At 39.3% G+C, this 71,398-nt stretch overlaps 3 protein-coding genes and 1 long non-coding RNA gene across 7 annotated transcripts in view; 3 read left to right on the top strand and 1 right to left on the bottom strand.

The window, feature by feature from the left end:
* The first annotated feature begins 1,135 nt into the window (after nt 1–1,135).
* On the top strand, nt 1,136–5,373 carry LOC124396988 (toll-like receptor 13). The gene has a single exon (XM_046866409.1). It carries the CDS (start codon nt 1,250–1,252, stop codon nt 4,388–4,390), a length of 3,141 nt encoding a protein of 1,046 aa, XP_046722365.1. The 5' UTR covers nt 1,136–1,249; the 3' UTR covers nt 4,391–5,373.
* Nucleotides 5,374–22,298: 16,925 nt separating this feature from the next.
* Nucleotides 22,299–35,771, top strand: fndc5a (fibronectin type III domain containing 5a). 3 transcript variants are annotated; one of them, XM_046866442.1, is made up of 6 exons: nt 22,299–23,017; nt 28,161–28,276; nt 30,338–30,530; nt 31,709–31,798; nt 32,015–32,201; nt 33,518–35,771. In XM_046866442.1, exons 1-5 carry the CDS (start codon nt 22,948–22,950, stop codon nt 32,152–32,154), a joined length of 609 nt encoding a protein of 202 aa, XP_046722398.1. In that variant the 5' UTR covers nt 22,299–22,947; the 3' UTR covers nt 32,155–32,201; nt 33,518–35,771. The 3 variants fall into 3 exon arrangements, with proteins under 3 accessions (XP_046722398.1, XP_046722389.1, XP_046722406.1); XM_046866433.1 differs by having other exon boundaries at nt 32,015–32,193; XM_046866450.1 differs by having other exon boundaries at nt 32,015–32,193; nt 35,455–35,771.
* Nucleotides 35,772–39,861: 4,090 nt separating this feature from the next.
* Nucleotides 39,862–71,398, top strand: part of LOC124400616 — a 43,755-nt gene continuing 12,218 nt past the window's right edge. The window contains exons 1-4 of one of the 2 annotated variants that reach the window (XR_006928428.1): nt 39,862–39,961; nt 40,298–40,400; nt 44,014–44,199; nt 44,433–45,195. This is a non-coding gene — a long non-coding RNA (uncharacterized LOC124400616). Of the gene's footprint in view, nt 39,962–40,297; nt 40,401–44,013; nt 44,200–44,432; nt 45,196–71,398 lie in introns of those variants that run through there. The other variant, XR_006928429.1, reaches the window with a different exon arrangement.
* Nucleotides 43,682–71,398, bottom strand: part of LOC124400600 (collagen alpha-6(VI) chain) — a 29,288-nt gene continuing 1,571 nt past the window's right edge. Inside the window, exons 2-43 of the mRNA XM_046872444.1 lie at nt 70,483–70,525; nt 70,116–70,212; nt 69,393–69,989; nt 68,613–69,191; nt 66,834–67,406; nt 65,962–66,579; nt 65,306–65,875; nt 64,633–65,184; nt 63,944–64,519; nt 63,276–63,857; nt 62,680–63,023; nt 62,468–62,546; nt 61,839–61,975; nt 61,663–61,755; nt 60,997–61,050; nt 60,834–60,905; nt 60,596–60,622; nt 60,468–60,512; nt 59,884–59,937; nt 59,660–59,722; nt 59,294–59,359; nt 59,116–59,169; nt 58,840–58,875; nt 57,783–57,848; nt 57,570–57,632; nt 56,712–56,774; nt 55,487–55,549; nt 54,803–54,853; nt 53,373–53,408; nt 53,223–53,285; nt 53,021–53,083; nt 52,067–52,102; nt 51,941–51,977; nt 51,778–51,789; nt 50,496–50,989; nt 50,334–50,409; nt 49,583–50,245; nt 48,697–48,793; nt 46,729–47,126; nt 45,640–45,810; nt 45,482–45,562; nt 43,682–44,191 (exon numbers count right to left, since the gene is read on the bottom strand). Of these exons, the coding sequence (XP_046728400.1) occupies nt 44,010–44,191; nt 45,482–45,562; nt 45,640–45,810; nt 46,729–47,126; nt 48,697–48,793; nt 49,583–50,245; nt 50,334–50,409; nt 50,496–50,989; nt 51,778–51,789; nt 51,941–51,977; nt 52,067–52,102; nt 53,021–53,083; nt 53,223–53,285; nt 53,373–53,408; nt 54,803–54,853; nt 55,487–55,549; nt 56,712–56,774; nt 57,570–57,632; nt 57,783–57,848; nt 58,840–58,875; nt 59,116–59,169; nt 59,294–59,359; nt 59,660–59,722; nt 59,884–59,937; nt 60,468–60,512; nt 60,596–60,622; nt 60,834–60,905; nt 60,997–61,050; nt 61,663–61,755; nt 61,839–61,975; nt 62,468–62,546; nt 62,680–63,023; nt 63,276–63,857; nt 63,944–64,519; nt 64,633–65,184; nt 65,306–65,875; nt 65,962–66,579; nt 66,834–67,406; nt 68,613–69,191; nt 69,393–69,989; nt 70,116–70,191 (8,562 nt within the window). The 5' untranslated portion in view covers nt 70,192–70,212; nt 70,483–70,525 and the 3' untranslated portion in view covers nt 43,682–44,009. The remainder of the gene's footprint in view (nt 44,192–45,481; nt 45,563–45,639; nt 45,811–46,728; nt 47,127–48,696; nt 48,794–49,582; nt 50,246–50,333; nt 50,410–50,495; nt 50,990–51,777; nt 51,790–51,940; nt 51,978–52,066; nt 52,103–53,020; nt 53,084–53,222; nt 53,286–53,372; nt 53,409–54,802; nt 54,854–55,486; nt 55,550–56,711; nt 56,775–57,569; nt 57,633–57,782; nt 57,849–58,839; nt 58,876–59,115; nt 59,170–59,293; nt 59,360–59,659; nt 59,723–59,883; nt 59,938–60,467; nt 60,513–60,595; nt 60,623–60,833; nt 60,906–60,996; nt 61,051–61,662; nt 61,756–61,838; nt 61,976–62,467; nt 62,547–62,679; nt 63,024–63,275; nt 63,858–63,943; nt 64,520–64,632; nt 65,185–65,305; nt 65,876–65,961; nt 66,580–66,833; nt 67,407–68,612; nt 69,192–69,392; nt 69,990–70,115; nt 70,213–70,482; nt 70,526–71,398) is intronic.

The following is a 71,398-nucleotide window of genomic DNA, read 5'->3' on the forward strand; positions in this document are numbered from 1 at the left end:
TGGTGACTCAGTGATTGCTGGTCAGATGGTTGGGGATTCAAGTCCAGGGTTCACCTAACTGCCACTCTTGGGGGCCCTTGAGCAAAGCCCTTAAACCTCAGTGCTCCAGGGGTGCTGTATCATGACTGACCCTGTGCTCCAAACCCAGCTTTCACTGGGATATGCAAAAAAAAAAAAGCAGATTTTCACTGTGCTGTAAAGGACATGTGACAAGTATAAATTACCTTTCTTTCTTTTAAAATACTAAGCTATTTGACATACCATAACAAAAAATGCTATAAAAGCAAAAGCAAAATCGTAGCACGACACCTGTAACTGTGAAACCTGCAACAGCTAAAAAAAAAAGGTGACGAGGTTACAGTCCTGTCTCAGGAGGTTATGTTAGGGTCAAGGGGTCATTTGTATTCTCTTTAGGAAAGTGACAGACCAGGGGAAAAGGAAGGTGAGCTGGTATTGTAATGCGTCCCCTCCTCAGGTGACAGATCCTTTGATGCAGCAGGACTCGGCGCAAAAGAATGGCACCCCTCTCAGGGAGTCAAAGGCTAGGGGGCCCTAGGAAAAACAACAACCACCCTAAAAACAACAAAATCGCCTGGGGCAAGCTTTTTGTCCCTAAAGAAAATTAACGTGGCTTTGGGCGGGGTGGCGGGCACGGGGACGGAAAGAGAAAACAAATACGACAGGAAAGGGCCAGGTTGAGGGATATGAGCGGGATCAATGAGGAAGGGGATGAATAATGCAAACTTAAGCACTTAGGACCAGTAAGCAGGACAAATCTGCTTTGCTGACCAAGCATCATGAACAGGTATGAGCAATTATGCACTCAAATATTACATTATTGTCTTCATAGAACTATTAAACCAGGAGTATGAATTACCTGTGGTAAAGGGGGCTTTCAAGGCTTTCAAAGTGGTCATGAAATGCATTAGTCACATTCGACTCCCAATTGACTGTAAAATGGCATCTGGATGCTTTACATTCTATAGTGAAAAACGCTGCAGAGCTTGGTACTGTATCTATGAAACCACAAACTATGCCTTAAAATAAGAAGTGGCAAGTTTTTAAAATAAACTCGATTTGCATACTGTGGTTCCTCTTTCAAAGAAACAAGACCTCTACCAGAACAGCAAATTGAACAGTGCATCAAAATCTACAGAATCTACATCTTCAGATAGCATTACACCTTGGATATTTGAAGGACAATTGGACAAAGCTGCTGGACTGCACTGATTTAGATTCTCTTCAAGCAATGGAGTATAATGGATTAACAACCTTTTGGTTCCTCTTGGTGGTCCTGCTGCCGTTGGGTATATCCTGGATGTCCGAGAAATGTACGGTTTATGATGAAGTCAACGTGGTTTACATAGCCAGTCACAACTGCCCAATGGGAAACCTAACAGCGGACTGTTTCAATGTCAGTGATGTGAAACTGGATCTTGCCCCGCTTCCTCCTCAAATTGACAGCCTTTGCATTGTTGCAAGACGTGGACTGGTGCTACCCCCGAAAGCTTTTGCGCAGTTCTCCAGTCTCGAGCGGTTGTACATTAAAGAATGTCTCGCAGTTATTCATCCTGGAGCTTTCACTGGGTTGTTAAATTTGCGGATACTATCATTTCAGGAAGATAAGTTTGTGCATCCTGTGCAAAAATGCTGCAGTGCATCTGTGCGACCAAATGCTTTTGGGCAGCTCCCCAGGTTGGTCAACCTTTTCTTTTATAACTACAACATGTCCACAATGTCAGCAGGTGCCTTTAGTGGCCTGAAGGACCTAAAAGACTTAAGCTTCCACAGCTGTGGAACAGAACTCATGGATATTGCATGCAGAATTGCGGATCTCTCACAATCACTAACGTCGCTGTATGTTGGAACCAACAACACGGTCATCCTGAGACGCAAAAGTTGTCCTTGCTTGGACGAAGCTTTAATGAGTGAGCATTTCAAAGCGCTGAAAAGCGTCAGTTTCTTTTTTCCAAATCTGCAATTTTTGGGAGAAAGTGTTTTCATGTACTTTCGGAATATTTCTTATTTGTATATGCCTGTAAATTCAGTGCTGAAGAGGCAGCTGTCGCAGTCTGGAGTACGAAAGATTGCAGACTTCAAGGCAAACCTGCAACAAGGAGGTTTCAGGGCAGTCTGTGAGATCACATTCATTTTTTCTGTGGAAAACCTACAACTTGTATTAGAAAATAATTTTGCGCTTGAAGATGACGTCGATCTGGAAGGATGCATTGGTCTGCGACAACTAACTATGGAGAGCTTCAATTTCCTGCAAGGCCAAATGCGTTTCCTCCCGTTTTTGAAAAATCTTCAAGTTTTAAATTTGCAGGGAAGTTTTTTGCAGCAGTCGCTCGATCACCTTTGCGAGCAGTCCGAATCCTCGACGCTGTTACACATGCTGTTTATTTATAGTGGATTAAAAAAAATAACCAGTCAACAGTTTTCTTGCCTAAGAAATCTAAGAACTCTTGATCTTTCCGAAAATGAAATATCCATGATAGAGGATTTTGTATTTGCAGGACTTGATAAGTTGCAAGTTTTACATCCATGGGACGATAATTTGTTTTTGAATGATAATGAGACTTTAAATGGCCTCTATAATTTGGAATATTTGGACTTGTCGGGTAATGACATAACTTCAATTAACTTCACTGCGTTTGAAGGTCTAAAAAATTTGAAAGTCCTGAAGCTACGTGGCAACATGATTGCACAGATCACTGCGAACCATTTGACCGCAGGACGGGGACTGGCGAATTTGGAACTGTTAGATTTGAATTCGAATTGCATTGCATATATTGATGACTTTGCATTCAAGCAAATGACATCTTTAAAGACTTTAATATTGGATAAAAACAAGATTTCTGAAATTAGCAACCTCACATTCTTTGGTCTGGATCGTTTAGAGACTTTGATGATCGAATTTAATGCACTGAATTATTTGGCGCCCTCTGCCTTGTCCAATTTACCCTCGTTGAGTAAATTCTCAGTCGGGTGTCTCAAGCATCCTTCGTCTCCTACCGCAGAGGCTGAAATCAATCTTGGCCTCCTGTTCGGTCGCTTCCCGGTAAACATTACCGAGCTCTTTATCAGCTCTTGTAGCCGCCCAATGAGGATCGTGATAGGGAGCGAGAGTTCCCCCAAGCCCGGTCTCAGTCTTCATATTTACGGGCAAAATGTCCAATTTGTCGATTGCGAGAAACCGTTCTTTCAGTCCGTGGTCAGTCTTGTAGCGATAGTTAAGCAGCTGTTGTGTGGGTCAGACTTTGCTGGGAAATACTTCAAATTCTTGGAAAACTTTAGTTTGAATTCTCAAGTTATGACCAGTTTTGTTGATCTGGTTGGCCTTAATACCCTGGTGCACCTTCAGAAACTAAAATTTACCAACATTGACCTGTCAGACCAACCGAACCTTGGGATCATGCTCCGCAATCTGACGACACTGAAACTGCTGGATTTAGAAAAATGCAGAGTTCCTTCCTTGATGGAGGATCTAACCAAAGACTTGAGGTCACTCAAATATCTCAGTATTTCTTTGAACAATGACTTGAATGTGATTGAAAACTTTGCCAGGCCCCTTGTAAATCTGAGGTACGTTTATCTTTATAACATGGTACTCCGCTGCAGCTGTGACAACGCATGGTTTGACGATTGGGTCAAATACCAAAGACAAGTGTACATCCTAACGAGGCCGTATGGCAAGGACATTGCAATCGCATGCCGGAGCGTTAACGGGATCCAAAACTTTGCCAAGTATACCGAGTCTAGTTGCTCCACAAATATAGAATTCCTATTATTTGCCTCAACCTCTCTCTGGATTCTGTTTTTCATGTTCGTGGTCCTAGTGCATAATCTGGCTGGAGAATACTTGCTGTCATTCATATACATTGCTCGGGGTTGGATGGAGGAAGCCCTCAGAGGAAGCGCGAACAGACGCTACAAGTACGACGTTTTCGTCTCGTACTCTGGAATGGACGAGCGCTGGGTCACGGACGAGCTCCTCCCCAACCTGGAGAGACGAGGACCACCTTTCCTACGCGTCTGTCTCCACAGCCGGGACTTTTCTTTGGGAGTGGACATTGTCGAGAACATCACAGAGAGTCTGTACAGGAGCCGACACACGCTTTGCCTGCTCAGCCGTCATTACCTGCGCAGCAAGTGGTGCTCTTTGGAGATGAAGCTGGCCACCCACCGCCTGCTAGTGGAGCAACGGGACGTTCTGATAGTTGTGTTCCTGGAGAAGATCTCGCCCAAGCAGATTTCCGCTCACCACAGGCTGGCACGGATTGTGAAATGGAAAACCTACATAGACTGGCCTGAAGAGCCTCAGCAACAGATGGTATTCTGGGACAGACTATGGGCCAAACTTGCTCCTAAACCTGTCCAGAATAACTAATCACTTTTGGGTCATTTTGGGGTCTCTGATCATTTTAGATTACAATTTGTAGAAATGCTAAGATAAATTGTTTTAACTTTCCAGGTTTTTTAGAGGGTTTTAAAATGAATCTGAATCATTTACTTTTTTTTTTTTCTATATTCATCTACATTATATTGATAAAAATGTTGTTTAGTGGACATTTGACTTTTGACCCAAAGGTCATTACTTTCATTCCCAGCTGCACCAAGCTGCCACTCCTGGGTCCTAATGTAGTTGAGTAAAAGTTGCTTGTATCTTTGATACTCAGTAAAACTAGAAAGTAGTCAAAAATGACTCGAGTACAGTAACGTACATTAAAGAAAAAAAGGAAAGTACATTTACTCAAACACTACCAAAACCTAGTGAGGTTAAGGACAAGTTGTGCTGCTGCATTCTGGATCAGCTGCTTTTGTTTCAATTTTATCTTTATATTCATCATCATTATCTATATCTTTTTTATCTTTTCGTTATCATTATTGTTTGTTACATTCCTGCTTCAGCTGCTTGGTATCATTTATCATATTTCTGGTATTATTTATTTTTTTGTTAGAATGTTAAAGCATTTGATTCTTGGATTTGTACTGATCAAAACACTCCAGTTTTCACACCAGTAACCATGTAATTATTTTCTTCTCATACAAATTTAAACTCAGTAAGTAATAATACTGTATAATATGGTGTATGAAAATAATTGTTTGTTTTGTCTTTTGCCAGTGTGTTGCTTATTATTATTTTTATATATTTGAATACTGTACAATTAAAACACAATTCTTAAACATGCAGTTGTGCATTCAACCAGCAGAGGGAGGTGTAAGAACATCGTTTGCAGATCTGAAATGCCTTGGCGATGAGAGAGGCAACGGGGCCAAACTGGTTTAGCTCACAGGGAGTATACAGGAACCATATAACCACTCTTTTTCCCTATGATGAGCAAAAGCAGCTGAGAACATGGCAAACCATCATTAAAGCATTCAATAATCCTCAGTATTCTCCTTGTGTTCCTCTACCTCCTCAACCTGCTCCATTTGTTACTCTACCTCCTCAACCTGCTCCATGTGTTACTCTACCTCCTCAACCTGCTCCATGTGTTCCTTTACCTACTCAACCTGCTCCATGTGTTCCTCTACCTCCTCAACCTGCTCCATGTAATCCTTTACCTCCTCAACCTGCTTCATGTAATCCTTCACCTCCTCAACCTTCTTCATATGTTCCTTTACCTCCTCAACCTGCTCCACGTGTTCCTCTACCTCCTCAACCTTCTTCATATGTTCCTCTACCTTCTCAACCTGCTCCATGTGTTCCTCTACCTTCTCAACCTGCTCCATGTGTTCCTTTACCTCCTCAACCTGCTTCATATGTTCCTCTATCTCCTCAATCTGCTCCATGTGTTCCTCTACCTCCTTAACCTGCTCCATGTGTTCCTCTACCTCCTTAACCTGCTCCATGTGTTCTTCTACCTCCTCAACCTGCTCCATGTGTTCCTCCCTCAACCTGCTTCATATGTTCCTCTATCTCCTCAACCTGCTCCTTATTTTGTACCTCTACTGCCTTAACTGCCCCTTTTGTTGTTTCTCTAACTCCTTAACCCACTTCATGTATTCATCTACTTTCACAATGTGCTTGTGTTCATTTACATTTCTAATTGCTCCTTGTGTTGTTACTTTTTCTCCTCATTTTGCGCCTTGCATTGTTTCTTTGCTGCCTCAAACTCCTAATTTTGTTCTTCTACCTTCTCAACCTGCTCCTTTCCATCCTCTACATCCTCAGTTTGCTCCTTGTGTTGTTCTGCCACTTTCTCAATCTGCTTCATTTCTTCCACAAGGCACTAAACTCGCTCTTTTTATTTCTGTTACTTTCTCAGCCTGCTCCTTGTATTGTTCTTCACCTTATTTCTTCTGTTGTTCCTCTTCCTTAACCTGCTGCTTGTGCTGTTTCTCCTTGTGTTGCTCGAACTCCTGCTAAGTTTTTATAAAGACTTCATTTTTTTTTTTTGTACCTCGAATGTGCAGAGTTAAAGAATTATGTAATTTACAGTTGGAAGCTCTCACTTTGGAATGAATTTGAATTAGGCACTTAAACACACACACACACACACACACACACACACACACACACACACACACACACACACACACACACACAGCATCTCCACTTGGTTGTTCAATCAATAAAAAGAACAATAAGGCCTGGAGTCTCTGCATGTCAGCGCAGCCGTGTGATTTCAGGGCAATGCGCTGACTCACGCAGACACGATTAAGTCAAGTGTGAACATTTTTAACGTTGATCGATGATGTAATCATGAATTATGTAGTTGCTGTTCGTAGAAAAGTAAACAATGCTGTGTAGTGAGTTGTGTAAATTCACATTGGGAAACAAAGTCTACATCTTTAGGTTACAAGGACTTTAATGTTACAAAGACTGGTGAACATTAGCGTTCACGCCCACTTCCCCCTCACCCGACTTCCTCTCAGATCAGACTCATGGTTTGATAGGTGTTTGTGCAAAAAAAGTGCTTGGACCCCGCAGATCGCTGCTTATGGCTATATTCATGGGCACAAACTATTCTTGTTTCACCTTTTATTTCTATCTCGTTGTAACAAATACACACCAATCTATGATTTTTTTGACTCCTTAGGCAACTGAGCTGATTCTAGTCGGCCTCCTGGTGGCGCCATAGTAAATGATTTTGGCTGATGCTCCAAGTACAGAAGCCTTAAGATTAAGCCCATGTTTTATGTTTTTTTTCTTTAATTTTTTCGTGATCACAAATTAATTTTCTCGTGATCCGAAATAATTAAAAATTGATATAAGTTGTTTTCTTGTGTTGTTTTTCGCCATAAGTTGTTTTCCTGTGATCTCACACTAACAAACTTGACATCATATGAAATTGACTACACGTTCAGCTTCGCTATATGGTCTTCGCCGATAAAGTTGCAGACTCGACAGCCTCCTTCTCAAGTGTGGGACACTAATGTGTAAGTTGTCTTAGAACTATTTCAAATTTAGGCCCTGATTAAAGTAAAAGTGAATGCGATCATTTATGAGGCTGCCTCTAGAACATGCTTTCATGCCGAATACACAGACAAATGAAGTACTGTTCTCGAGGAAACAATGTTTGTTATGTCAAGAGAAAAATGAAAAAAAATTAAATGGGGAGGGTCGCATTAGGCATCCAGCGTAAAAACATGTGCCAAATCGAACATGCGGATCCCGAATACGGATGATCCGCTGTGGCGACCCCTAAAGGGAGAAGCCGAAAAAAATTTATTGTCCTCTTAGAACTTCCTCATTCAAGAGTCCAAAAGACAGAATTATTTTTTCCATTGATTTTTTGAGAATTTCAAATCTGCAAGTTGCACCATTAAGCTCTGCATAATGAGTTCAAAACCTTTAGACTGTCCATGCTTGAAACCCCAAATTCAGCAATGTGGACACGCCTCCTAAACAGCCTGCAGCTCTGTCAAAGTGCAGTATAATGTGTCTATTCTTGGACTTTTCTTTATTTAATCACAATGAGTAAATCTTTAGGAGCATTAGGCCCTGAGTGTTTTTTCGCCTTCGATATCGGAAATCGATGCGTCAGGCCTTTTCCTGTTTGTCATCTTCATTTGTTAATTGCCTGCACCATTCATGAGAATCATTGCCATATTAAAAGAACCAGTGTTTAGTCAAGGTTTTATTTCAAATATTCCAAATTGATGTTTTGATTTTAAACGTCATCCAAAGTTTATTAAATATAAAATAACTGCTGTACTTGTTATGCATTGACAGGAGTTTCAGGATTGTTCATGCAATGGTTTAAATCTACACAAATATATATTTAAATTTGAGCAATTTGCAACAGATGCGGGTTGCAGTGGTCCACTCTCTGACAGCTATGAAAATCCAGATGTTTTCTAATTCCTTCCCAACCCCCGGGCCACGGACCAGCACCGGCATTGGTCTGTGGGCCAATTGGTACCGGGCCGCACAGAAAGTATACATAACTTACATTATTTCCGTTTTATTTATTATCTGATTCTGAACGATGTTTTCTTTTGGAAAATGACCGGATTCTCTCCGCCACATTTGTCTCTTGATGCATGTCATGATGCCTCGGTCACATGTCTTACCTCCATCCTCTACCTTCTTAAAGGGGCTGCTCCGGCCGCTAACACATAATACATTACCACTAAATTTAAACCCCCAAGCGAGCAAAATGAACAAACAACAACACAGTGGATGAAGAAAATGTAAAAAATACCAGGTTTTATGCAGATCTTATCATTTTATTTTGTTTATTCAATTATTGTCCGACATTAGACCGGTCCGTGGTGCTAAAAAGGTTGGGGACCGCTGTTTTAGAGGGCCTTGGAGTAAGCAAGGCACAATCTGAGATTGATTTTTACTTTTCAAAATGCCTCTTGTTTATTTTGATATTGTTTAGCATTCTCCAGCATATGTTTATTGTGGTGAAGTGGATGTCTAATGACTCTTCTATGCAGCTCTTGTTTGGACACCACAGCTCCTGTGAAACTAAAAGGTATCTTGGCCTTCCTTTTCTTGCCTTGAATTCCACAGCTTTCTTTTAGCTGCCATGTCATAATGATGTTTCAAACTCTGATCCAGGAATTGCTCTGATGTATTCTTCACCGTCCTCTGCTTTATAAGCGGGAGCTCAGGAGAACCCATGTTCATTAAATGTTGGCACAAGGCTGCTGAATTACTCTTCTGAATGACAATTGTTTACATGCCTAGACAGTAGTAAAAGATCCAAGAGTTATTCCAATTCTAAGACTGTAAAGTGGACGTTTGTGGGACGAGTATGATTTAATTTAGTCAAATTATGGAGCATCTTTGCAGTTTGCAGAACTTTTTAGAAACAAGCGTAAGGAAGTTTATTTGTGCTAAAATGATTGCATAATGCAGTCTAAATTGGAAAAAATATGCATGCACAATGTAAGATCCTTTTTCTTGGTCTCTTTCATACACTCTCTTATTCTTTAGAGAGTTTAGAATCCACACGAGCGGCGAAATGAAAGTTTATCGATCGAACCTTGTAGCTACGGCACATAAGGAAATGACAGAAATAAGAGAGAAAGGATTAATTACTCGTTCCTCTGGCACTTTATTGATCACCAGCTTTCTGAAAGTATTAACTTCTCAGACAAGGAGAGAACATAGCTGAAAGAGTGTGTGTGTGTGTGTGTGTGTGTGTGTGTGTGTGTGTGTGTGTGTGAACATAAATTGTGTATTTGGCTTCTCTGGTGTATTAATACGCAGCTTTTATTCACTTTAGATCATGACACAGGCTTTTATTTCTGACGAACGGATCCATAACCTTTGAGGCACTACTCTCTATTCATTTCCATCCAGAGCTGAGGCTGTGAATGACAATGTGGCTTGTAGGCTGTTAGGAAACGGCTGACACGGCTGATTCTCGCTCTCTCTCACACACACACATACACACAAATACATGTGCAACTTTACACAAACTACAGCATGAAGGCGTCCAGCCAAATACTTAATTTGAGTGGGTGTGTGTGTTGAACTTGCTGCTTTTATGTTTAAGCCAGCCATCATTTCAGGTTTTCTTCATGACTCTCCCTTTTGGTATGAATTGCAAAAAAAAACAATCCATAACTTAATTTTTCTTAATCAAAGAAAAAAAAGACAAAAATGAAAAATGTGCATTTGTACATAATCAAGCTGTTGATGTACCTGTTCATGTTTTTTTCCTTCTTGGTAAAAATGAGAGCATGTCCAGGGACCGGAAACGTTTCTGTTCACTCGAGTGCCTGTGTGTTTATGTGTGAAAAAGTTAAACATATGCCTTACAATGGCTTATATTGGTTATACTGATATACAGTATGTGAAGTAGGGAAAATTCTGTGTATTCAGAGTAGGATTACGCACCTGCTAATGCTGATTTTATACAAAGACTGTGACAAACCGAACAAGATCCTTTATAATGCCTTATATTGGTTATACCGAGTGTTTGCCTGCATCAAAATTAACGGAGGACAGTGTGGAAACTGTCCCTGATATACATTATGTGAATTAGTGCTAGTTATGTGTACTCAGAGTAGAGTTACAGACCTGCTGATGCTGATTATAAAGCCTTATATTGTTTATACTGTTTGCCTGCAGCATCAAAATCAAGGGAGGACAGTGAGCAAAATTGTCTCTGATATACAGTATGTGAAGGAGGGAATGTTCTGTGCATTCAGAGTAGGATTACGCACCTGCTGATGTTATATAAAGACTTTGCCTGTATCAAGAACAAGTGAAGACATGAGGAAATTGTCCCTGAAATGCATCTAAAGTAAGAAACGTTGTGTATATTCAGAGTCATGTTATGCAGTGGCTATGCTGGTTTTATACAAAGACTGCACCGAACCAAACACGATGCCTTATAATGCTTATATTGATATACAGTATGTGAAGCTGGAAAAGTTCAGTGTAGGAGGGTTCTGCATCAGTTGTTGCTAACTTTATACAAAGACCACCAAACTGAACAAGATGCCTTATATTTGTTATATTGAGTGTTTGCCTGCATCAACAAGAAATAAGTACAGTGAGGAAACTGTCCCTGATATACAGTATATGAAGGAAAAGCTCATGATGAAGCCTTATACTCTTTATACTGTTTGCCTGAATCAAGATAAGGGGAGAACAATGAGGAATTTGTCCCCCGTCTACAATATCTGGTGTATTCAGAATAGGGTTATGTACCTTCAGATGCTGATTTTATGCAAAGCACTACCTTGTGTCTCCATGTTTTCTGAAACAAAAACCCACTCATTGACTCACTCAACTAAAAAGCTAAGAAAGTTAAATTACATCCAGGGGCCAAAATTTTTATAAATGAGACGTGTCATGGATAGATCAGGCGTCAGAAACCGGGAGGAATACAGAATATCTTTACTTGTCTTCAAAATACAAACATAGTGACGCTTGAGAAGAGACTGTAGCAAATAGGCCCATGGAAGGCCCATGGAAGGCCCATGGAAGGCCCATGGAAGGCCCATGGAAGGCCCATGGAAGGCCCATGGAAGGCCCATGGAAGGCCCATGGAAGGCCCATGGAAGGCCCATGGAAGCAGAGCGGTAGAAAGTCCAGGTGATCTACCTGGACCCTGAGTGATCGGACCCTGAGTGAAGGGAAATAAGGACCTTATAAAGGGGATAGGTAAATGGGGAACAGGTGTGGGTGATTAGTAGGTGTAGGACAGGTGTAGGTGATTAGTAGCAGGGAGAGGCTAAGTGAGAGTGTAAGCCTTAGAAGGAGGCGTGGCTGGTGGTTCTCTGACAACATATCATCTAATATTAGCATATCATTTCTTTTTGAAAAGAAAATATGAACAGGGTTTTTATTTACATCTGAAATAAATGTCTAGCATTATTTGGAACCCAAACACGCTGAAAAAAGAAATGTAGTATATAACAGTGCAGGAAAAAGAAACTTTTTCCGATTTGGCACCCGCAGTTCGAAATAACACACACACACAGGCAGGAGCTAAAGCCCGTGCGTAAGCAGCTTTTTGTTGCGTCGACCCGCAGTATGTGGTCGTCGCTGATGAAATGGGGCGATCCATTTCCCCGGACCTGCCGTCCACGCAAAACAAATGGAGCAACAACCTCGGCTTCCATCTCGTCCATTTAATTAGCGCCGAACCTCTCGCATTGTCCATTTATTCATCAGCCATCAGAAGCTGCTTTTTAATCCCTCACTAAACACACTCGTCTTTCCTTTCCTTTCCTTTTTTCTTTTTATATCTTACAACATCAGCAATATTTTTGCTCCTGCATCAAAAGACTCAATTCCAGACCGCAGTGACCTCACGTGCTCTTACCATTATTTCTGGTTGTTGGTTTTTCTCCACCACTGCATATTGGAGTTTTTAGAAGCATCCTTATATGTTTCTTCATTAGTTTTTTGATTCACAATTGAAAAAGAAAATTTGAATTTCAGCAAATTGGTTGCTTTTGATTCAATATTGAAGCAGAAGCAGGAGCTTTTTGAAGCAGCTTTTTATTGTTCCTGAGCGCACTTTAAGACTGTAATCACAGTACAGATGCCCCAAATGCACAATCAATGCTCTGAAATGCACAATATTTCCAATCTAACATCCAATCCTAATCTGGAAGTGAAAGGGAATTCCAGCAGTGGTATTTTCTTAGGAAGAAATGTCGACTATGGAGTCATTTTTTCACAAATGAGAAATAATACGATAAAAAGTAGAGCAAACAGGGGCTGTGTTGCAGTGAGTGTGTGAATATTCTCTACATGGTATAACACTGTAAAAAGAGGACATGTGTGGGACTCTCTCTTGTTGCTTCTTAAAAGCACACAGTGATCCATATCAACTTTTTAGAGTGAGCAGATGAAGTCATTGATGGATTCTGTGCTGATGGTTAAACATTTATTCAAGAGTTCAATAAACCCCAAAAACTGAAAAGTCTAAAAAGTACCGTATTTTTTTCCCACGTTTTGAACCCCGCGGCTTAAACAACAAAGCGGCTTATTTATGAATTTTTCCTGGGGTTTTCCCGGTTTCACAAACTTCAAGCCAAAAAACTGAGCGACATAACATTAGACTAATGAAATTTCCGAACGGAAACGAAAAAACGCACCTCACCTGTGTTCTGTGCTGCACGGCATTGGGAGAAAAACCTTTTTAAAACGCACGACGATGCCAAAAGATAAACTCAGAGAGTTAAAAACGAGAGAGAAATAGTTGTGAAAGGAAGGAGGAAGACAGTGAACAATGACTTTCTTGGTCGGCTACTGTTTAGATACAAGTTGTTGTAGCGCGTTGAGTCTGGGTGAAGGGAGAGCTCACTAACTCCAGTTGCAACAGAAATCATATAAGCACAGACAGGTTTCCAAAACTCGTGCTTTTTAATTTTTCTTGGCAACAGCGTTACGGGTTAATCAAAGAAACTAGAAATGAGCATCAGAAAATAATAAGGACATATTCCTTGGTCTTGCACACATGCAGTAATACCGGAAAAAACAGCGGCAGGCTATTCCCAAAATGCCGCTCTGCTCTTAAAGGAGTCACAACATATTTCACCCGTTACACCGTGTAACAGACACTGTCTTTCGTTAAAGCCTGTGTAAAGTTCATTAGTTTCAATGTATAATAGACATTATAGGCGGCTTATAGACAGGTGCGGCTTATTTATGTTTAAAATGAAAATCACTTTGTCAAATCGGCTTATATAAGGGTGCGCTTTATAGTCCGGAAATTACGGTACCTGTTTTGAGTGGCCTGCTATAGAGCTCTAAACCCTATTGAACACCTTTGTAAAGCATGTGAATGTCGACAGCAACCCAGGCCTCCTCACCTCACCTACCATCATCTCCCAGTTTTACTAACACCACTGTGGATGAATGAAACTCACACAAATCTCCAAAAACACACTCCAAAAAAACACCATTTCAGTAGAGTGGAGGTTATTATAACACTAAATAGAGACTAAATGTGGAATGGGATGTTCAAAACTCAATCTAATGCTCAGGTGTCCACAAACCTTTGGCCACATAGTGTATGTGTATTTGACAGTGCACCCCTGATCATCCATCTTGTTCTCTGTTTGTGTATATGTGTGTGAGGTAAAAGGGAGAGAGTCTCTGACTCTGTCTCTATCCCACACCCACAGACATAAATTGCAATGAAAACTATCACGAAAGCATTTACAAGAGAAATGACTGTGTGCGTGTGTGTGTGTGTGTGTGTGTGTGTGTGTGTGTGTGTGTGTGTGTGTGTGTGTGACAGCCAGCGCTTGCTCCTGAACATTACTCGGCCGCTACACACCTCTTTGTGCTGCTGTTATCACGCTCCCGTGCTCGGGTGAGTGTGTGACTAAGTGCACGGGAGCCATTTCCGTTTAGACGGCGTTCTCTTCCTTATATTCGTACCGCAGCGAGGCAGAGTTTTATAAACGATGCACAAGGACTATTCCTCAAGTCCTGAAAGAATATTCTGCATCTGGTACATGAGTGTTATTTTGTTTGTGTGTATGTGTGTGTTGTGGGAATGTGCTGACTTTCCAAATGTGGAAATGGTCACTGCAGTGCTTCTAAAATATGTAATTACAGAGTCAACACCTATTTACTTTTTCAAGGACTGAAAAAAGGAGAGAGAGAGGGAGAGAGAGAGAGAGAGAGAGAGAGAGAGAGAGAGGAAAAAGAAATGAAAAAAATAAAGAATATACATATATACACTTTATTTACAAAGGTTTTTGGACGCCTGACCCTCAGATAGTCTGGAAAAGTCAGGTATTTCGATACGTTTGGACTGGTATACTACAGAACTGTGTCTTTTGAAAAGGATTTTTCATGCGGAAGTGGAAACAACTTCCAGCAACTTCACATCATGCTTTAAGTGGAAACTAATCAACTTTGTCCCAGTAATTACACTTGATTTGCTTCCCATAACAACACGTCCCACGCTGGTTCGTTGTCAGTTCAGTCAGATGTGGCTGTACTGTTCCTATGTTAAAACTCCGGAGCTGGAAGATGCTCTTTGGCACAATCGGAGGAAACTGCAGGTCGCAGAGAATCACGAGGGAGTTCGAAGTGGTCGATCCAAAGGGACTTTTTAATTTCCTTATGATTTGAATACAAAACAGTAGCGATGTTTGGAAGAGATAAAGATCATATTTTGTCCTTTTAGCCTTTTGTCAGACACACACACATACACACACTCACTAGCTTCATTAGAATGAGTGCACCAGCTGGTCATACATTATGTAGCATGATTAAAGTCTTGGCGGACACACAAATACACACACACACACCCCTGCATATTACAGTAAATAGCAATGCAACAACATTTCCATTTTAACTCCAAAAACATTACTTGATTGCCTTTTTTTTTTAAAGTTCATATTTTGTATCCCAGAAGTCAAATATTATTATTTTTTAACATGCCTTTAACTGTACAATGTACGATGCTGTTTTAAAAAATCTAAGAAAATTAAAGTTGTAGCAATGAGAGATTAACGTCGTAATATTTTTAGGAAAAAGTCAAAGAATAAAGTCATAGCAACACTAGAAGAAAATCAGTTTTCCAAATAAAGTTGAAATTACAAGAATGAAATATATTCATACTATTTTGAGAATAAAGTCAAAACGGCTTTAGCTTATCAAACGAATCCACATCTCCCCTTCGAATAGTATGCAGATTGCAGTAAGCATTGATATCCTTTGAGTCACCATTTCCTCAATTTCTTCTGAATACATTTTGTTTCCTACACAACCACTGCAGTGCACATTTACTAATTATAACTCCTTGCTAATGTGAAAAAAGACAATTTCCTTATTTGCTAAATCCTAACCTTATCCACATCCATTTTATGCAAAACAGCTAAACGTTCTCGCAATGTTGTGATTTTTCTCAAAATATTACCACTTTAATTTTGTATTGCTACAATTTTTTTTTCTTAATGCTACGATTTTATTTTCAAAATATTACCACTTTAATCTCATATTGCTACGATTTTATTTTCTTGTATTGCTATGACTTTATCTCGAAATGTTGCAACTTTAATGTTTAGTGTTGCTACAAATACAACTTTAATCTCGTATTGCTACCATTTTTTTTTCGCACTGCTACGATTTTATCCTCTAAATATCGCAATGCTACGACTTTGTCAAATTGTTTTGACTTTAACCTCGTAATTTTCAACATATTTTATTTAGACATTTTTTTAACATGGCACTTAAACGCCACTGTACTTCGTATCAATTTTACTCTTGATACCGTTTTACTCTTTTGCTCTGATCACTTTGCTTTTTAGCTCGAGTTCTTCCATGTGCGTAAACACAAATCCAAAGACATGTGCTATCACAAGGGTGTCGCTATCACTCTGTTTTCCCCGGAGACTTGTTACAGAGCGACTCGGCTGATTAGCGTGAGCGCCTGCTGCCGATCGACAGGAAGCGCATGAAATTTTCTCTTCACTTGAACTAGAAGACTCCAGGAAGATATGCTTTACATGGGTTGAAGTGAAAGATCTCCTGCTATGAATGTGTATGCTGACTGCACCCCAGGCCTCCTCACCTCACCCACATTATTTCCTGACTTTACTAACTCTCTAATGGCTGAATGAAATCTCAAACTGATCCTCTATTCCAGGGATGGCCAATCCGCGGCTCTCGAGCCGCATGCGGCTCTTTGCCTGGTTTAATGCGGGTCTTACATTCATATCGAAGTTTGTGTTTGTGTTTTTAATGTTCGCTTGAGTTCAATACGGTATTTTTCAAACTTAAATGATCTTGCCCCTACTGGGAAAATTGCGTAAAGTTTCCCAGTAGGGGCAAGATCATTTAATTTGAAGGAAATACCGTAATGAGCTCAAGCGAAGCGAACACGCACATTTAAAAAAAACACAAACACAAACTTCCATATGCAAATTGTTTACCTAAATTTTAAGTAAACAGTTTGTGTCAAGTTCGCTCTCAAAATGGCAGAAAAAAATGCACAGCAAAACGAAAATATGAAGATGAACACAGGACGTTTTTAACAGAGTGGGAGAGTTTATATTTTTTTTGTTGAACATAATCACAAGTCATTCTGCTTTATGTCAGGTGTCATTAGCGCATTTCAAATCTCAGCGCCACTTCAGCTCACTAACATCAACCAGGAATTTCCAAAAGGGACTGAACTTCACAAGCATAAGTTGGTCACTTTGAAAAGTCAGGCAGGAAAGCAGATACAGTTTTCCCAAAAATTTAGCTTTAATTTTGGCTTGGAACATTGCACGGGCTAAAAAGCAATACAATGAAGGGGAGTTCGTAAAATAATGCCTTAGTGACATTGTTGAAATCTTGTCTTCTGAAAACGACAAACTAAAACGCATTGTATCAGATGTCCAACTGTCCCTCCACACTGTTGAACACAGAATATCGGACATTAACACAGCTATTGAATCACAGTTGCACTCTGACCTGGAATGCCAGAAGTCCCACTAAGCAACATGCATAGTAAAAGAAAAACGCTATTGTAAATTATTATATTTTTGATTGTGGACTTGGTTGAACTGACAGTGTGTGTGTGTGAGAGAGGAAGGATGGGTGATGTTCATGTGTGCCCATGTGTATGATGTGGCTTTTTGCGGTAACACAGTAAAAATGTGGCTCTTGGTCGCTGACTGGTTGGCCACCCCTGCCCTATTCTATTCTAGTGGAACATCTCCCCAGAAGAGAGGAGCTTATTAAAACAGTGCATAAATGTGGAATGTGTTCTTTAAAAAGAAGTACATCCAAATTTGATCAGAATCAGAATCAGAAAGAGCTTTATTGCCAAGTTTTTTATTAATATTACAATTTTATTAATAAAAGTGGTATTGCATGCATGTTTTATTCTATTGCACAATAGGCATAGCGTTGAAGTGTTCATAATGTATATTGCCTGGGGGGAGAAACTTTTTCTGCGCCTGGCTGTCTCGGAGCTTGGTGCTCTGTAGCGTCGGCCAGGCTGCAACGTAAAAAAAATTCATATGGCTTGGATGTGTAGGAACCAGAGTGATTTTCTGGGACCTTTTTCTTACTCTGGATGTGTACAGTTCCTGTAGTGTGGGCAGGGGAGCATCAATAATCCTTTCAGCCACAGGACTGCACAGGACAGACTTCATGATGGCGCAGTAGAACTGTTTGAGAAGCTCCTGTGGCAGGTTGAACTTCCTCATTTGTCAAAGGAAGTACAACCTCTGTTGAGTTTTTAACAATGGAGTGGATGTGATTGTCCCACTTCAGACCCTGAGATATGGTGGGGTTCCAGGAAAATGAATGACTCCACTGCTGCCACAGTTCTTGATGGCGAGTGGGGGGAGTGCAGGGGGGTTTCTCCTGAAAACCATGATTATCTCCTCTGCTATGAGCGTATCAAGCTCCAGGTTGTTATGACTGCACCAAACAGACAGCTGCTAAACTTCGCTTTTAAATGCAGATTCATCACAATTGCTAATGAGGCCGATGACTGTTACGTCGTCTGCAAACTTCAGGAGCTTGACAGAGCGTTCTGTAGAGATACAGTCATTGGTGTACAGGTGAAAAGAGCAGTGGGGAGAGAACACATCCCTGGGGGCACCAGTGCTGATGGTACGGCTGTTTTACATTGTTTTCAGGTTTCCACAAACTGTTGGCACAACTTGGGCTCAGGCTTAAATTCACTTCATAGCTTTTTTTTGTAATTTGCACTGTAGCATATTCACACACACACACACACACACACACACACACACACACACACACACACACACACCCTTTCTGGATTTGGATGTTGTGTTCAGCCAGATGTACTGTATGGGTGTCAGCCAGCTGTATGTATGAATATTCATGATGCAAGAAACGAGTATGAGGCTTTGTGTGTGTGTGTGTGTGTGTGTGTGTGTGTGTGTATGCATCCTTAAATAGCAGGATCAGACAGATGTGTGTTGGTATGTATGTGTGTGCTTAGAGTGACTTTATGGCTCTGTGTGTGTGTGTGTGTGTGTGTGTGTGTGTGTGTGTGTGTGTGTGTGTGTGTGTGTGTGTGTAAATTGATCTCGGAAAGTGAACAGTTCAGCACACTGGCCTGTAAATAAAATCTAATCTTCAGGTCATTTCTGCAAACATAACAACCTTTAACTCTTCACATCTTACTCTCTCTCTCTCTCTCTCTCTCTCTCTCTCTCTCACACACACACACACACACCTGTCACATTCTCTCTGTCACTTTCTCTTTCTTTTAAACACACTCGCACACCCATCTCACTCTTTGGTTCTTTCTATCTCAAACATCTGTCTCGCTCTGTGATTTCATCTTTCACACACATCTGTCTCACTCTCTGGATCTCTCAACCATACCCATTTGTTTCACTCTGTTCTTTCTTACTCGAACATACACATATTTCTCACTCTCTGGTTCTTTTTCTTTCACACACATCGGTCCCTTTCTAGTTCTTTCTCTCTTTTCTGTCAGTCTGCCTGTCTGTCTCTCTTTCTGTCTGTTTCCTGTTCAGTTCTATTAGTTTTATTGGCATGAACATGAGAATAACTACATTATTTTCCTCTCAGCATTTCTCTTTCTTGTTCTCTCCCTTTCTTTCTTGTTCTGTGTATCTGTTAATTCAATGCATTCAGTATACGCATCATAATTGAAACAGAAGTTACAATTTTGCCAAAGTATTGATTTCTCTCTTTCTTTCTCTCTATGAGATATACAGTATCTCACAAAAGTGAGTACAGCCCTCACATTTTAGCAACCATTTTATTATTTGTTCTCCATTATTGACTAAATAACTGGCAACAAAAGTAAACACATCCTCACTAAACATGTGTAAGGCATCGTAATTATGTTGGAAAACTGTGGTTTGGCCCAGTTTCTGAAGGGAGGGCATCATGTTCTGCTTCAGAATGACACAGTACATGTTGGAATCCATGTTTCCCATTAATTAACCGCAGCTCCCCCAGTACCAGCAGCACTCATGCAGCCCCAGACCACGGTGCTACCACCACCATGCCAAAATGTACATGTTAATAGAGCATTAACACAAATTTATTTTAAAGACACAAATTTGGTTAACGTGCGATGCAGCACATTTTATTTTAACCATTTTTATAAATAAATATACAAGAGGTCAAATTAAAACCACAGAGAGTTAAGGGTCTTTGGTTTAAGGGCCCAAGGGTGGCAGCTTGGCAATTTCGGGGCTTGAACCCCTGACCTTCCGATCAGTAACCCAGCACCATGTCCACTGAGCTATCACGCCCCATATAAATAATAAAAAATTATATAAAAATAATAAACTCCACCAAAAAATTATTTTTAATCACTAAACATTTATTTTACTGATGTTTCAAGTCTCAAATCAAGCACCAAAATCCGCCATGATGCACACATCCGGCAATTAAATCCATCCGTTTGGAAACAGCAAAAGTTCTGTTGGGTGTCCTGATGATTTACGTAATTTAGAAAACCATAATTACTTTAAAACTTTTACAAAAATATTTTGTCTTCATGCTCTATGTTGACTTTGGTTTCACTAATAATAAATATACATTTGCATTAAGCATCCATGTTCATCCATGTCCATGTTAATTACAATAATAAAACATAAAAAAATTATTGATTTAAAGTACATTTAGAAAAAGATAAAAATGTGCAATTAAGTTAAATTGATTAATCACTCATGATTGTCATGAATTACCTTGTGATTAGTCTATTCCTATACAGTACAGGTCTGTATGGCTCATTATCACACTTTTGACCTTTTAGTGTCTATTTTTTCTTTTTTTGGAGTATTGTCATTTGCATTCCTGCATTTATTCATCTTTGATTCAAATCGACTTACAAGCGACTGAGAATACACTCTACAAATGAAATCCAAGCTCGAGCAGACAGTGATTTACGACCTCCCCTTTATTACAGAAAACTGGTAACGCTACTTTATAATGATGTGTGTGTGTGTGTGTGTGTGTGTGTGTGTGTATATATCACATCATTTGCTCTCAGAGCTGTCTAATAAATCAATAACATGCCTAAGTATTCCCAGAATCACCTCGGATTCAGCTTCATTACACAACACTGTTGTTGATTATTTTCCTAACACAGCTTTTCTCTGAGAATTTGACCATCTAGGTGGGTGAAAGGGAAAACAAAAACACTCCAGAACACGGTACGTATTGGACACTGCATCTTTTCTATGTACAGCATGAAATGACAAAAAAATTATAGGGAGGGCGCACTTATTTTTGAGCAGTAAGTTCAACATTGTTTAAATGAGGGTTTAACTCAGAGAAGGAGAGTGGAGAGACTCGTTGTGGGGTGGCGCGACGGGGTGACTGCGGAGATCTGGAGGGCATCATTACACCTCACTGACTCTGATGGCTCTGCAGTGTCGCTCACACTCCTCCACCCTGCTCAGCATACTGAATAGAGGGAAAAAAAGAAAAGAGAGAAAGCGCTACACTGCAGGGTCCTGTCTGACATGGAGGGAAAAGAAAAGGTCAGAGATACTGTAGGGAACTTCAGGGATCTTTAGCCTGTTGAAATGGAACCATATCCAGCTGCACCGAGTGGTCTCTGGGAGAGAGAGAGAGAGAGAGAGAGAGAGAGACTCCAAGTGGAAGAGAGACAGGCACTTAGTAAGAAAGATACAGGGGGAAGAGAAAGACTCAGATTGAGAGAGAGAGACAGAAAAATCATGTCCTGGCCAGTTGTCTTATAGTTGAAGAACAGTGAAGTCCCTCTGGTGAGACTGTGAGCTCAATAGAAAAAAAATGTTAAAAAAGAAGACAAAATCCTAAAGGCTTTTGATTTAGATTCACAAACCCTGTGCCTTATAGTCTTGATGTTCCATGTTCCTTTTGGTTAATGAAGAGAACAGAAAGTAGACAATTGCTGTTCTTATGAACATGTCTCTTTCAGAACAATAAAACGAACAAACAAACAAACATGAAAAACTAACAAACAGACAACCAGAGAGACAGATGGGAGAGAAACAGACTAACAGACACACAGTGAGAGGGAGACAAAGAGAGAAACATATTCTGGGTGAAAGAGAGGCTGGGAGATAGATGGACACAGAATTAGATGGAGGCAGGAGAGAAACTGAAAATGAGTGATATATATATATATATATATATATATATATATATATATATATATAGAGAGAGAGAGAGAGAGAGAGAGAGAGAGAGAGAGAGAGAGAGAGAGAGAGAGAGGAACTGATTAAGAGGAAGACAATGAGAGAGATGGCACTAAGTGAGAGAAATACGGAGAGAGATATAGACTCCAAATGAGAGAGAGAGAAAGGTAGAGAGACAGACACTGAGTTAAAGAGAGACAGGAGGGAGAAATACTCAAATTAAAAGAGAAAGACAGAGAAAGACAGACACTGATTAAAAGAGAGACAGGCACTAATTAAAAGAGAGACAAGGACAGAGAGAGACTCTGAGATTGAGATGGGAAGAGAGAAAGACTGAGTAAAAGACAGACAGGGATAGACAGACACTGAGTACAAGATCGAGAGAGGAAGAGAGATAGACTGAGTACGAAAGAGACAATGAAAGAGATTGACTCTGAAGTAGAGAGAAAGAGACAGGAGGAGAGACAGACACCCACAGAGTCTCTGTGTGTGGGTCTGTGTGTGTGAGTACATGAGAGAGAGAGAGAGAGAGAGAGAGAGAGAGAGAGAGATGAGGTTTTTGAATTCCTCTCTCACTTCCACTCGGACTCTGACGCAGGCACAGTCCAGACGTCTCACGCGCGCTGTCTGTAATTCCTCCGCTCTCTCCGTCACCATTCCCTCAGCAGACACTGTTTTTCCTTTTTCCGTCCCCTGTACCGCTCCCGGTCTACAAAGAAGCCTTTTGCGCTGTCCGAGGTGCTGATCCCAACCCCGCGATCGCGTCTCCAGTTAACGAGAGGGGCTGCTCGCGCCTTTAATGCGACACGGCACGGAGGCAGACGGACGCATGAGAACCGGACTGAACCACCCATTAACCCCCCTACCGTTATGAGGGGGTAAGAGGAGCCGACCTGCCCCTGCGCGGTGCGAAGGATGGCGCCGTGTTTAGCGCTCGCGGTGCTGCGCGTGCTGAGCTGCTTCAGCGTCTCGCGGGTTTTGGCCGGTAAGTGCGCGAGCGCGTCTGTCCGTTACTAGACAAAAGGCAACAGGCTTGTGAGCGCGTGCGTGAGAGTCAACGGGGCATATCCGTGCGCGTGTGTGTGTGGTTGTTGTTTTGCATGCACTGCACGCGATCATGCTTTAGGCTCTCGTGCATTCTGCATCAGATTTGCGATTGCTTGTTCATCTTACAGTATGTACTTGTTGCGCACGCACGCACTCACGCACATACACACACACACACACACACACACACACACACACACACAGAACATTAGTATATATACAACAGTATAATCAAAAAGCAACTGCATAAGGATTTATTCGTTGCAATACACAAATTGGTCAAAAGTTTGTGGACACCTTAGCATAACATTGGTATGTGCTCCTCTTTCCACATCTAGTCCCCATGTGCTGTTACAATAACCTCCACTCTTCTAGGAAGATGTTCCACTAGATGGAGATTTTTACTTAAAGTTAGGTGTTGGTAAAGTCAGGAAGTGATGAAGGTGAGATGAGGAGGCCTGAGGTGCAGTCAGCGTTCACATTCAATTAGTTCAATAGGTTTGGCGCTTTATAGAAGGAGATCTTCCAGTCCAACCCATTTAAACCATAATCTTCATGGAGATGGTTTTGAAAACAGGAACACTGTCATGCTGGAGCTGCTTTGGGTCTACAAGTTGAAGTGAAGGGAAAATGTCATGATACTGACATCCAAAGAAGTCCTGTACAATTGTGTGCCTCCAACTTGGAGGTAATAGTTTGGAGAAAAATCACATATGGCTGGAGAAGACAGGTGTCTTAATACTTTTGGACAAATGGAGAATTTCACGGAGCGTTTTTTCTTCGCACAGTTTTACGCCATATTACAATTTTTCTCATTTGCTTTCAGCATTTCTCAAATCATCCTTAATATTTGCAAACCAGTAAGTGCATTCTCAAAACAATTTGTACGAGCACATTGCATTTCTTGCAAAAGCCTGTAATGTTCTTAAAATTACATTTATATCATCTCTCAGAAGTATTTGTGTCCATGAACATGTCATTCCCATCAGAAAAAAAAGTCCCTTGTTATTGTTCACAAAACAACAGGATTTCTTGATATAAACTATGGTTTGGATCACAGTGACTGAAAATGCACAAAATTTGATTTCCTTCTGTACAGCATCAATGAATTTCAGCATTTCAGCAGCACAGATTTATTTATTTGATTGCATATTTGATTTATATTGATTGCAAGAGACCAGACAGGATTCACACTTTTACTTTTACAAAGTGTTTGTTTGTATTTTAGTTGTTTATCCATTTTCAGAATTTATAATTCTCTGGTTAGCTCTGTCTGTATTCATTTTCCAATTGAAAGTTCACAAGATTCACCTTTAACCTGTTTTAGAGAACTAGTTGATTATTGGTCGATCTGATGCCGTTCACTCGCATTCATTAGTGACATTCAAGATTCATCTGCACAATTCATCAATTGAACTCACATTTACAAATCGAAATTTCAGATGACAGATGATGACAACTGGTTTAAACATTTTGCATTCAATGACTTGTGCAATGAACTGATGCTGTGTTTTGGGGGTTAAAACTATTCAGGTGAAACCAGTATAATATATTTTGATCAACATGAACATAAACAACTGATAATGTAGGAAACAGCAGACACTTGTACACAATTCATTAAATGAAAGTACTAAACCATTTTCAATTTGATCAAAGCAACAAGAAATATTCTTATGATGAGAACAAGTGACTAAATGATGTGGAGAAACACCCCAAAGTAACTGAGAAAAACTGTAAGAGCACGTGTGTGAGACTCCTGTTTCACGCTTTTGCTGCTTTTGAAGCCAGAACGTCGGATGAAGCCACTGATAAAACTAAAAATTCAAAGTCACAGAAATAAAATTGCAAGAAACCATAAATAAGGCATATTTAAAAATTTAACATTTTAAGCAAAAAAGAGTTATTTAATTTTCAAAAACAAACATAAAAAAACCTTAATAAACATAACACGGTCCTATACATCAAAACTTTATCTGATTTCTCATTCCCCGAAATGTTATACTGAGATCATCCACATCCTCTGAGCATCCATCCATCCATACATCTATTTATCCATCCATTTATCCATTCATCATCCATCTGTTGACTTATTTACTGTATCTCTGTGTTGCTGTACCTGCCCATCATCTATCCATCCATCCATCCATCCTCCATCCATCCATTCATCCATCCACATATTTAATTATTTACTGTATTTCTGTGTTGCTGTACCTGCCCATCATCCATCCACCCATCCATCCATCCATCCATCCATCCATCCATCCATCCACATATGTAATTATTTAATGTATTTCTGTGTTGCTGTACCTGCCCATCATCCGTCCGTCCGTCCGTCCGTCCGTCCGTCCGTCTGTCTATCTATCTATCTATCTATCTATCTATCTATCTATCTATCTATCTATCTATCTATCTATCTATCTATCTATCTATCGGTCTGTCGGTCTGTCGGTCTGTCTACTTTTGTAAGTGCTATTGGATAAAGTAAAAATAAAAATAAAGAAAATACAAATAAAAAATACGGCAAAGGAACATAACCTGCACGGTGCTACACATCTCATCATCTTATTACTCTTTCTTGCTGATGGAGTGCTTGTGTGTGAGATTTTGCCCAAAACATTACAATAGAAAAGGACTATTATGATATTATTGTCCATCAGTCCCGCAGATTTACAGCCCAATATAAAGTCAAGAGTCGGTGAGAGAAACATGCACGAGATCGTAAACCGTTACAAAGATCAGCTGTAAATTCACTGCTTATGTGGAGAAGATGTCAATCCTCATCTTCCTCTTCCTCCTCCCCCTCCTCCTTCCTTTTCCAATCCTCCACCACTACATCCTCTTCCTCCTCTTCATTTATCTTTTCTCATACTCTTCTCCCATCTTTGTATCCTTTACTACTTCCACCTCCTGCAACTTCTCAACATTCGTACACCAACCCTTCTTCTCCACCAACTTCTTCTTTCTCCTCTTCCGCTTCTCCTCCACCACATCTTCTCCTTCTTCATCTAATCATCTTCCCATCCCACTTCCTCTCCTCCACCAATGGTTTCTCCTTCTCCTACTTCTTTTTCCTCCTTTTCCTTCTTCTTATTTTCCTCCACCACCACCTCTTTCTTTCTTTCTTTCTTTCTTCTTTCTTTCTTTCTTTCTTTCTTTCTTTCTTTCTTTCTTTCTTTCTTATTTCTCCTTCTTCTCCCCTTCTTCTTTCTCCTCCTACTCCTTTGTCTCCCCTTTTCTTCTTTTGTCCAGTTCTTTATCCTACTTCACATACTCCTTCTCGAATTCTTCTTCTTCCCCTTTTTCTTCTTCCTCCTCCTCCTCCTCCGTCTCCTCCTTTTCTTCTTACTTCTAATCTTCTAATTCTTTCTTGACTTATTCCTCCTTAACTTTCTCTTCCTCATTCCTTTATTCTTCCTCCTCATTTCTCCTCTTCCTTCTCCTCCTTTTACCTCCATCTCCTCCTCATCTTTCTCTACCTTCTCCTTTTCTCTTCCTTCTTCCACTTCTCCTCATTTCTTTACTTCCATCTCCTTCTCTTCTTCCTCCACCTCCCTCTTTTCACCTCTTTCTCTTCTTCCCTTTCTTCTTTTCTTCTTAAATTGGCTTGTGTTTATCATGTAGTAAAGACTCTTCATTGGGGTATAAAATACACCTTTTCACATTACAGAGGAACTCAAACCCTGAAGACCCTGAAAACACTGATACTGGAGACTCCTTCCCTAATATTCAATATAATTAAACTTCAGCAGTTATATTCAGCTAACACGCAAAGGGGATCCATTTCCTCCTCCACCACCACCTGAACATTCCAGCCGAGTCAGCAGTCATTTTATCGAAAGTCTGCGCCCCCTTTGACATGCCCTAGTTTATTTATCCCAGTGTGTCTCATTAATGTCTGTAATGACATCACACTCAGCACATTTGTGCTGTTCATATATTATTAAAGTCATGCTGATTTCAGGCAGATGTGCTGTGATCTCTGCTGCCTTTCTTTCCAGTAAGATTTTCATTTCCAATTAAACTAGAAAAAATACACACACTGTGGAATATTTACAGCAATATTTACTTTCACAAATGTTCCCCCGACAGCATGGCTGCCCACACTTCCCTTTTATAACTGCCTCTATTGCCTCTAATACCTTCCACATGCTCTCAGCAGATTTTGAATCCTCACAGTGCTAAAGCTCAACCAGTACTTCGTTGATATTCCTCTGCCAGAAATCACATTCAGACGGCTGGGAGGAAAATGTTGACTTCTAAAATATTTGTGTGTTTTCTGGTTGTATGTTTTTGATTGTTACTGCAGGAAAACACTCATCTTTTTGTCAGACAGATTTACATGCACAAGTCACAGAAACAGTTGCGCTCAGCTGTACTTTTTTTTATTTATCTGTCCTGTCCATCCATCCACCAATCTATCCATCCATCTACATAGCCACTTTCTATTTATTGTGTCTTTCTGTGTTGCTTTCTACTTACTTGCCCATCCATCCATCCATCCATCCATCCATCCATCCATCCATCCATCTATACACATCAACCACCATCTATCTATCTATCTGTCTGTCTGTCCATCTGTCTGTCTGTCTGTCTGTCTGTCTGTCTGTCCGTCCGTCCGTCTGTCGGCCCTGCCTGCCCACCTGTCCGTCCGTCTGTTTCTTAGTCTATAAATAAAACAACAACACAGCTGCTAGAGGGATGGATGACTTTGTCTGAAGCTGTCAGTAGTTTTAAAAAGAAACTTTAAACATGACAGTGTTCCAGAAGATAAAGATCATGAGGCAAAAAATATCAAAGACACACACACACACACACACACACACACACACAGAGCCACAGTCAAGGCTCTTGACCTAGTTGTAAAGCTCTTATGCATAATCAGGTTCTTTCTTGCTTTACTTTACCAGTACACTGACAGAACATATGAAACGGAACACACACACACACGCACACGCACGCGCACGCGCACGCACGCACACACACATGCACATAAAGCACAAATATTCATGTTCATCTTTATGCTTCTCGTTCAATCTCTCTCTCTCTCTCTCTCTCTCTCTCTCTCTCTCTCTCTCTCACAGACAGTTTAGCTCCTCCGGTGAATGTGTCTATCCGCGATCTAAAGGCCAATTCAGCTACAGTGACATGGGACATCCCAGGAGCAGAGCCAGTTATTGGATTTGCCATAACACAGCAGGTACCAAGAGAGCGAGAGCAAGAAGGAAAGAAAGAAAGAAAGCAAGAAAGAAAGAATCCAGTCATTAGGCTATTAAATCTCCTATTGAAAAAGCTATAACACTTCTTTATTATTAGAGTGGGGCTCAGTGTGTACAACTCCAATGTAGTAATTCAGTTTCACAGCCATTTGCCAAAACTCAGAGAAGTGTTTATTACAAAATAACATGGATGTTTTAATAAGAGAAAAAAAATCATGGTACCAAAAAACGTCCTGTTAAACCCAAAACCTTTATGTAACCACAGTATATTATGCATGTTACGCTTTTTCTCATTTGCTTTGGAGCGTTTCTCAGTTAAGAAATAAAATTCTCAAAACTACTTGTTCAACCACAACATCATTTAGTAAATTTGGCACATCATGAAAACTTTGAACAAATTGCGAATACATTTATGTAACTGATTGTGTGCATTTGGATGCTGTTTCCTACATTATCAATCGTTTATGTCATGTTGATCAATATATATTATACTGGGGTCTCACCTGAATAGTCTTAACACCAGTTAAACCAGTTATCATAATCTTTCAAGCTTAAATTTCTATTAAACTTTATTTGTAAATGTGTCTTAAATTGACGAATTGTGCAGATGAATTTTAAATGTGATTATCAATCCCACATATGGTTATGTGCAGTGTTGGGCAGTAACGCGTTACTGTAACGCAGTTACTTTTGACAGTAACTAATACTGTAACGCGTTACTTTTTAAATAAAGTAACTCCGTTACCGTTAGCGTATGGTGCGTTTGTCCGTTACTTTTTTAAATGAATTAATTTTGGCCGAAGTGTAGACTATAGTCTAACCTGTTTACAGCAGCGACGCATTGTAGGATTGGTGGATGAACCACTGTAAACACGAAGAAGACACACTGTGGGCATGTCTCCGTTTATTCAGGTCTGTGCGGCAGTAATGGCGAGTCGAGGCGAGAGCAAGACGAGTTTCTCAAAATGGAAATATGCTCATTATTTCACTTTAGTTGAGCATAAGGACAAAAACTTTTTGGTCAAATGTAAGCTGTGTCTTTCTGGTTCGAAGGTCGTATCTACTGCGATAAACAGTAACTCCAATCTGTTGAAGCTCCTCCAGAAACTCCATGCCTCGACGAAGCTAGAAGCTAACCTGGTGTTATGTTTTACATTGTTGATAGTTTTCATAATTCAGCTGTAAAAGGAACATTTTTAAGAGCTCAACACAACAGCTTTTATGGTGCAGAAGCCACTTTAGTTTTTGATTCTGAATATATTATTCAGCTTGTTTTGTTATTTATTTCAGAAATCCTTGTGATATATTCAGTTTGTGCAGGTCTGACTTAAATAAAATAGTGTTTAAAAATGACTTTGTGTTTAAGTCAGTTTTGTGTTTGTAGACCATAACGTTAAAAGGGCATTAATGGGAACATTAAAGAACGTTCTTTAAAAAAGTAACTAAAAAGTTACTTTTAACAGTAACGCATTACTTTTTGGTGTAAGCAATCAACAAAGTAATTGAGTAACTTTTTGAATGAAGTAACTGTAACTAGTTACTATTTCTTAGTAACTAGCACAACACTGGTAATGTGTACATTTGTGCTGTTGAAATTCATAATGCCAAACAGAAGAAATTCAGCTATTTTCAATCATTGTAATCTAAATCATAGTTTACTTCAGGAATTACTGAAACCGTGCACCATCATACTCACAAACATGACTAAACATCTTGATTGTGAACACTGACAAAAGCATCTCATGGCACTGAGATGTTCATTGACACAAATACGTACTTTTGAAAGATGAACTGAGGATTTCGAGAAAAGTACTGGCTTTTCCAAGTAATTAATTGTGTTTGCAAGTATTAAAATGTAAAATGTTAAAAAAAAATGTTTCTGACGCCCACCACCTTTGCTGCTCTTATTGAAAAAATCTGAATCAGCAACTTGGACACACAAGAAAGTGTTATTTGTGTTTAGAAACTTGCATTAAATCTACATTTAGTTGGAAGTCTGGGATCCCTGTGAGACACTGATTTTTGTTTTTCCCTGCTGGCAGAAAAAGGACGTGCACATGTTACGCTTCATACAGGAAGTGAACACGACCACGCGCAGCTGTGCCTTGTGGGATTTGGAGGCCGAGACGGACTACATCGTGCATGTGCAGTCCATCAGCTCGCATGGGACGAGTCCACCGAGCGAAACCCTCCACTTCCGGACGCCGAAGGAGGCCGAAAGACAGGCGTCTAAAAGTAAAAAAGACTCATAGCGCATTCTTATAGCACACAGCCAGGAAGCGTGTTACAGGTTTGAAATGCAGAGTATGTGATGAGAATTTGGGACATGTGCTGGACAAAAAATGGGCCTCTAAAAGCGTAGTTATTTTATTTTCAGTATTCAAGTTTTGCTTTCTGTGAAACTCTGTGTATTGCAAAAGTACACAAAGCAGACAAACGTATTGGTACAGAGAAAAAGATCTCTGTGTAAAAATACATTTACTCTACGTAACAAAGTATTGGGACACTGGACCTTTCTGTTACCACAAATTTGGAGGCACACAGTCCCAAACCTCAATGAACATATGCTTTACATGGGTTGGAGTGGAAGACCTCCTGTTATAGAGCTCTGACCTCAACCCCATTGAGCACCTTTGGGATGAATGTGAATGCTGACTGCACCCAAAGCCTCCTCACCATCAGCACCTGACTTTAACACCCTTGTGAATAAAGAAATCTCAGACAAATCTCCACCAACACACTCCAAAATCTAGTGGGACATTTCACCAGAAGAATGGAGGTTATTATAACTGCAAATGGAAACGAAATCTTTAATGGGATGTTCAAAAAGAACCACATATCAGTCTTGTGACTTGTGTCTATTTAGTGTAGCTAGGTGTTATAAAACAGAACTCATTTGCTACTGGTTTTAATTACACAGCACAACAGTCAGCTAGTGCAATGCTTGCTAACCCTCTTCTTATCTTATGGTCAGGCCACACACGTTTTTCTCCATATAGTGTAACTGTCAAGTAAAAAAAAAAAAACGAATTTCTACTCAAATAGATCTATACTTTTTTAATCATATTGGAACGCAGATATAGAACATGTGCTGAAATTGGAACACTTGCTAGCAAACACAGATCATGCACTTCTAGCTAGCTTTTTCTGTCAGCTAAGTAGAAGTTAGCAAGCCAGATCCATTATTCATCCAAAGAAACTCAAAGCTTATGTTTTATATGCTTTCTGCGACTCCTGAAAAGCCTGTCAGCTTCTGCCAAAAGCCATTTCAGACCTCATTTTTGGACAGAAGCAGACGGCACAAGTTCCTATTTAGCTAAAAGAGTTATGGCCTGTCACTTTCACATAGCCGTCATGCTAAACTTGGGAGGGTGACGTTCTGTCAAGCTGACAGCTGCCATGTATCTCCTTAGACGAAGTCACTATGGAGGAAGTGGGCCAAGCCAGTCAGCTCCGGGCGGGGGAGCTCATCATCATTGTGGTTGTGCTGGTCATGTGGGCAGGTAAGGAGAACTGTAGCATAAAGGATTTTTCTTAATATCCTTATAGGGGTTAATTGTTAGTGAAAATCTTTTTAACTCCTATTACCAGGAGGATGTTTTATGTTGCCTTTTCAACTTAAAGCCAAGCTGTACCCTTCCACCTAGCCTAGCTTTAATTGTAAACAGCTAGCACTGAAGACCATTTGATGTTTTTTTTTATATTTTTTCCTCTGTCAGGTGTAATCGCACTGTTCTGCCGTCAGTACGACATAATCAAAGACAACGAGCCGAACAACAACAAAGACAAAGCCAAGAACTCGTCCGAGTGCAGTACCCCTGAGCACCAGACAGGGGGGCTGTTACGAAGCAAAGTGTAACCCCTACTCCCTCCTCCAACTCCACCCAGAACTCAGCAGGTGAGCAGGTGAATTGCGAATCCATTTTGCCGTATCGCCGTATGCTAAATCTGACGCACAAATACATATTAAACAAATACTAGCTAAATACCTGCACTGTTAGACAGAAAATATTAGGACACCTGACTTTTCCAGCCGTATGTAGTTTTTTCCCAAAATGTTACCACAAAGTTAAAGGCATACACCAGTATAAGATGTCTTTGGATGCCGTAGCTTAATATATTCCTTTCACTTGAACTAGGAGCCCAAAACCTGTTCCAGCATAACAATTCCCTTTGGGTAAATCCAACTCTATGAAGATCCGCTTTACATGGGTTGGAGTGAAAGATCTTCTACTATAGAAGTCTGACCTCAAATCTATTGGATGAGTGTGAACTCTGACTGCACCCCTGGCCTCCTCACATCACCTTCGGGGTTGTATCAAAAAGTTTTGAAACTAGCTCAATTTACTTTAAGAAAATTACGTTTAGACACAATCACAGCTTGCACAGCAATACAACAATACAGCTCACCCAGTGTTCCTGCCACTTCTGGAGCATGTCCTGGAAGTCTTTTTAACTTAAAGCGTGTCAAGCTCCTTCTGCGATTCGCCCTGGATCTTTGCAATGGTGTCAAAACAGTGACCTTTGAGATGGATCTTCGGAAACAGGTTGCACAGCTACCGATTTACACAGGGCAATGTCTTTTTGCACACTGACTACTGGAGGTTGGTGCTCCCTGTGACTGTGCCATCTGATTCTGTGTTACAAAACTAGTTTTGAAACTTTTTGATACCTCTTCATATATCACCTGAGTTTACTAACACTCTTGTGGCTAAGTGAAATCTCACACAAATCTTAAAAAAGCACACTTTAAAATCTAGAATGGAGGGTAGAATGGAGGGTATTATAAAAGCAAATAAGGACTAAATTAGAAAATATATATTTAAAAAGAAGCACATACACATCATATGGTCAGGTGTTCACAAACGTGTGTCCATATAGTATAGCTAGGTGTGAAGAACCAGAACTCAGTGGCTACTGGTTTTAATTACACAATGATGCGATCAATTAAGATGATGCTACCAAATGTGTTTCTTAACTTCATGGACATACTGTATAAATGCTTTCTCATTTTATTAGATGAAACAAGGGATCTAAAACTGAGTTATTAGCATTGCTGCGCCAAGGCTAATCACTCCCATTAAAATGAACTTCAAGGTGGTGTATATCATTGTCCTTGTCATTTGCTTAACTAGTTTGCATCTTTCTATTTCTCACTCTCTCTCTCTCTCTCTCTCTCTCTCTCTCTCTCTCTCTCTCTGTTTGTGCATTTTCCAAAGCAGTTCCTCAACAAGAACAATAACAACCACAACCATCTGTGACTGTTATTCAGGTGTGACAGGACACATTTCTTAAAAAAAAAAAAAAAAGAAGAAGAAGAAGTATGAGAGATTGGAGCGTAATGAAAACGCACGGTGCTCCAGCTGAGGCTTGGATGAGTCAGGAATCAGGGCAGCTGGCTCCCGTCTAAAAGGAGCAGCAGAGGAGATAACGGACAAGCATTAGGACGTACAGCACGTACGGCCTTGACAGGATTTAATGAAGAGACCAGAGCCGATGCTGGACTGCAGTAAGGCGATAAAAAAAACAGAGGGATGGAACGGAAAGCAGTGATGTTTTTTTCCTCTTCGTCTTATCAGGAAACAACCAGCTGCTCTGTACATCATCGCACCGACACGGACAAGGACACACTGGAGTAAGATAACCCTCGCAGGACCTTACAGGATCTTATAGGACCTCAAAAGGCCTCGCAAGACCGCACAGGTCCTCATAATACCTCACAGGACCTTGCAGGACCTCATAAAACCTTACAAGACCTCGTAGGAGCTCGCTGGACACTTGTAGGACCTCATAGGAACTCACAGGGCCTTGTCAGACCTCGCTGGACCTTGGAGGAACTTGTAAGACCTTATAAAACCTCACAGGACCTCGTAGGACCTCATAGGCCATCGCAGGACCTCACAAGATCTCACAGGACCTTTCACATCTCAGCGTGCTCTGAGAGCCTGATTGAACTTTTGATAACCTTACCGTGATTTACACCATAACACTGTTCCAGTTCATTTTCTACAACAGCAGCTGTAACAGCAGGTTTATATTAAGCCGTCGTTTCTATAGCAACCACTGATTCTTAAAAAAACTAAAAGCTCACAGTACATTCATGATATAAGGTTTTCTGCAAGGAGACGCCTATTTAACATTTACAAAAGGAGTCTCCAGGGTCATTGTTTCTTTCTGACATTTTTAAAACACACGTTTTTGCAGGGTTTTTGGTTTTAGTAACAATGAATCTGAAACGCTGGCGACTGGGACATAAGCGACAACGTGAGGTTTGTGACGGAAGTTCCGCATCATTAAACGTAACTATAAAAGCAAAAAGACCCTGTTATAAGCATATACATCGAAATGGTATAAAAGGAATGAAACACTCCAGGATGTGCTGTTGTTAAAGAATAATGAACTCTGGGGTGGTGTTTCGTTCGTCAGTTATGTACTCGGATATGGAGCGATGCCTTCATATTCATCTATTTCCCTGAAGAATCCGTTGCTTAAAAAAACGCAGAGAGTAAAATGTAATGTTTTTTTTCTACGTATATAACGTATAAAGAATCGTGCATGTGTACGGGTGATTAATATCATGGCCGTGTTTCCCGATTGCAATGCCTAGGAAAGACTGGTAACCTGGCAGTTGAAGGATAAATGCTTTGAGTGTTGCATGTGAAAAAAAAAAGGAGACGAGGTAATTACGGAGGCAAGATACTAATGAAACACTCTTCAAGGACACGCCTCGCAAGGCTGTCCACAGAAGTATCTCACGCATGCCAGAACCATCATCATCATCACAATCACCATCATCATTATCATCTCTTCCTCGTCTTCCTCCGGGGGGAAACTGACAGACCTCTACTTTTAATAAGGGCTGAGAACATTTCACATGAGCAATAATACTCGATAATGAGAACATCATAAGGATGTGTGTGTGGGTGTATTAATGAGCTGTGACTATCAGTTCGATCACTTTTTATGATCGATTATACATTTCTTTTGTAAAAATGAGAGAATTAATGATAATAGCGTGTAAAAATCGTGCACTGATAATTTTTTTTTGCATTTTATATATAATCCTTACACATTCTTTGTATTGCTTGTTGAACAATTTGCAGTGTTTCCTTTTGCTATCTTCTCAATATCTCAATTTTGTATCACACTACATCGACAGTGAAGCTGATTTACTTTCTGAGACGTGAAGGATGCTGGAGGCCAGGTGCATCTCAAAGGCCGAAGAACAATGACATAAATCTCAAATGAAACTGTAATGTTTTCAATAAAGATTTTTAAGGTGCATCTAAATAATGAAAAAGTTGATTTATTTTAGTAATTCAATACAAAAAGTGAAACTCATATTATATAAATTCATCACACACAGACTGATCAAGTGTTTATTTATTTTAATGTTTTTGGCTCACAATTAACAAAAACCCACCAATTTAAAAAAAATCTAAAAAAAATGTGAATACTTAATTAAACCAATCAAAAGAATTTTTTTGTGAATTGTTGGCTTTCTGGAAAGTATGTTCATTTACTTATTTAATACTTGGTAGGGGCTTCATTTGCTTTAATTACTGCATCAATTCAGCGTGGCATGGAGGTGATCAGTCTGTGGCACTGCTGAGGTGGTATGGAAGCCCAGGATTCTTTGACAGTGGCCTTCAGCTCATTTGCTTTGTTTGGTCTCTTGTGTCTCATTTTTCTTTTGACAATATTCCATAGATTCTCTATGGGGTTCAGGTCTGGTGAGTTTGCTGGCCAGTTTGCTCAAGCAAACCAACACCATGGTCATTTAACTAACAGTCTGGGCAGGTGCCAAGACCTTCTGGAAAATAAAATCAGCATCTCTTCTAAAGCTGGTCAGCAGAGTGGTAGACGGCTGTGCTGACCTTGGACTTGATAAAACACAGTGGACCAACACCAGCAGATGACACGACTGACCAAACCACCAATGACTGTGCAAACTTTACACTGGACCTCAAGCAACTTGGATTCTGTGCCTCTCCTCTCTTCCTCCAGACTCTGGGACCTTGATTTCCAAATGAAATGCAAAATTTTCTTTTCTTTCATCTGAAAAGAAACTTTGGCCCACTGAGCAACAGTCCAGTCCTTTTTGTCCTTAGTCCAGGTGAGACACCGCTGACGTTGTTTTTGGTACAGGAGTGGTTTGACACAAGGAATGCATCAGTTGTAGCCCATGGATACGTCTGTGTGTGGTGGCTCTTGAAGCACTGGCTTCAGCTGCAGTCCACTCTTTGTGAATCTCCCCAAATTCTTGAAGGGGCTTTGTTCACCTTTTTCTATAACATTTTTTTCTTCCATTCAACGTTCCATTAATGTGCTTGGATACAGCACTCTGTAAACAGCAGCTTTAGCGATGACCTCTTGTGTCTTACCCTCCATGTGCAGGGTGTCAATGATCGTCTTCTGGACAACTGTCAAGTCAGCAGTCTTCCCCCATGATTGTGGAGCCTGAACTAGACTGAGATTCACTGAGGCTCAGGAAATTTGGATTGAATGAGCTGATTAGAGTGACACCAAAAATCTCCAATATTGAAATTTTTCCACAATGAAAATGAATTCTAATAATCAAAATTAAAAGAAATAAACACTAGAAATGCATCAGTCCTTGTGTGATGGATCTATATAATATACGAGTTTCACTTTTTGTATTGCATTACTAAAATAAATCAACTTTTTAATGATATTCTAATTTATTTAGATGCACCTGTATACATCACATGATTGAATTCTAATTCTGACACGAGCCTTTGGTCAATAGGGCATTGTGTCTATTATTACAAGGTTACACAGTGACGGGTTCTTAGTCCAATATGCTTTACATAAATTGATTTTAAAAAGTATAATCTTCGATTATTTGACATTTACAGAAGGAGTCTCCAGTACTAGTGCTTGATAACAGTCAGAGGAAAAGATTCCAGATCTTCAAGACAAAAGCGTTTTGTGTGTGTGTGTGTGTGTGTGTGTGTGTGTGTGTGTGTGTGTGTTTGTGGTTTCTAGGTTACATGACAAGCTGTAAATTTGTATTATTATTATTTTTTGTACAGGAAAACCTTGGGTTATGAGTAACTTTGATTACGAGCAATTTGAAATACGAGCATACATTTTTAATAAATTTTGTATTGGGTTACAAACGTTGCATCGGCCTGCGAGCAAAAATTTCGCGCCATATGGGCTTTTTTCGTGGGCAAGTACGAACGAGACTCTCAAGCGATGCACAGAAAACAGAGTCAGGCGTTGCCTCGATCTCCGAGCAGCACTCGTAGAAGCAACGTCTCGTGATTACCGTCGAAAGGTATGCGTGTGGCAGACCTGGCAAAACTATACAATCATGTACAAAAACATCTACGATTTCCGATTTCCAAAAAGTAACTGACTCCTCCTCCTCTCTCGCCAGCCATGACTCTCCTCAAAGGTAAAGAGCTAGATAATTTGTCGATTATTTATATTTTATTATTGTGAATTATTAATTTTTATTGATCTCTGATGTTAGGGGTTATAATTTGTACAATAATTACCATTACAAAACCTTTAAAAATTATTGTATATTTGTATTTATGGCCATGTGGAACGCAGCGAGTTAATTTCCTTAATTTCTTATGGGAAATATTATTTTAGTATACTAGCGTTTTAGGTTGTGAGCTCGCTCCCAGAACAAATTAAACTCGTAACCCGAGGTACTACTGTAATTATGTTTTTTATTTTTATTATGAGAAAGAAAACAGAGAGGCTGGAGAGGAAATGACAGTTTATTGCTGCTATTAATTGATGTGAGTAAATAATTCAAAGATTATTTAAGTTAGTTTTTTTCAATAGTTGCCAAGTTGCTGCTGGCATAAAAGGAGTAAAACACTTCGGGACATGCTCTCGTTAGGGAAACAACAACTTTTGCCACGGAAAGATTACCTCTGATTCCTTGCGTCTTCCTGTAGTTCAATGCTTTGGGGGTGGGGATGGGGGTGGGGGTGGGGGGATTCCAGGTGGAATAATGTGCATATTATATTACTATTTTATATATTATATGATTTAATTATTAATTTGTTACGTATATAATGAAAATGTAACTTAACTCTCCATAATGCAGAATTAGTGCGAGCTTCATTAATCGATGCATTACAAAATAACTGCGACTGAAACAAGTGTGGGAAATTGGCATTGGTGGAAAAGGTCTTTTTTTTCCCAATAAAATACCCTGCAGACCGTGAATTTTAATAAAATAGAAATATGATAGACTGCAAAGGTTTTCATTCTTTTTGTGTGACCCAGTACCAGATGATCCACGGTCCAGTATCGGTCTGTGGTCTGATGTTTGGGACCACTGCTGTAGTTTCCTATAACAGCACGATTCACATGATAACTGTTTTAAATCAGTCTTATGAAGAGAATTTATTTACAGAAAGTGAAAACAGGGCACATCACAGGTCCGTGCACAGTGCGTTCATTCGTTTTTTCAGTCGCAATTAAATGTGTACTACGATGCGCTCATACCCTTTTTTTTCGTCTTATTTATTCATTTTCTTTGTTCGTTCACACTGAGTGTACTGATCAAAATGTTACAAGGACAAATCCGATTAATGGCCTAAAGTGCACGATATGCACAGACCATCTAGTTAAAAATTAGATGTAGTAGCTCAGTGGTTAAGATGTCAGATTTAGGAATGGAAAGCTGTGGATTCAAATCCAAGCAGCACCAAGTTGTGCTCTTGAGCAAGGACTTTAACCTTCCACTTCTAAGTTGTATAAATCAGCGGTTTCATTTTCACCCCATCATTTTTTCGTGCCACGGACCGGTTTAATGTCAGACAATATTCTCACGGACCACGCTTTTAGGATAAATACGACAAAATAAAATGATATGTTGGGACAATAGTCATATTTTGTGTTTGTAGACATGTTGGGCGATTTGCTTATTAAAAAAGTAAAAGTGTATTTTATTTCTGATCAAAAGAACGAAATGAATACAATGATTAAAAAAAGATTTGTTCACTTTAATAAAAAAGATTCAAAGAACTGGGTCACTAAAATGATCCAATCTTCCCATCACTAATGGTGTGGGGCAGAAGCAGGGCAGGGCAGGGGGAGGGCAGGAGCAGGGCAGGGCAGGGGCAGGGCAGGGCAGGGCAGGGTGAGGCATGGTTGTTTTGTATTGAGTGTATGAAGATGGTGTGCACAGTGCAACATTGTAAGAATGTGTGGGAATCTAATTTTCGCTTATGAAAAGGAATTAGTGATCCATATGAACTTCTTCCCAGAATGTTGGATGATGTTGGATGACGGATTATGTGCTGATGGTTAATCAGTTATTGTGTAACCGGCTTTATTAAAGAGCACCACAAACTCAAATAACTTAGTCACAAAGATATGCTCGTCATAAACTATAAATGAGCTTGCTTGTAAGCAGAAATAAATCGTTTTTAAGAGTTATTTCAATATTTCTTTTAGTTTTAAATCAGAAAAACAAATGAATACAACATACAGGGACTATTATTTAAAATGATTTAAAATGAATATAAAATAAGAACGATCAAAAATGAAATAAATAAATAAACAAACAAAACAAAACCCTAGATGCCGTAAATGATCCTTGATTGTCGTGATAATGGGTTTGCAGCGGTCGGGAGCAACAGGAATACGGCACGAGATAGGAGCGTTGTATGGTGCGTTTGCTCGCTTTATCAAACTTTCCTTAATCGTGTATAAATGAACATTTATACATGTTCTTTGATAGAAATGTGGTTAATAGGTATCTGATTATTCTAGCTGTCTGAATAAGACATGTTAAACATTATAAAGGTAAAGGTTAAAATATGAAAAAGTGCGCTCGTGCACTTTTATGTGCAGCGCTTTATTATTTTTTTTGTTTATAATAATGAAGAATAATTTCGTTAATAATGCAAACCGTGTTTTATTTTAGTGTGTGGTCTGTTTTGAAGAAAAAAATAAGTTTATAAATAGCTTTTTAAAATATAACCGGTTTTGGTCACTTTTGGAAGTCTGATACACCTGGACCGGAAGTTGGAGACTCTGGAGCGCGTGCTTCCGTTTAATGGGAAATTGAGTGGTTCAGGAGGAGTGTTCACGTGCCCCGAGTTTCAGGTAGAAAAAGACCTAAACACACACACACACACACACACACACACACACACACGTTCACTCCAGGCCTCAATAACTCAAAACATTGCTATTAATTTGAGCTTCTTTAAAAAAAAAAAATAATAATAATAAAACAAAAATTAACTAATTATTTAACAAAGTGGAAAGTACATAAACAGAATATTAATCCAGTCCAAATCAATATTAGATGTGATCATCCTTTGCCTGCAGAACAGCGTCAATTTGTTGAGGTATAATTGCACAATGTTTTGGATGAAGCTCAGTAGGAGGGTTGTTCTAGACATCTTGGAGAACTAACCACAGATCTTCTGACTGGATGATGTTGATATCTGGCTCTGTAGGCCCTTGTATTACTTCTGGGGCTCCTTGCTCTTCTCTAGGCTGAAGATAGTTCTTAATGTCTTTGGCTGTATTTTTTTGGGGGTTGTTTTTTTGCACAATAGATTTGGGGCCATCATATACCTCCCTGATGGTAAGGCATGATGGATGAGTATCTGCATGTATTCCCTCTCCCTCGCTTTCTCCGTTGTCACCATTGGGACCCCAGGCATAAAGTATATTCAAGTTCTCCATATAACTTAAAAACAACATTCACTCTTAGTATTGTTTCTGTTATTATTTAAAAACATAATATTTATTATTATATATTATTATTTACACTGATGTTTCTATGTAGCATCTGAGATTTTCGAAATTTCCGTTAATTGATGTCACTGTGACTAATGAAATATGAAGTAATAATGACCTCTAGTGTAATTGAATGATTGTCCCTGAATAAGCAGCATTTCCTCACACTTTTTAAAGTAGTAGTGATTTTCTTTAACAGTCCCACATCCTTACATTGGTAAATTTAACTGTATTAAAATGATATATAAAATATAAAAATGAATAATTTTATTTTACAAATGAATTGTTTCTCTTCTGACACATCCAGACCTGATTACTAATAAAAATTAAATCAAATAAACATTTTTAATAGTTGGAGAACGTTGAAGGGTTTCTTCACCTTTTTTGTAATCCAGTTCTTCCCAGAGCAGTTGAATAGGATTTAGGTGCAGTGAATGAGAAGGACATTCGATTACATAAATTCATTAAGGCAAATTAATTTGCCTCCATACTTCATTTAGTCCATTTAACAAAACACGGAGTACTGTGTTTCCCACGGACAATTACTACTAACGCACCACCCGTTAAACTCTGGACAAGTAAATAAAGAAAGATGAATAAAAAATGGAGAAAGGCTGTGGCAGCGTGAAGCATGTTTTTAAAGCTAGCAATACATACACAGATTTAGTTCCTGGAAAATTTCAAGCAGCCTTTCGGAGACAGGAAACGCACATCGCAATACTGAGCAAGATTCACTACATAAATACATCAGTGAGAGTCATTATGAGTAATATTAAACTAATCGTTTCCTATAACCTGCCCTGCCACTGCGGAAGGACTTTTTGAACGAAACTGTATTTGTATTTCGATGTGATATGGCAATTGAACACACTAAATGGGTTTAGTTTTCACCGATATTCTTGTATTGCATTTTCAGCAATAGCTTTCTCTTTAATAAAGAGAAAGTAGTACTTATTCGATTATTTGACTGAATAATCGTTAGAATACACGATCACTTGAATAATGGATAACAGCAGCAGCCCTGCTCCAGACGACTGGTTGCTCTCTTAATAACGTTTCCAGAGCTCAGACCTACGCTTCGGGTCATTTTCTTGTTGTATGGCAGTGGTTCTTAACCTTGTTGGAGGTACTGACCCCCACCAGTTTTATATGCGCATCCACCGAACCCTTCTTAATTGGAAAAATAAAATGATTTTTTTCAAATTCAAAACATAGGTATATATTTTACTGGTGCACAAAATGAACCATGCATCAACATCACTGTGTTGCTCAACTTAGCATTGCAAATCATGCAGTTAGGACGCTGACTCCCATCACGTTCTACATTAAACACGTTATACATGTAAATCCATATTGTACATATTCGTCCGACCACTTTCTTTTTTTGCTCGACATACTTGGTATGAAAGGATTAAAATATTAAGAAAGATATCACACGACGTACCATCACGACAGTCACAAGTCGACTACCGAGCGCACCAAATTCCCTGCAGCACAGATAGGCCAAGCGATGTTGCGTGATCACCTGCAGCCAATGGTGGCCAAGCGGGGCGTGTCATCACGAATCATATGAGTCGGGTGTGTGTCTTGACCTCCGCCGAACCCCTGAGACTGACTCACCGAACCCCTGGGGTTCGATCGAACCCAGGTTAAGAACCACTGTTGTAGGGTAAAGTCGGTTTCAACGAATTGCAGTCCAGATAACATCATCTCCTGTTTTCTGACTTACACAAGTTCTTCTGTTGGAGCCACAAATGTCACATTTGAACTCATCTGTCCACAGAACTTTACTGTTCAATGTTTTGTTTTTGCCTTTTACTAAATTTGTTGGATAGAAAACAAATGAACCACGCACGTGTCGGAAAAGCAATTGCTTGGGAGGAAAAAATAGCCAAATTGTATAAATATAAAAAGGCTCTCATTGTTACAAATATCATTTGAGGGGGAATACAGAAAACAAATACAGGAAATAAATGAACATACAAAAGAAACGTGAATTATTTACTTAAATAAAAAAAAAAAATTGGTACAATTTTACATGTTATATACATTATATAAATACATTTTAAATACATTTATATTTAGTTCATATATAAACAGCAATATATTAGTTTTTTTATACATTTTTATTTAATATAAATGTATATTGTTCATATAATCGACAGTAAAGCTTAAAAAGTGTTATGGTACTCATTCATTTAATTAGTCTGTTCTACTACTGTTTATATATGAACTAAATTGAAATTTATTTAAAATGTATTTATATAATGTATGTAGTTTTTTTTTTTAAGTAAATAGTATTTACGTTTCTTTTGTATGTTCATTTATTTTCTATATTTGTTTTCTGTATTCTTTATTTTTCTCCTGAAATGACATTTGCTCACAATTTATCTTTAGTATTTATTTAAAAATATATAAGTAAAGATATATTTATGTAAATGATATATTATGGTTTTTGATTATAGGTTATGGGTAAAGATTATATTTAGTTTTATTTTGAGAATGTTCTCTTTTTTTGTCATTCATATATTATATGATTTATGTGCATTATGTATTTTTTATTTTTCTTATTAATTCATTATTTATTTATTGTTAACAGTGGACTCATGACTTAATAATTGGAGACATAACAAAAGTGAAGGTCTGAAATTTTATTTTTTTTTTCATACACACCAGACCATCAATAATTTTTTTTACAAGGAACACAATCAATAAATCAGTTCTTACTATTTGCTATATAATATAATCTTTTCCCAAATCGCATTTCATATTAATCTCATAATTGGATATTGGATTAGAATAGCATCTGTTCGGAACTGGATTTCTTCCTGATTACTGCTCGGAGCTGCTCTTTTTTTTCCCACAGGAAGTGTATTAAAGTAAACATTTTGAACAAAAATTTGTGAAAAAAAACAATTAAATTAAACCTGTATACTATGAAGCATAACAAGGTGGCATGCATCTTCAGATTTTCTTCGGGGCTCTCAGACAGCGAACTTCACACTCCTCCTTCGTGTCAAACCTGTTCCCATTGCCCCCGCAGCCTCCGTACCAGAAACGGCTGCACTCTTCCTTCGACGTGTCGTAATGCCACTTCAGCATGAAGTTGAAGCATGTGCCCATGTCCTCAGCGAGCTGGCAAACATCTGAACAGGTACATAGCATATAAGGATTATTGCGTGTGTGTGTGGGGGAAGGGAACAGTATTTATCAGGAGCAAATTCAAACTGGGGTGTAAATCAGTGCAAATAAAGGGCAGGTATTTAATGTGACTTTCCCCCTGTTTCAAGAAGAAAAAAAGATTTTGTTGGAAATAAGTCAGAAAGCAGGAGTACATGCAGTGTTAAAACCCTGATGGTGATTTATTTATTTATTTATTTTTTGTAGATAATGTGTGTTCATATTAGAGACCGAGGTGTGTCCTGGGAGTCACAGAAAATACAGATTAACATGGCAGAGGTAGAGCTGCATCTTCCTGGAAACTGTACAGGAAAAGGTGGTCTGGTTCTGTTTCTTGTTGCTGTTTTATAATATAATTTATTATTAACAATAAAAATGTCAGAAGGCACTTAGGTAAATTGATGATTTTTGTCTGTCGGAAACAAAGAAATAAAATAACTATTTGTACCATATTGAATTGCAAAGCATCCTATTTTATCGCGTTGAATCAAATCAAAGTTGGCTCGCACTGCATCACAATAGGGCTGCATTGTAGCGCATCGCATTAGAAGCTGATTCATAAATGACTTTAACGTATAGTATCAGTGGCTATGTATCTAGATGAGAATTGCATCGGCTTTAGTAACAGATATGGAAATCCCTAGTTCATATTAAGAAAAAAAGGTGCTTGGTAGTGAAGGCATTGGACTGGATCTGAAGGTCGGGAATTAAAATGTCAGCCACAGCAAGCTGGGCCCCTGAGCAAGGCCCTTTACCCCGTAGCTGCTCATTCATCTGATATTCCCTTATAAAAATTGTTCTGCAGAATAGGTCTGTGTCAGAGGGTGCCAAGCAAAAATTTAATAAAAGAAATAACAAAAGAAGAAAAAATCTGGTCTGAATGAATTTTGTGTAGTTGATGAAACTGAAGATGAAAAATATTCCCCAAAAGACTTTTCCTTTCTCCTTATGAAAACTAAACAATAGTTACTTTTTGCTAAACTTTTTGCTTAAATATTTATTTTGAATTTTATATTTTTTACATTAGAAGTATCCAGATTAATCAAAAAGAACGAAATCATCTAAAACTAGTGTATGTGTCGAAATTTCTTCATAAAACTTATGAATTTTTTTAGCTTAAAAGCTGTCGAATTTCTTTTAGTTTGTGTAACTGAAGCATTTTCTCAGTAACTTTCATAAAATTGTTCTTTTACTGTTTACTCATTTTTGGCTCAAAAGACTACAACGAAACATTTTTGGTGATGTGTGAAGATTACTTGTCGTTGTGGGATGTTCCTTTTGTGCGTGTGAGTTGCCTGTTTCTTCCGATGGCTCGTCTTTGAGAAAAACTTGAACATCTGTCGGAGAAATAGTTTTAGAGACGAGCTGATCGTTTTGAAGACAATTTCATATGTACAGTAGGCTGTGGACTCACCTAATCCCCCGCACGCCTCCTTGCACTCGCGTTCCGTCTGGAAGCGATTCTCGTTCCCTTTACAGCCGCCGTACCAGAAGTGCATGCATTTGTGAGTGTTTCGGTCGTAGTACCACCTGGACTCGTAGTTCGAACACACCTTTCCCATGTCCTTGTCCAGCAAGCATCGAGCTGAAACGCAGAACGTACAATGACAATTTGTTGCAGAACAATTGGAACATGACCTTTTTTACGAAACGGACGAATAATCTGTGAAAATAAAGGAAAGCACGAGAACTGGAAAGCGGTGACTTCAGTGGCAAAAACTGTCCTGTGCTCTTTAAACAAATCCATTCTTTAAACCCAAGCATTCTTTCATTTTTCCTGGCTGATCATGTGTTTTTTTTTTTTCTTCATTCGCTGCGTTTTTCCATTACAATTTCAAAACATTTACTTTTAGCTCCTCAAGTTTGTGTTCAGCATCCAGGTTTTATGGGGGCGGGGCTTAAGATTGCCTTTTTTTTGATTGGCTAGTGAGATTTGGATGGGCAGATGTGGTAAGCAGATTTTTTAATGCTTGTGAATTGCGGAGAGTGTTCTAGATGCGGTTATCTGTATAGATATTCGTACTTTTGCAATGGAAATTGTCCTTCATTCCTTCACGGGATACGTTATTTAGCTCTGTTCATGTTTACATATACAGCAATTAGTAAAGAGTAGTTGTGCAAAGGAGTAAATCAAGGAAATTATTGAACACGCTTGTAAGGAATACACAAAATGTGACCTCAACAGACCCTGACCAATCAGAATTGGGAATGTAACAGCGTTGGAAATATTCATATCAGTTTCCGACACATAAAAAAAAAAAAAGTTTGACATTTTTTGTTTCTCAAGAAATGAATTTTTTTTTTGCCACTCGGGCAGCGTCACCGCGTTAGTATAGCACTTATACAATTATTCGATTAATTGGTGGAATAAACGGTAGGATAATCGATTCCTAAAACAATCAATAGCTACAGCCCTAATATGTATGTAATAAATAAATTGCGAAGTCTGAGACATTTCCAGTTTTGCAATCATTGCTGTAAGTTGTTACATATTTAGACGTACCCTTCGAGGGATCAGGCCCGGTTTGGTGTGCAGCGTCTTTGCCATCTTGCTTCTCATCTGTCTCGGCGTTCAGCAGCGTCACTTGATGCTCTGCTTCAACTCGTTCTTTCTGAGGCTGGTCCCGATACTCGTTCTGGTAAACGTCCTCGTACACGTCTGTGAACACTTCCGTATATGCTGGGTATACTTCTGTAAATGTCTCCGTGTATATCTCCGGGCGTAGCGTGAACACTTCGGTGTATTCCTCCTGGTACACGTCGGTGTACACTTCCGTATATACCTCTGTAAACACCTCGGGAAAAGGCACCATTGGTTCCTGGTCAACGTCTGCGCTCGCTTCCGTGTACGTCTCGGTGAAGGGTTGAGTAGTGAGCTCAGTCGTGGGGAAATCTTCATGTCTGACATTCAGAGAAATGTAAGCGTGAGCGATTCTTTCTTTTAACACTTTAGTGTTCGGAAATAGAACAAACCAGGCCTAATGAAGGGCAAGTATTATGTGTAATCTCTATACTTTTCCTTGCGATTCACCAATTCGATAAAAAAGAAGGGGCGCCATTTGTATCGCGATGCATCTTTTTTTTAACATATTCGCATTGGGAGCTTGAGAACGAACCGTGTGCACTGTTTAATCCACTGTGGCTAATGTATGAGTTTCACCTTCCAGTGTTCAATAAAACAAGTGTTGTGATCTCCCAAGCTATACATCCTACTGCAGTGGTGATAAAGCGATCGGCACAACAAAGCCAAGAACCCACGATAACACCACGCGTATTATATATATTACGGTACACAGGCACCCCTGCTTTCATTATTTAAAAAGTGCCCAATAATTTGTGACTATTATTTTTAGATTTTTCAAATAATTATTTTCCATTGCATCATATTGCATTGCGTCAATCAAATCCGAAATCGGATCGCACTGCATCGTATTAGTGGTGTGAATCGTATCGGTAGCTGTGTATGTTACTTTAATATATCTTTATAGAGATACGCAGAGTTATGGAGTTATGGCAACATCCCTACAGTTTACTAACATTACACTGATTCTCTTGATCATGGCACCTGTCAGTGGATGGATATTTATTAGGCAGCAAGTGAACATTTTCCCCTTAAAGTTGATGTGTTAGAAGCAGAAGAAATGGGCAAGTGTAAGGATTTGAGCAAGTTTGACAAATTGTGTTGGGTGGATGACTCTGAGCATCTCCAAATTCTCGTTCTCCCGGTCTGCAGTGGTGAGTATCTATCAAAAGTGGTCCAAGGAAGGAACAGTGGTGAACCCGCGACAGGGTCATGGGCAGCCAAGGCTCATTGATGCACGTGAGGAGCGAAGGCTGACCCTTTAAGAAGGTAATGGTGTAATGCTCGATGGGTCAGGACTGTTTTAGCAGCAAAAGGGGGACCAACCCAATATTAGGAATGTGGTCATAATGTTATGCCTGATCGGTGTATTTTATGACATTTAATGTATTTATTCTTGCCAACATGGTAGTAAAGAACAAAACATAAAGCCATAATTTCACTGTATTTCACCATTTAACTTTTTTCCCCTTTGTTCTTAATAAAAGTTTAGCACTTCGCTACACTTGGGGAGATCTTTCCCTTAGTTAAATTCAATAATTCAGTACCGGACCAACACAAGGGTCTATTTTACGAAATGTTTTCCTCAAACAGCAGTATTAAATACGTATAGAGTGGTAATCCTATGTGCCACGTTTCCTGCTGTTTATCTTGCACCTCAAGTGGCTAATTTTAGTATTTAAAACGTAATAAATTTCATCTCAAGTCGGTATTAGCCAGACTTGAGTATTTTTGTCTATAACAGCTTTGTTTGTAGTGTAATACCTTGTATTCCAGTGAAAAGAAATGGAATATTAATAATAATAATAATAATAATAATAATAATAATAATAATAATAAAAATTTAAATTTCTCCAGAACTTCACCAGGATGTAGCGAGACACGTCTTACCTTTTGGTTGGAGGAACAGCAGGCAAATAAACTTTATCCTTTGGTACAAAAGTGCTGCACTCGGTATTTAGAGAAGAAGGTTTGGGGAAGAAATCTCCTGTAAGAAGGAAGAAAATATTGTAATCAGACAAAAAGCAAGACAAAGCATTTGGATGCAGGGGAAAAAGTGTAGATTCTCATTTGTATTTCATATCTTATAATAGACTACATGAACATGCAGACACCTGGCCATTAGATTTGTCCTTTTTTGACCGCCCTATTTCACATTTAGGGCCCATTTACTGTTATAATAACCTTCACTTTTCTGGGAAGATGTTCCACTAGATTTTGGCGTGTGCTTGTTGAGATTTGTGTGAGATTTATTTAGGCCCAAGGGTCTTAATAAAGTCAGGTACTGATGGTGGTGAGGAGGCCTGGGGTGCAGTCAGCATGAACAGTTCAGAACTCTACAGCAGGACACTCAAGGTCTTCCATTCCAACCCATGTACAGCATATCTTCATGGAGCTGGCTTTGTGCACAGGGTCATTGTCATGATGGAACAGGTTTGCATCTAGTAGTTCAAATGGAAGGAAAATGTAATGCTACCGTCTTCAAATGCAAATGTGTGCCTCTGACTTTGAGGTAGCAGTTTGCAGAGGAACCACATAAGCCTGGAAAAGTCAGTTGTCCCCAATACTTTTGGCCGAACAGTGTATTTTTCTATCTCTTATGCTACATCGTATTGTAAGATACGATTCTAAGGTTCTTTATTCTTCCGGTTTTTGTGGGGGGCGCTTCAAGGCAAGTGCAGGAATCAAACCAAAGCTATGCCTATTGCATGTGTTTTCCACTCTAGATACAAGAAAATGTCAGAAAAGGCAAAAAAAAATGGATGTGGTCACTTACTTGTGAGCGTGCGTAGGAAGGCTCGTAAATATTTTTGAGCATACTTCCGGTCCTGGAGTCCCAGCTGTCCCAGAGGTATATGGTGCTGCTCCATTGGTGGTGTGCTGAGACCTTCTACCTGTTTCCAGTCGAATTTTTCTCCCACAGTCAGCGTGACCATCACAATGTCATTACACTGCGACAACATGGAGATGTATTTCAGCTCGTCTTTGTCTAGGAACCTCCCAGAGTCTTCGCCGAGGACGTTCAGGATCATTCGCTTTTTCCTTGGAGCCCGTGCTTTTAGGAGCACATCGGTGATCGCCCAGTCCAGAGCCGATTCAAGACGGGGAGAACCACCGGCTTGGTGCATGTCTTGCGAAATGCGTCTCTCGATCACGGCCCGGTCTTTGAACTCTCCGAGTCCAACCACTTCTTTGACGTGGTAGTTTGGGTATGCGGAGCTCTGCTGGTACACACCGATCCTGGCCTTCCCATCCTCTATAGTAGGTTCGCTGCTCACGTCTACTTCTTTTAACATAGAAACCAAGAACTCCTTCACGTCAGAGTATTGATAAGCCTGAAGGTCATATGATGAGTCCATCATTACAGTTAAGTCCACATCCACTTCCTCGGGCTTAGGGTTCAGGTTTATGTCGCATTTCTCGCTTGGGTTGCATCGATCTACAGAAAGAAAAGTGGTGACGTTCTGTGATTTTATTACATTTTTTTTTTATTTAATGTTTGTGTTTTGATGTACGCAACAATTTACCAAAACAGATGACACAGTCTTTAATCATTCTGGATTCCTCATCCTTAAAAACCTTGAAACTTCTTGTCTCATCAGCCTAAGAAGCAATAAAGGGAGAAGTCACCAATGGATTAGATAGTATTACAGCTATTCTTCCAGTGTTGCCATGACACGGGCACTTACCTGGATGGCACGGAGAATATTTGGAGCATCGTTGAACGTGATGACTCCCAGATCGATATTTGAGGCCTTGAGCTTCATCATGGCAGCAACAAGGGACGACGTGTCTTGTGATTCGCCGTTCGTCAGGAGGAGGACCACCTTCCTGACCAGTTTGCCATTTCGGACGCGTTTGAAGACGTTTTCAGCAATGAAGCGCAAGGCTTGGCCAACGTCGCGCCGGTTCCTGCTCCTCACCAGAGAGATTCCCTTGACCGCCTCCAGCAGCTTGTTCTTTCGATGATGCTCGGAGAAACGGATCAGATAACTGGTCTGACTGTTGTAGGACACGACGGCGACCCGAGCTCCCACCGGACAGTCAGTCTCAGCGATGGAGATGCCCTCTAGCAGAGACTCGGCTGTAGAGCGCATCCTATCAAATGCCCTCGGAGTTACGTCAGAGGACATATCCATTGCAACCACAAGTTCCGTAGGGTAACCCGGACACTGGGTGTGGCCTAAGCATGATGAAGTAAAGGCACAAATCTAGTAAAGACGCACAATGGATCCTAAACACAACAGCTAAAACACAGGATTGTTAGAACATTGGTTTACCCATCATTCCCAGAAACAAAAAAACATACCTGCAATGTTGCGGCAGAACTTTCAGTTCCAACATGGAAATGTTTTTTTTTTAAAGCAACTTTCTACTGCACCTCATACATCAGACCTTTTGTGAAAACTGTGTGCGAATTTTTCTGTTGATACTACAAAGTTTAAATGCTCATGTTTAAGGCATATATATACAGCAATGCGGCACGAATCGTAGAAGGTGCTTGACACGCTTGGAAAAGACTTCCAGGACACATTCCAGAAGTGGCAGGAGCACTGAATCGCTGTGCAAGGGGACTATTTTTAAGGAAACAGAGCTGTACAAAAGGATTTATGGTGTTACCGTTAAACCTTGGTAGTGGACTGGGAATTCCGATACGGTATGTAAATGTTGGACGCACGGTGTAATGAATGGATAGACAGATTAATAACATACAGCTTGGAGGGTTAATTTAATTTGGATTAATGGATGGATGAGACTTAGACGGTGGACAGATCAACAATATGGCTTATCTATTTTATCCATGGGTGGATGGAGGACAAATAAGACAAATAGCCTATAGCTTGGATGGACAAATGGGCAGACTGACGGTAGATAAATGGGCAAATAAATGAATGCCATTCAGATGAAGGAACTCCATGACATGACATGGACTACAGGTAAGTTAGACAGACAGACATATAATGGTCTTACCTCCACAGCAAGCTGTTAAATTAAGACATTTTTGAATTAGACAACAGAAATATTTGTATAATATCATGTGTAATGCATTGGTACTGAGACATGAAAATTCTCTTAAAGGCAATTGATTATACCAGTAGTTATGTGAGGATGAGCATAATAACGATCCCCTTACCGCAGTTGTCACGCACGTAACGTACCAGTTCGCATTCCTACAATGGGGAAAAATCAAAATATCATCAAACACACTGCAAATGCTCACGGGTTGTATTCAGGTGAAAGGTGAAATCTAAGAATTTACAGTTTTCCCACTGGTCCCTGGTGGTCCTTTAGTACCCTGAAGCACAAGAAGACATTGTGTAAATCCAGCTGTTTTAATGTCACCATTTATTCATTTGTTTTTCACAGGAAGACAGGAATTCCTTTGTGTAATGTTTAAAGGTGTTACCCACTCTTTAACACTTCCTTTTCTTTTTCACGGATTATTTAAATATCATTGTATAGCAAAATGCTTTTGGCGGAAGCCCTTATCCAGAGCGACTTACAATTAATTAATTTACACAACTAAGCAGTTGAAGGTTAACTCAAGGGCCCAACAGTGGCAGCTTGGTGGTGGAATTTGAATTTACGACCTTCTGAGTTGTGAAAGCGAGTCGTTTTTTTAGGTTTTAATTGGCTGTGTGGTAAATTATGCTCATCTTTAATATCAGAAAAGGCACATTGATTTTCATAATGCTTTTCATAACTCCAATAAAGTACTCATTTCTTTTGGCCGAAAAAAAAAATGGCAACGGATACACTATATGGGCAAAATTTGTGGATGCCTGACCATAAAGTTGCCAAGTGCTTCTTTTTTCAACATCCCATTTCACATTAACTCTCCATTTGCTGTTATAGCAACCTCCAGTCTTCTGGAAGATGTTCCACTAGATTTTGGAGTGTGCTCGTGAATACTGATGTACAGTATGTAAGGTGAGGAGGCCTGGGGGGGGCGCTGTCAGCGTTTACATTCATCCCACACATTTTCAATAGGTTTGAGGTCTGAGCTTTATACTGTAGCAGGCACTTAAGATCTTTTACTTTTACCCATATTAAGCATGTCTCCATGAGTTCGGCCTCCAACTTTGTGGAAGAACCACATATGGCTGGAAAAGTCAGGTGCCCCAATGCTTTTGTCCATATAGTGTATAGTCTATAAAGTGTGTATTGTCGAATCTTAGGGGAAAAATATGTGAAATATCAGGAAAATTCCGACCTGGTGTCCGATCATTCCGTGATCTCCGTGATCTCCAGGAGGTCCCCGGTTTCCGCTGTTGCCCTACTCAATAATACAGAGATATAAAGTCACTTCTGTGGAGTGAATTATTTGGAGAAACTTACTTTGTATATTAGATCGTTGACATGAAAGATCTAATCTAACGGTAATGATTGAGATGGCTCAATGTAGAAGATTTTACCGGACGTCCCCCGTGTCCTTTGGGTCCTCTTACTCCACTGGATCCTTTGTTTCCGTCTTCACCCTTGTTTATAATGATTCATGTTTCAGATGGAATTAATGGAAAATACACAAAAAAAGCTGTTCAAAAGTATTAAAAATAAAGATTTACCGGCAAACCAGGATAACCAGGAAAACCAGGATTTCCCTGAAAGAGACCAACATTTATAGCTATAATCAGCTATTTGTATCCAGATAAAGAAATAACACACCATTTTGTATACAGTAATTGAACAGCCGGGCTATTTGGCTATGCAAATTAGCTTGGCATCCAAAAATGACATGCAGTATATTTTTATTTTATATTCTACTTTGTAATTGAACAACCAGGCTATTTGGCTATGCAAATGAGCTTGGCATCCAAAAATGACATGCAGTATATTTTTATTTTATATTCTACTTTGTAATTGAACAACCAGGCTATTTGGCTATGCAAATGAGCTTGGCATCCAAAAATGACATGCAGTATATTTTTATTTTATATTCTACTTTGTAATTGAACAACCAGGCTATTTGGCTATGCAAATGAGCTTGGCATCCAAAAATGACATGCAGTATATTTTAGGATAAAGTTCCTAGATTATATACAGGTAGTCGTCGACTTACGACCTATGCGACTTTACGACCACAATCGCGGCGTACGACAGTAAGAAACAAAATGGTTTAGAGATGATACAAACGGCATAAAAAAAACAAAGAAAATGATGATATATACAGTATAACAATAATGAAAGAAAATTATGATAAAATACTACTTAAAACTACTTTTTATAACATCATTTCACAATACTGTACATATAGCCTACTCTACTTATGACCAAATCGTGTTATAACCGGTCTGTCTGAACCAATTGTGGTCATCAGTCGACAACTACCTGTACTGTAGGGTCAAGTGCCTTGCTCAAGGGCCTGACAGTGGCATCTTGTCAGTGCTTTGGCTTGAACCCCTCAATCATTAACTTAAAGCCTTAACTGTTGAACCACTGCTACAATAAAAGCAGAAAAGGAATAAATTGGCCTTGCTGTTGCGATGCTTTGAGAGGCCAGAATTGAATAAATATAACTAGACCGGTTTTCTATACAATTTGAAAAATTTCTTGATATTGCATGGGGTAAATAGTGAACTCTTTAATTAGTACTGTAATTCTCAGTTTATAATAAAATTTTTTAAATAATTCTTATTGTTAATTTTGTTCAGGCGGTCCATACTTATTATATAAAAAAAAAAAATATATATATATATATATATATATATATATATATATATATATATATATATATATATATATATATAATGTATATATGTATATGTATGTATGTATGTATGTAAACAATCTCTAGTAAATGGTGTCTAAAATAATAGTAAAAATAAATTCAAAAACATTTTTGTAAAAAACTAATTCAATATATAGAGTGTGTGTGTGTGTGTGTGTGTGTGTTAGTTACTTGGAGTAGAAACTGAACTTCAATCCTTAATTCTCCTTAATTATTAAATAATTCTAATCCAAATACTTATAGATAAAAATTTGTGTGTAACAATACTTTCTGTCCTTTACGTCCTGGAGGTCCGTAACCATCAGCACCAGTGCTGCCCTGTTTAACAGAAAAGTGATTATTTATTTATTTATGATGTATTTTACAATGCAGTATAATCAGTCATTTCAAAACAATGGATTCGGTCCATAATTGAACAATGTGTAAGGATTAACTCGACATGCCTTTTCGATTGCACCTTTTGAATGAAATAAAAAAAATAATAAATTTTGCCATGAAAGTTTTACTAAACATTATACTAATTTGTAAATATATAAAAAATTGGGAAAAAGAAATGGAGAAAAAAAAAGTGATTTACTAACAGAACATTAATGGAATTAGTATGATTAATGGGCAGGTATTAAATTTGCCAAAGTTTTTGCCAGTTCAGGACAAAATAACTCTAATAAAACAAACAAAAAAAAAGCTTTATTCTAGTACATTTACTAAAACCTTTACCAACTATATTTAAAATTATAAATTCAACGTTGACCTTCAGATTGGTTTTTGTATTACTGTCCACCTGGTGTTTGACATCTCATGAATTTAAACTGTAGCTGTGAACAGGTTTTTATTCATGTGTTAATGTAGTTTTGTACATCATGTCTAGACTTTTTTCAATCCTCCACTTTTTATAATTTTTTATTTATAATTTTTTTGTCTACATTTTAAATCAGTTCAGTTCATACTGACCGGTAGTCCTCTGAACCCCTCTGGTCCATTGTCCCCTATATTGCCAATGTCACCCATCGGACCCTGAAAAGATCATTATAATTATAATTAACGCATTTACACACCCACATGTTTTGAACACAGATTTTCTATGGCATTAATGGCATTTGAAAAAAGATATAATGGTTGAGGACACGCTATAGGAATTGTCTGAGTTGAGATTGTAAATCAAACAAAACTTTCAAAACCAACATTGTAATCCTATGCATTTTTTGCAAGGTTTCACTATTCAAGACCTCCACTCTTCTGGGAAGATGTTTCACTAGATTTTGGAGTGTGCTTGTGGACATTTGTGCTCAATCGACTTTAAGGGTGTTAGTAAAATCAGCTACTGATGTAGGTGAGTTAGAGGCCTGGGGGGTGCAGTCAGTGTTCACATTTATCCAGTTCAATAGGGGTTATAGCAGGAGATCTTCCACTCCATCCCACGCAAAGCAGATCAGAGTTTTTCCTGCTGGAACAGGTTTGGCTCTCCTAGTTCCAGTGAAGGAACTAGTGGAGAGAAATGTCAGGTGACCCTGTATTATTAATATTATTAACATTTTTCTTTTGTTCATATTTTCATGTATGTATTGTTAATGATGGTATTCCCTTATGAATAAAACTTTCTTTAGGCTTCTCCCATTAGGGGTCGCCACAGCGGATCATCCGCATGTTTGATTTGGCACGTTTTTACGCTGGATGCCCTTCCTAATGCAACCCTTCCCGTTTATCCGGGCTTGGGACCGGCACTAAGAGTGCACTGGCTTGTGCAACCCTAGTGGCTGGGGTTGGTTCCCTGACCGGGGATCGAACCCGGGCCACAGCGGATCCTCCACGTTTTGATTTGGCTCATGTTTTTACGCTGGATACCCTTCCTAACGCAACCCTCACCAATTTATCCGGGCTTGGGACCGGCACTGAAAGTGGGTGGGGTTGGTTCCCTGACCGGGGATTGAACCCGGGCCGCAGCGGTGAGAGCGCCGCATTCTAACCACTAGACCACCAGGGAACCTTATTTCCTTATGAATATAATGCCATATTCTGTTTCTTGAACACCAATATTTTTACCTACAGACTGACCAGGCAAACTGTGAACATGTAAAAAAAAAAAGAAATTTAATAAGCCACCACTAGATTCGTGTTTGAAAAATATGCTGGTTCTGTTACTTCCAGGGAAAAGATAAAGAAAGTGGGTATGACATACTCTTGGTCCTCGGCGTCCGGGGTTTCCTTTGGCCCCTTTATCCCCAACTGCACCATACAGCCCCTGAGGAGAAACCATCAGGGACAAAAAAAGCATACAGATGTTTATAGCTGATCACAATGAATGTTTCTAATTGCTTAAATGTGATCAAGTTAGTTTTTGGTACACAGATTTGGTACCTCTGGATACTGATGATGTTCGATCGCATTACACTCAATACACAGCAATAATTAAACGCACACAGCAAATCCTTAATTCCTTCCTTCCCTTTAACATCCATCCATCCATCCATTCATCCATCCATCTATCCCTTTCCCATCCACCCATCAGAGAGTGATTTTTATTTTTATTTTATTTTATATATATATATATATATATATATATATATATATATATATATATATATATATATATATATATAAAATATATATATAAATATTAATAAAATTCCATTTACAAATTATTATTAAACACCAAACATCAGAATTTTGAATCTGATGGATCTTATTTGGTTTTCTGATTTTTTTTTTATTGAAATGGTTTTGGATATTGGTACCATTGTATAATGTTTTTTTTTTATAATTAATATTTATTTTTTAAACCACATTAAATAATAAAAGAAATTACATACACAAAGATGGATGACAGATCGATTGATTGATTTCATGTAAAGCTGAAACACTCAGGGGGCAAATATTTCAAAACATTTCATTTTGCGAAAAATGACGGGGAAGTTGAGGATGTTGGAAGAAATCAAACAACCCCAGGTTGGCGTGATACTATTACTTTTCTTAAGCTAAATATTTTCGCTTGAACTTTTGTATTAACTACTAATGATGCAGGAAAGCTTGGACCTACCCGAACTCCAGGTAGACCTTGATCACCCTTCTCTCCTTTGAATCCATTTTCCCCAGGAGAACCCTAAAAGGGGAGAGAGAAATAGAGAGCAGAACATTATGACCTAGAAAAAGGCATAAGCAGGGAGATTTATTTTTGGAAAAGAAAAAAAAAAAAAACGATTAGAAAGTAGTTGATTCTAGTAGTAGTATATTGATTATTATTAGTCCTCACCCGCACTCCAGGGTACCCAGCGGGACCCTGTGGTCCTGGTTGTCCTTTTGCAGCGGATGAAGGTCCCTAAAACAATATTAATCCCTTATATGTTTGTCATTTCAAGATGATTCTGTTACAAGTACAAATAACAGAACCACCAAAAAAAAGATCTTTCAGATGATGTACTTCCATCAGATCACACCAAGGTGGGTGGTCACGTGATCGATGTTCATGCTGCTTAATCGGGGGGATAGAGTAAAACAGTAAGCAGAGAATAGAATAAAAGCATGAAAGGTTCGGCCGTCACTGCGAAGAAGCGATACAACTGATTAAACTGTGAACCGAAGATGTGAGATGTAGAACTGGAGAGATGATGTTACCACACTGACTCAAAATGTGAATAGAATAAGATTTAGTATATACAAACAGGATGAACTGGAATAAGAGGAAACGGAGTATAAATGGTGGTGGGGGGGGATTAGTGCTCTGGAAAAAGAATCGATTGAAAGAAAATTGGAGAAGAGTGATTTTTTTTTTTTAATAATTCAAAATATATTAGATCATTTATTTTTTATTACATTTTATTCAATGTAATAAAAAATAAATGATCTAATATATTTTGAATTATTAAAAAAAAAATTAATAATAATTACGCCTAAAATATAATAACAATTAAATAAAAATGCGTGGAAAACAAAATAAATATATTAAAAATATGGAAATAGAATAGAAACGATTGGAGTACAATTAGAATGAAGTGAAATGTAATCATGATAAACAATAATAAGCTTAATTAAATATAATAATGGAATAGAAATAGTGGAATGAAATAGAATGGCATAAATGTAATATATAGAAACATAATGAAACAGGATGATGTTGAATGGTATTCAGTATAACAGAATAAGTTGAAATAGAACTGATTGGAATCAAATAAAAAGGTTTAACAGTCACTGCAAAAAAGAAATAGAAAAAAAAATTAGATAAAAACAGAAAAGAGGATGCCTGAAATGTAAGTTGTTTATTTTTCGCTGAAAATTTATAGATTAGAGATGATGTAATAGAATTGCGTTACCGGCAGCCCTGGTGGTCCCTTCTTCCCCAGAAAGCCCTACAAAACAGGACAAGTGAGACATCACTGTGCTCAGTCACTCTGAATTCCTCCAAATTTATGTTTGCACTCCAAATATTTCCTGCTATGGCATACTTTCCTCATGAGCAATATAACACATGACCCAGGCAACAACACTGATCTAAACATCATCCAAACACGCTGACGGAAATCTTCACATCGAGCACTCTTAAGCTTAAACTAAACATCAGTACATTAGCTGAGACTCTGCACACTTACATTCTCTCCACGCTCGCCTGATGCACCTGGAGCTCCATCTGGGCCTTGGTCCCCCTAACAGAAGGGTAGTTGAGCTTTTTATTTTAATTATCAGTAAATACTGCAAACTGACCGTTTTGCTTATGTACAATTCTGCAAGTAACATAATCATTAATATTGATTGATTAGAGACACTTACAGAAAAGCCCGGGTATCCCAGCTCACCCTTCGGACCTCGTAGGTTGCTGTCTGCTCCTGGAATGCCCTTTTAAGCACCATTTCATGCAAAAAAAAAAAAAAGAAATGACATATTTAATGCCTAGTCTTATAAATAAAAAACAATTATAATAATAAAAATTAAAACTTATTTATTTCAAATAATAGATCACCAAAATTTGAAAGCATTGGAATTGGTCTTTATCAAATAATGTAGTATTTGCATATAATTAATCTGCAAATAAATTATTTAAAAAAAAAATCGTAAAAAAAAAAAAGTGCAATAGAGAAAGGCTCTTTATTGTAATATAATTAATACATCTTTTGTAATCATTTTTGAACCACTCACCGGATCTCCTCTCACACCACGATCTCCTTTCGGTCCTGAACTTCCTCTAACTCCTTTCACACCCTGCAAAGGTACAAGAGACAAAGAGGCTTATTATTGGCTGGAAGGAAATTTAAACATTATATCATTTTGTATTATAGTTTAATTTACATTTAGCCCATTCTGCTGTATGTTTTGAAGTAAGTTCTTCATAGATGTTTATTTTACCATATACAAGTACTTACTGGGCGCCCTGCATCTCCCTTTGGTCCTGGCTCTCCGGTTTTCCCAGTGTCACCCTGTTCAGAACACACAAAATCGGTTGAGTGAATCAGTGCTTTGGTCAAATTCACAACTCGGGAATGGGATTTCATCTTTAACAGTATTCTGGTTTCAGAGCCTACAATATGAATAATATCCTGCACCTAGCTAAGCTTACTCAATAACTTCTTCTTTCGGCTTCTCCCATTAGGGGTCGCCACAGCGGATCATCTGTCTCCATGCCCCTGTCTTCTACATCTGCCTCTTTCAACCTAACTGCGTGTCTTTCCTCACCACATCCATAAACCTCCTCCTTGGCCTTCCTCTTTTCCTCCTTCCTGGTGGCTCCATCTCAGCATTCTCCTACTGATATACCCCATGTCCATCCTCTGCACATGTCCAAACCATCTCAACCTCGCCTCCCTCACCTTGTCTCCAAAACGTCCTACATGCACTGTCTTTCTAATAAACTCAATTCTAATTCTGTCTATCCTCGTCACTCCCAACGAGAACCTCAACATCTTCTTACTCAATGAACTTGTTACATAAAGGAAATATAGATGATCACCTGTTCACCGTTTACACCCGTAAGACCAAACTCTCCATCTTCTCCCTGTTAGCAACAAAAAACATTCAGGAAATATAAATGGTGAGGGTTTTATATGTAAAGAAAAAAGAAGCAGTTTTGGTACGTACCCGATTTCCAGTGTAACCTATCGCTCCCTGTAGAAAATACACAATAGAAATGTTAATAATTTGTTGGTATCAATGTTAATTCATTCATGAATTTATGCAAATTTGCATTAAAAAAAATAAATAAGATTTCGCCCAAGCTTGCTTTTTATAACAGGTTGTAGCAAGAGGATGGATCATGGCTCATGGTGTTAAATGGTTAGAGGAGATAAAAAAAATATATATATTTTGAGTGTTAAACCTTGAGGCCTCTTTTGCCTGCGCAACCTTGGTGTCCTTGAGTTCCGTTCAGGCCCGGCTGACCCCTTACACCCTGTCCACAACAAGAAACCGCATCATTCGACATGGTTTTCGTTTAAAATGGGTTTGAAATATTTTTTAAGAAGAGATGAAAACATACTTACCGAGATCCCATCATCACCAGGAAGTCCAGGATGACCAAATTGTCCTGCTCTTCCCTTTAAATCCAAAGCAAAATCAAGTCATTTTCACTTCACAAGTATAATAATGTATTCCATGTTGACGAGTGTTACTTCATTACATCCCATTTTTTGTTCTCGATTATACATAGATTTCGTAGTGTCAATTACCATACCAAAGATGTGGTAGTCTGATAAACTCTTTGGGTCTGTTCCTATAAAACCTAAAGCTGATTATGTATGGCACGAGTTCACTAACACAGTTAAGCTCCTACTTGATTCTATTTGTTAGTTACGTGCCATAGCTTTTAACTGTCAACTAATCTTATCTCTATTGCGCAAAGACAATTCTCATTTTTATGAGTATAGCGCTTTTAACAATGGACATCATCTCACAGCGGCTTTACAGAGAAAAAGAGGTTATAAAGTTGTAGAACAGAATGTATCAATTCCTGAGATGGTATGAGGAAGAAAACTTGAGAGGAACAGACTCAAAGGGGAACCCGCCCTCATACTCATCACCAAATGTCCATTCATTATAGATTCATCTTTGTTGAGGTGTGAAACAGTGATGTGGTATAAAAATGTGATGATTTTATAACACAATTAATTTTCATTCAATTTGTAGATTAAACAGATTGGATACTTCACCTTTAGTCCTGGGGGCCCAAATACGCCCAATTGGCCAAAATCGCCAACACAAATACACGTCACATTGCAACATTCTCTTGATGCCACTGTCTCCTGTTTGTGTAACATAAGAAGGTCAGGACAGAAATTCCAAAGAACAAAGTATTGGAGGATTTCAAGGAATAAAAGAATCTCACGAGCTGTTCCAGCAGTGCGTTGCCCACGTTCACCATGTTAATGGAAAGCGGCTTGTTGTAGCTGAATCCTCGTCCAAATTCCAGAGCTTGGTAGTCTACATGGTCTTTCAGAGACACTATCACCAGTGCATTTACCCCTAGTGCACAAAGGAAAATAACTCAGACTGAGTACAGGCGAGTACGAATTTAACATAATTTCAACAACACAAATGAAACTGAACGTAATGGAAAATTTGACCCTTAACATGCATTTCCGGTAAAGAAAAAGCTAGCAATTAGTGTAGTAGATTGGTTTAGAATATAGGATTGGATGCCTAGTTTAGTTAGTAACTTGGTACTGAGAACCACAATGCATTAAAAGTCTGATACTGAGGGCATGTCCGCACTAATATATTTTGGTTTGAAAACGTTTCTCTCTCCATGCGGAGCGCTTTTGGACGGAAACGCCATTTTCAAATTTATACGGATTAGTGTAGACGTAGCCTGAGTTGTGATAGGATATGTATGAAAGATTGTACAATTCCTAAACTAGTACAACTAGATAGTACAAGTAATTTCCTTGTCATTCCTAAACTAAAAAAATCTGATATTCCCCCTAATCCATTAGTCACCAGTCTGAGTTATCATACCACTTAGACGGAGGCTCTCTGCACTCGCCTTTAGACGTTCCATGGAATCATCAAATCCATCTGTAAACAGGATAGCCACCTGGGAAGCAAGAAAATACACAATGTTAACTCTGAGCCTATTGGTCCTTGTGTACTTCTTTGTAGGAAATCATTACGTCTTCATATGTGAAATTTAACACTCATGCAACCCATACTAGATATAGCTGGCTCACCCTCACTCCAGCCCGCGAGCTAGTGAATTTCTGTTTGACGGCATTCAGAAGAAGCTCGTTGAACGCCGTAGGGGCTGCGGGTCGCAGTTGGAGCACCTTTTTGACCACGTTTTGGTCGTACTTTTCAAAATTAAAATCATCCATAACTTTCCCGTCTTTGCCAGAGACAAGGAGAAAGCCAAACTTGGTTTCGATTTTGTCTTTATTGACGCAGCAGAGCCCACCAATCGTGGATAAGCGATGAATAGCTGCAGCAACAATGGACTCCGTGTGTGGTCCGAGTAGAGGCTGAGAGCTTGTTCTGCGAGACGTTTCAAATCCAATGCCAATGTCAATAGTGCATCCTAGCCAAACAGGAACAAACAGTGCAGTCAGCAAAGCAAAAGTGCATCACATTCTTACGCCAGTAATTTATACTACAAAATGTGTATATTTTGTCATTAATTAAAGTCAGAGTTTGCTTTGAAATGGCTTTACAGACCTCAATACCTTAATTTCAATTGAGCAAAACAAGGGGCACAATGGCAAGGACAACCTCACCAAATTTTAAGATTCAGTAGGACTCATTAAAAATTTTCTAAATGAACGTCACTTACCCGGAGACTCTGGTATGAAATCAGGTGTGCAAATGGCCTCCAGGAGTTTGTTTGTGGTCGTCTTCAGTTGAAGACTCTCAAATGTCTCGTAGAAAACCCGCTCTTTAGACCCAGCAATTTTGATGAGCTCATAGTGATTTATATCATGCCCGATCCCGATAGCATATACCTCAATGTGTTTTGCTCTGAGATTAGCTAGTGTACTTGCATCTTCTTTGTCATTAGCTTTGCCATCTGTGATTAGTAGCAAGCTCTGGGACACTTTTATCCTGCTTCCATGCTCAGGTGTGAAGTAATCGCCTATTTCTCTCAGTGCTTCCCAAGTATTTGTTCCTTGTTTCCTTTGGGTAATTGCTTTTATGCCTTGTTCCACTCCCTCTGCATTGCTGTATTTGTCCAGGTAGAAGTGATTTAATACTTTGTCACTAAACTGAGCCATGCTAACTCGCCATCTGTTTGGTGCAATTTCCAGTTTTTTGATAATGTTGATAGCGGAACCTTTCACAACTTTCCAGTTCTCCTCAGAAATCGATTCAGACCCATCGATCAAAATGACCAGATCTGCTAACTCCTTTTTACACACTAAGAAAAGAGTAAAAGAAATGTACATTTAAATAACACAATAAAATCAAAAGTACTTTTCATACTCTGGTTTGGAATGCTTTTACCTGGCTTTGTCAGATTGCAGAGCTGTTGAGAAATCGGCTTGTACAGCATTTTAAACGCCTCGTAGTTGTCCACATAGTAGGCCCTTTCGGTATTGCTGGCAATTCGTGTGAGCTCAGACTCCTTGGCATCTGCAATCCCAACTGCAAACATGTTGATCTCGGAACTCGCAAGATCTTCCGACCATGTTGCAAGGCCAGCATAATCAGCAACTGGACCGTTGGTTATCAAGCAGAGGACCTGAGGAACATGATTAGTCCGCCGTCCTCCATGTACCGCGGCAAAGTAGGAGAGGGCAGATTTCAGAGCCTGGGCTGTGTTTCTTCTCCCTCCTGGAGCGTGTATCTGTGAGATTGCTTCCAGAACCTTCTCCTTGCTGTTGTACTGATTTAAATTTATCACGGATTTAGACTGGTCGGAATAAACGATCACTCCAAAGCGCACTCGCTTCTCCCCAACATCTGCCTTTTTCACCACCGCCCCAATTAATTTTTTCATCAGCTGGAAATTTTGGTTTTCGGGACTGCCAGAGCCGTCCACCAGGAATATTACATCCATCAATTCAGGCCTTTTGCACTCTAGCGAGCAAAACAATCAAGAGATACCATGCTAGTTAGCAGTAGATTTAGATTTTATGAGAATTCAAAATACCTGTCGTTGGTATTGAAAGCCTAATACATGCACGACTTACCAGTATTGCAAATCTTGAAAATAATCTCACTACCCATGGTCTGAAGGGAAGCAAAATTGTTGTCTAGATAGACTCTTTCATAAGATCCGGAAATATCAAGCAACTGAGATTTACTTGCGTGTTGCAAACCGATAGCGTAAATGTTGATGTTCTGCTCTCTAAGAGCTTTAGAAGGCTGCACTACATCGTCTTTTGACATACTGTCTGTAACAAGTATTAGGAACTGCAGGGTCTTGGGACGTCCCCCACTGGACTCCTGAAAAACTGATAAAACCTCTTGAAGTGCCCTGCCTGTGTAGGTGTTGCCCTTAAGCTGATGAATGGACGCAATTGTCTTATGTAACGAGTCTTTATCGTGAAAGTCATTTAAAGCTAATTCCACGTGCATTTGTGTGCTGTATTGAACGACTGCAAGTCGCACTCTGGGCGCTTTAACTGGAAGTTTTTCCACGGCAAATCCTATTAGTTCCTTTGTCTTTTCAAAGTCTTGCTCATCGACAGAATCCGCACCATCAATCAGGAAAACAACATCTGCCAATAGGTCCTGACAAGCTGTAAGACAGGATAGAAGGAAGTCAGTGATGACATGGTTGATTTGGTGAACGTTTGAATTGATTTAAAAACATTTAAAAAAAACACAGGTGGTCTGGTGCAAGTGCTCTGACAAATGTACCTTCAAATGAACAAATTTCCTTAAGGACTTTGGTTTTAATTAGCTTAAGGGCATCATAGTTTTGGACATAAAACGTCCTTTTGGGGCTCCCAGAGACGTCCTCCAGCTCGGCCATGTCGGCGTCTTTCACTCCAATAGCATAGATAGTGATGTTCTGGCTCCTTAGTTCTTCAGCTGGAATATGCACTGGCGTTCCAACCGCCTCCGATTTGCCATCTGTGATCATGATGAGTATTTCGCGCACCTTCTCATTGCGGGTTTGCGAAGCCTGCCTGAAAAGCGGGATCATTGCTTCCAGGCCCAGATCAATTCTAGTGCCACCTCCATCCATTATTAGAGCTTTCACTGCTCTTTCCACCTCAGACTTTGTGCTGTAAGTGTCCAGGCGGAAGACGGTGGTTGCGTGGCTTGCGAATTTGACCACGCCGATGCGCACTCTGTTTGGTCCGACCTCGAACATGTGAAGGAACTCCAAGATAAAAGCTTTCATTTCGTCAAAGTCTTCATAGGTAATGCTTCCTGATTCGTCAAGTAAGAAATAGATGTCGGCTTCAGCTGTGAACTGGCAGCCTGCAGTAAAGGAGGAAGAATGTTAAAGATTTTGAAACTTTTTATAACAGAAAACAATTTGAGGCAAATAAAAAGAGTTTACCAACCTTTCTGAAGAGTGATATCTTTGATTATAGGTATGAAGGAAGCGGTAATATCCCCACAAAGGCTTTTTGTTAACATTTTTGACAATGCATTGAGCTCGATGAAACTTTCTACATTAAACACAAATCTTTTGGGTGGGTACGAAGCAATCTCCTTCAATTCTTGTATGTTAACATTTTTAATGCCCAAAGCGAAAACGGTAACGCCTGAACGACGCAGCTCTGCCGCCACATTGGTGACATCATCTGCGGACCATCCGTCTGTGATGACCACTGCAATCTGTTGAACGTGTTCATCACCTCGGCTTCCTCTTCCTTTAGTGAACATGTAGTCCTTTGCAAACCGCAGAGCAGCTCCGGTGTACGCTTTGCCTCTGCCATATGACAACCTCTGCACGTATTGCAAAATTTCACTCTTGTCGCTGAACGTGTTCAAATAAACGTCAGCCCTGGGGACATCGCTGTAGTGAATGATGGCTATCCTCACTTTGTCAATGCCTACATCCAGCCCTGAAATGGTGTTTATGAGGAAGTTGCGGACAAGCTGAAAGTTTTCAGGTCCCATGTTGCCAGATTTGTCGACGATAAACACAATGTCCGCGATGCTTGCGGCTCTGCAGTCTGCAGAGAAACACACAAAAGAAAACCTCGTTTCAGTCATTACTTGATTAGAAACTAGGCAGATTCTGATCTTATAGAGATTACTGCTACAGTTCATTTTTTAGCCACACTAAAATGTTTTTGTTAACAAATTAATTTTTCAGGCGAAAATGAGGCAGGTTGAAGCTTCTTTCTTTTTTAGACAAAACTGCTGTTTTCAAATTTATTCCGATTATCCCAGATGTAGCCTTAGAATCAGCAGTAGATCAACTCACCCTGAGAAATACCGACGACATCTTGCGATTCAGTCGCAGACTTGACTTTCTGTACCACCTGCGGAATGTTTTGCGACGTCATTTTGTGGGTTTGATTCGGACTAGAAATATCTTCCAGCTCATCCACTTCGGCTTTGCCCAAGCCAACAGAGATGATTTGGATTCCATCCTTTTTAGTTGTGCGCGATGGCCGAATGACGCTGTCATTTGATTTCCCCACGCTCGTCACCAGCAGGACCTGTTTGAAGCCTTGGGCGATGCGACTACCCGTTGAAGTATTGAAAAAGTTACGGCGTGCGTATTCAATTGCATTTCCGATTTTACGCACGCCTTTAGGCTTAAGCCGGAGGCTTCGTATGTATGATAAGATTTCATTTTTGCTCTTATTAGTATTAAGCAGAAATTCCTCCTCTACATTGTCGCTAAACTGGGCTAGGCCAACATGGTTACCCTCCTTGTCTACAGAGAGCTGGTTGACCAGTCGTGTCAAGAAGGTCCTGATTTGTTGGGATTCTGGTCTTGATGCTGTACTATCCACCAGGAAAAATATATCAGCAAACTTCAGGGAAAAGGCTAAATGGGGAAAATGAGAAAAATAATCACAAAGGTACGGCTAAAATAGTATCACTTTTTTAAATTATACCCTTTGTATAGTCTAATTACAAGGATGCTGTGTTTTTGCCCATTTATGCTTTTAATTTCCCCAATGGCCTCTATAGAGTAAACAGAAATACAATAATTAGGATATTTACTGACCAGTTGTGCTGTAAAAAGATGGCTTGATGAATAGATAGATACAGGTGCATCTCAATAAAATAGAGTATCGTGGAAAAGTTAATTTATTTCAGTAATTCAACTCAAATTGTTAAACTCGTGTATGAAATAAATTCAATGCATTTTAAAAAGCTGGTCAGCAGAAGGAATCATGAAGTGCTCTAAAGTTTCTTGGTAAACGGGTGCAGTGACTTTTGCAGTGGTTTTCGAAAAAACACAGTGGACCACCACCAGCAGATGACATTGCACCCCAAATCATCACACACTGTGGAAACTTAACACTGGACTTCAAGGAACTTGGGCTATGAGCTTCTCCACCCTTTCTTCAGACTTTAGGACCTTGGTTTCCAAATGAAATACAAAAGTTGCTCTCATCTGAAAAGAGGACTTTGGACCACTGGGCAACAGTCCAGCTCTTCTTTTCTTTGGACCAGTAAGATGCTTTTGACGTTTTCTGTGGTTCAGGAGTGGCTTGTGAAGTTCACAAAAATTCTTGAATGGATTTTGCCTGACGAGACTCTTAAAGCTGCAGTTCTCTCGGTTGGTTGTGCATCTTTTTCCTTCCACTCAACTTTCTGTTAACATGCTTGGATACAGAACTCTGAGAACAGGCAGCTTCTTTGGCAATGAATGTTTGTAGCTTACCCTCCTTGGGAAGGGTATCAGTGATTGCCTTCTGTACAACTGTCAGTTCAGCAGTCTTCCCATGATTGTGTAGCCTAGTGAACCAAACTGAGACACTATTTTTAAGGCTCAGGCAACCTTTGAAGGTGTTTTGAGTTGATTTGCTGTTGAACTACTGAAATAAATGAACTTTTCCACAATATTAAAATTTATTGAGATGCACCTATATGAAGACAGACTACATAATTCATCCCAGAGGAAATTTAAAACGGAGTAAAAAAAAAAAAAAGATTGTGATTTTTTTTAGATAGACTACAGTCTATCTGATGAATTGCAATATACTGTGAGTCAAACTTGGTCAAAAATAAAGTGTTATATTACCTCGTAATTGGTCATCGACCGCAGTACACACTCTTCTGCGTAGATTCTCGATTATGCTTAGTAAATTTGGGTAATTTTCCACACTAAACAAGAATTCTTTTTGAGGACTGTTAGCGATGGCTTGAAGTTGGGCATTATTTGCCGGTCCAGTCTCGACGACGAAGACAACGACTCCCTGTTTGCGGAGCTCCTGAGCTGGCCCTTGCACAGAGTCACTCGACTCTCCGTCCGTGATCACGATGGCAATCTTTGCGGCGCTTTGTTTAGGGTCACTGAAGTAGCTCTCTCGAATGAAGTCAAGAGCGTGCCCTGTTTTTTTTGGTCTCCCCTTGTGATATGTGAGGCCAAGTATCTTTTTGAGCAGATCTTCCTGCGTGTCTTCCTCTCCATTAAATACGACCTCTTGCACTGGTCTGTCGCTAAATTGAGCAAGGCCAACTCTTACGTTTTGTTCGCCAATGTCGAGCCCCTCTACAAAGTTATGGAGGAAACGGCGGATTTCTCCAAATTTCGTATCTCCAATGGTGTCGGACGAATCCACTAGAAAAACAATGTCCGCTTCAGCAATCTCACTGCATTCTAGAATTGGGGGGGGACAAAACAAATTTACTCATCATGCAGTTAAGATAATCTTTTCAAGATATGGTATAATTTGGAAGCTATTTACTGAAGTGTTGACACACTCCGGTAAAATCTGCCTGGACTTCCTCACAGTTGATTCAGTTGAACTTCATGCACAGTTGACTACCTGTTAGCTAGAGTAAAATAAAACACTCTTACCTTGCCACTCTCCTTGTGATTCTTCCACGGTGGTGCACAGTTCACGACTGACACCCAGTGAGATTTCCTTGAGGGCGTTGAAGTCAGACACCCTGTACACATGATTTTTATACGGCTGACTAGCCAGCTTCTTTAAGAACTTCTCGTCAGCGTCTTTGATTCCGATGGCGTACACTTGGACTCCCTTCTGCTGCAGCTCCTGAGCGTACGGTTCGACATCATCCTGGGACTCTCCGTCTGTGATGACAAAAGCGATCTGAGGCACCATTTGGGTTGCCCGACTCCCCGCTTGCTCAACAAAGTGGTTTTTCAGTAAAAAATTCAAGGCCAAGCCCGTGTTGGTGCCACCGGTCTTATACTGCAATCGCTTAATGTAATCGAGAATCTCTTGCTTTTCCTTGAAGGTTTTGAGGAAAAACTCGTTTTTTGGTGTGTCGCTAAACTGGACCATGCCAACCCTGACCTTATTGGGAGAGATGTCAAAGTTGGCCACGACGGACATGAGAAATTCCCGAATCTGTTGGAAGTTCTTTAGACCAACACTGGCCGAGCCGTCCACTAAGAACACGATATCGGCTTTGGCCTCCTGTGTGCACACTGCAAGAAAGAGAAGCTGGATTAAATGTTAGCTAGAAAACTTGGACATGACCCAATTCGCAATGTTAGGTTTAAAAATCACTTTCTCATATTATCATAAGTGAAAAGGAGTGAAAAGGATCTCACCAATTCTTTGGCCATGACCGATGACCAAATAGGACGAGATTACAAAAAGACAAAGTAATCCATAACCCGTCCCCATGGCTGGACCCTTTTTGGTGGCCTGAAATAACAATGTCATTTGTTCTGAGAATTATTACTTTAAAAAACTTTTAGTGCTGCATCAATTCAATAGAAAATGATTATTAATAACAAATGTATAATATTATAGGCTAAACAAATCAATAGACCAAGTTATTGAATTAGTTAAAGAACAATCAACTTGGGAATTTTTATTGAAATTTAGCAAGTAAGGCAGTTATATTTTGATACTTATATTTTATAATTTGGCTAATGAGACACGATCCAAAAAATAATTTAATGTACACCGTACCTTTTTTATATGAATCTTTTCCAGTCGCTCATTTGAGTTTGGGCTGTGACACAGAAACAGTGTATACGGTTAGATTTCCGAGACCTTTATATTGTAGTGTTCTAGCTAACAATTCTGTTGATTCAGTAGTCAGATTTTATTCATTCATATCAACATCTGTCTAAAATACTAATAATCAAAACCTTTTTTTTCCTCCCGGAAAGGAAGGAAGACATATGAAGTTACGCTTAGTCTTTAACCTCCTAAGACCCGAGCTTTGGTTTGGCTTGCATTTTAGATTTCTTCCAGTTATTTGGGGTTAGGAAGAACAAATAATTATAATAACCATATATTTTCTTTAAACATGAAGCTCTTCTTGGAAAAAAATGATATCACTAATGTGGACACTCGGTCTGTATCTACAGAAAACAATAAAGACACCGTTGTGCACAATGTCCACGTATGTGGACACCCAGGTCGTAGGAGGTTAATGAAAGACAAATAGACAAAGTATTTCATTGAAACCAGAATATTATAGTGTCTATTGTGTTTATTTATGGTTCTCTTCTTATATTTAACAAGTTTGATATTTTACTACTATTTTTTTTTACTTGTTTCCAAACACAAAGATCGCTCACAAAATCACAAAAAATGTGCAGGGTGTAGTTCGTTTTTACAAAAAGCTAACCAGTGTCAACATTAAATTCTCGAGTCATTTCACTCTGACACACAGCTCTGAAAATGTATCCTACACCTGTAGCATCTGGAAGGCTTGATTTTTCCGCCACTTCCGCGAGTTTTTCTGCGGCTGTACATCGTCGTCTCACTACCGTATTTTCGCGTATATAAGATGCACCCTGGGTGAGGGGTATGTAAGACATTCTATAAGACGCGTCTTATATACGCGGAAATACGGTAGTGAGATGGTGACGTGGCA

The sequence above is a fragment of the Silurus meridionalis genome, chromosome 2, assembly GCF_014805685.1.
Source record: "Silurus meridionalis isolate SWU-2019-XX chromosome 2, ASM1480568v1, whole genome shotgun sequence".
NCBI lineage: Eukaryota > Metazoa > Chordata > Actinopteri > Siluriformes > Siluridae > Silurus > Silurus meridionalis.

Coding starts and splice junctions, on each gene's coding strand:
- LOC124396988 (XM_046866409.1), top strand. CDS start 1,250: ATGGAGTATAATGGATTAACAACCTTTTGGTTCCTCTTGGTGGTCCTG.
- fndc5a (XM_046866442.1), top strand. CDS start 22,948: ATGGCGCCGTGTTTAGCGCTCGCGGTGCTGCGCGTGCTGAGCTGCTTC. Junction 23,018..28,160: donor CGTCTCGCGGGTTTTGGCCG/GTAAGTGCGCGA, acceptor TCTCTCTCACAG/ACAGTTTAGCTCCTCCGGTG. Junction 30,531..31,708: donor CGAAAGACAGGCGTCTAAAA/GTAAAAAAGACT, acceptor GTATCTCCTTAG/ACGAAGTCACTATGGAGGAA.